The 70,605-nt window shown below is 45.0% G+C and overlaps 5 protein-coding genes and 1 long non-coding RNA gene across 11 annotated transcripts; 3 read left to right on the top strand and 3 right to left on the bottom strand.

Moving 5' to 3' along the window:
• Positions 1-19,419: 19,419 nt before the first annotated feature.
• Positions 19,420-19,734, bottom strand: LOC120695954 (zinc finger protein JAGGED-like). The gene has a single exon (XM_039979148.1). It carries the CDS (start codon positions 19,732-19,734, stop codon positions 19,420-19,422), a length of 315 nt encoding a protein of 104 aa, XP_039835082.1.
• Positions 19,735-31,138: 11,404 nt separating this feature from the next.
• On the top strand, positions 31,139-40,499 carry LOC120669385 (methyltransferase-like protein). 5 transcript variants are annotated; one of them, XR_005672678.1, is made up of 7 exons: positions 31,139-31,637; positions 31,881-31,990; positions 38,193-38,571; positions 38,782-38,884; positions 38,961-39,106; positions 39,847-40,197; positions 40,247-40,499. XR_005672678.1 is itself a non-coding variant. In XM_039949167.1 (7 exons), exons 1-7 carry the CDS (start codon positions 31,395-31,397, stop codon positions 39,955-39,957), a joined length of 984 nt encoding a protein of 327 aa, XP_039805101.1. In that variant the 5' UTR covers positions 31,142-31,394; the 3' UTR covers positions 39,958-40,499. The 5 variants fall into 5 exon arrangements, 3 of the variants coding, with proteins under 3 accessions (XP_039805083.1, XP_039805101.1, XP_039805093.1); XM_039949167.1 differs by having other exon boundaries at positions 31,142-31,637; positions 38,193-38,377; positions 38,486-38,571; positions 39,847-40,499; XR_005672679.1 differs by having other exon boundaries at positions 31,146-31,637; positions 38,964-39,106.
• Positions 40,500-40,719: 220 nt separating this feature from the next.
• On the bottom strand, positions 40,720-50,499 carry LOC120669371 (poly [ADP-ribose] polymerase 1-like). Of its 2 annotated transcripts, none has more exons than XM_039949137.1 (20): positions 50,243-50,499; positions 49,502-49,551; positions 49,039-49,225; positions 48,075-48,255; positions 47,697-47,994; positions 46,951-47,146; positions 46,724-46,882; positions 46,294-46,354; positions 45,632-45,695; positions 45,222-45,479; positions 43,966-44,203; positions 43,776-43,888; positions 43,614-43,690; positions 43,361-43,524; positions 42,512-42,703; positions 42,268-42,376; positions 42,000-42,082; positions 41,764-41,901; positions 41,162-41,344; positions 40,720-41,077 (listed from the first exon to the last, which is right to left on the bottom strand). In XM_039949137.1, the coding sequence occupies exons 1-20, from the start codon at positions 50,384-50,386 to the stop codon at positions 41,030-41,032; spliced, it is 2,943 nt and encodes a 980-aa protein (XP_039805071.1). In that variant the 5' UTR covers positions 50,387-50,499; the 3' UTR covers positions 40,720-41,029. The 2 variants fall into 2 exon arrangements, with proteins under 2 accessions (XP_039805071.1, XP_039805074.1); XM_039949140.1 differs by having other exon boundaries at positions 46,727-46,882; positions 50,243-50,456.
• Positions 50,500-52,887: 2,388 nt separating this feature from the next.
• Positions 52,888-62,130, top strand: LOC120669363. The gene is made up of 3 exons (XR_005672677.1): positions 52,888-53,608; positions 57,329-61,531; positions 61,619-62,130. It is a non-coding gene; the product is annotated as an uncharacterized LOC120669363 (long non-coding RNA).
• On the bottom strand, positions 56,059-59,899 carry LOC120669354 (adenylate kinase isoenzyme 6 homolog). Its single transcript, XM_039949125.1, has 3 exons — positions 59,656-59,899; positions 56,581-56,726; positions 56,059-56,499 (listed from the first exon to the last, which is right to left on the bottom strand). Exons 1-3 carry the CDS (start codon positions 59,863-59,865, stop codon positions 56,316-56,318), a joined length of 540 nt encoding a protein of 179 aa, XP_039805059.1. The 5' UTR covers positions 59,866-59,899; the 3' UTR covers positions 56,059-56,315.
• A 71-nt stretch (positions 62,131-62,201) lies between the features above and the next one.
• LOC120669345 (probable inorganic phosphate transporter 1-4) lies at positions 62,202-64,089 on the top strand. The gene has a single exon (XM_039949117.1). It carries the CDS (start codon positions 62,321-62,323, stop codon positions 63,935-63,937), a length of 1,617 nt encoding a protein of 538 aa, XP_039805051.1. The 5' UTR covers positions 62,202-62,320; the 3' UTR covers positions 63,938-64,089.
• The last annotated feature ends 6,516 nt before the right edge of the window (positions 64,090-70,605 follow it).

The raw sequence follows: 70,605 nt of genomic DNA, 5'->3' as shown, positions 1-70,605 counted from the left end.
CGAATGAAAAGAGTTCAAGTTATGTTTATAATGATTATGTGCAAGCCATGTATGTGAGATCCTTCTCTTGTGAAGGACATAGAACCTAAAGGGCCAAGGTATGTTTTATTAGGGTCAAGTATTTATGATTTGCATCTAGGCCCTCTACATGCTAGTGTGTGCATGTTTTGTATCAAGTAATTCAAAGTCATTTAGTGTAACTTTAGATATTTGGTTGATACCTTCTTTTGAGATTGACTTAGTGTCAAGAGAACTAAATTGTTGTGAGGTATGAGCCAAATATGCTAAGGACGGTGCTTGACTTGAGTTACTAGATACATGAGTGTTATAGAATCGATTTTTTCGAAAACCCAACTAGTATGCTAGGCTGTTTTGCGGTTTGGAAACTTTTGGTTCTTGGTCTTTGTGACCATGTCAAGTTGCCTTGTGGTTATAGTTACACTTGTTTGATTGTTGGCTACCACAAAGCAACAAGACTCTCTCAAGTCCATAGGATCTATTCCAATCTCATCTCAAGGGGTATATTCTTTGGAAATGCTATCTCTCATCAAATTCAAGCCTAGGTTCCTATTTCAAATGGATATCTAAGACAAAGGAACCAAAGTATCAAAATCTTTCTCTTGTCAAGGCCCTCTAATCTAGACATCTAACTCTATCAACACTTTTGAGATATTTTGCCCAATTCTGAGAATAGTCCGGATTCTCTGGGTTTCAGCCCGGATACTCTGCTTTTCTCCCGGATTCTCTGGAGTTTACCCAGTACAGCAGTAAACCCGGAAGTTCCGCGTTTGTAACCCGGAAGTTCCGGATTTCGTGGGTAAAAATATTCACCACCAAAGTTCTGAGAAATTTCCATGGATATATTTGTTCCAAAATTTTTATGGATATCTAAGAAGTTGGAACTCACATTTATCTCGGACAAATTCTCCAATATCAAGTCTTGACCGAGGGGTAATGTGAAACCCAGAAGTTCCGGTTTTCTAAACCCGAAAGTTCCGGATTTTAACCGGTATATCACTATTCAGCCCGTGACTTACCCTTTCACCTCTCATTCTCTCTCCCACTCACTGCCCGACACAAACACTGTTTGGGAGAGGCGATTTTGGGGCGATTCGGCCATTTGATCAATGATTTCAAGGATTGAAGGGCGGCTCTTGGTGATTACAATCCAGAGGTTCCGGATCCATCCTCCCGAATCAATTTCAAACCCTTCCCACCATGAGCAACGGTACAAAATCATTCCTTTTGCCCGATATCTTTACCTAGGTTTGATCTGTTTGATTCCTTTGGTAGAATACCTACATTTAGACCATAGTTTTTATCCCTAGCAAAAGAATCATGTTTCCTTGGTCGATTTAGATGATACTCGAATGTAGGGTTTTCTGGGCAAACTCGGAAGTTCCGGGTTTCAAATCCGGAAGTTCCGGATTTACCCAGAAAACTGGAATCCAGCTCTGACCTTCCAAATTGTCGGTTTCTTTCACTCAAAATCATTTCTGTCCTAAATCCAAGGTTCCTCCTTTGTTTTCACAGATAATTCAGACGAGGAAAGGTTTGTTTTGAGGAGGAGGAGCAAAAATCCTAATGTTCCTATTGGGACAAGGAGATCCATGAGGCAACTTTCCAGAGGCACCATGCACATTGCAGATGAGCCAGAAATTCAAGAAGAGAACAACACATCTAGTGATGATGGGGAGGAAAGTGATCCAAATTATCATGAATCACCTCCCCATGGAACAAAGAGAAGTGGTAGGCAAATAAGGGGCAGTAGCAGCAGTGGTGGCCATGGAGTTGGCAGTGGTAGTGCTCAACCCGATGAAGAAGAGGAAGAAGAACATGTACAGCAGTTCGGTCAGCCACTCTTTGTGACTGGAGTCATGTTGAGAAAGTCAAGTGTTCCCCATGACTATATCATGACTGATTACATGAAGAGGGGAATGACAGACAAAGTAAGAAAAGAAAGATTGAAGAATCCTTTGCGTGCTAAGAAAGGAAGAAGTGTTGATTATAGATTTCAAACCAAGTTCCATCAAGACTTCTATGTGAGTGCAATTCTTAGCAAGAAATACAAAGTGGCACGCTCTCAATTTATGAATTGGACAAAACTTGAGAGAATGGGAGATCCAATCTTTAATGAGATCATTAGTGCATGCAAGGCTAAGCACATATACAAAATCATGGCATTTCAATATGATTGGAACATAGAAGTGATTGCTCAATTTTATGCCACTTGCTATTTTGAAACACATGATGATATGAGATGGGTCCATTGGATGACAGAGGGAAAATGGTATAAAATTAATTATGTTGAGTTTGCAGTCATGTTTGGATTTGGGAGAGCTGATGCATAAAGAGTTAGACTTCACCTTAGCTCTCCTCTCCCCAAAGAAGAAATGAAATGCATGTACTTACCTGGCAGGGAGTCAGAGTTTGGGGGGCCTAAAGGACTAATTCCATTTTATGCATATCTTAACAAGTTCTTTAGGAAGACACTTGATCCTAGAGAGGGTGATGCTCACAATATATCGTCATATGGAAAGAATTTGCTATAAGCTTTAACTCCTAGTGAGCCAGAGTTCAGTGTGTTTGATTACATATGGGAGGAAATCAAGTCCATATCTGAATCACCTCAAAAGTGCTGTGGTTTTGGAGCTTATCTCATGTTCATGATTGATCAAAAGACCAACAAAAGATTTGAGTGTGATTACAAACATCCTCCTGTTGATGTCAAGATGGACTCACACCCCGGACCCACTCTTGCTGAAATTATTGCATCTAGAGAGCAAGCTGCAGCTCCAGGTGATGGTGATACAGCCCCACATGCTCCTACACATGCTCCTAGGGCACCACATGTCCCTACTCGCTCCTATTCTAGGCATGGTGGCTCTAGATCTCAAAATTGGGAAAAGCCTCCCTCTCCAATTAGAAAGATGTTCAACATGATTTTTGGGATGTGCAAGTCCACAAATGATGTGGTGCACAAGGTGAGGGAAAAGGAGGAAGAAAGACACTTTGAGGCTAAAGAAATTGTAAGAAGCCATGTTGCCCAATGATCCTCCCTCACCCATTGGCTCAGAAGGACAGCAAAGTGAGCCTGAAACTATGGAGCAAATGAATGCTAGATATCAGCAAGATGATTATTGGGAACAGCTCTATGGTAGTGGCACCACATCCTATATTAACCATACTGTTGTTGACCCCTCGACCGCTCCTTTCATGCCTCAGGCTCCTCAGTTTCCACCACCACCTCCATCTTATGGGTTCGATGCTTTTGGTGATTGGATGTTTGACCAACATGTTGGTGATGCCGGCCAAGGTTCGAGTAGGCAAGATGGAAGACAAGACGATGAGGATGATGATCAGTAGTAGAAGCCCCAGAAAGACTCCCCTCAGACCCTTCTTGGTGATAGATGACAAAGGGGGAGAGATTATTGAATATTAAAGCTTCTACTCAGTTTTCAGTGTTTCTGGTCAGGCAAACCCGGAGGTTCCGGGTTTCCAAATCCGGAAGTTCCGGATTTGGGTGTGGGATGCCACATGTTTCTACTCAGTTTTCAGTGTTTCTGGTCAGGCAAACCCGGAGGTTCCGGGTTTCCAAATCCGGAAGTTCCGGATTTGGGTGTGGGATGCCACATGCCATGTAATAAATTCTTTTTAAGCTCATGAGGACTTGAGAACAAATTGTATTGTGTGATATTGTGTGGTGAACCATGTTTAGATGCTTTAAACTAATATGTGATGCTTGTTAGTGTGATAAAAGGTGATGAAATGATGTTTTGTTGTTTTTAGGCCAGTTCTGCCTGGCAAATCCGGAAGTTCCGGATTTGGAACCCGGAGGTTCCCGGTTTGGGCTGACAGAACTGACCTGCTTCTTTTATCTTGCTTTTGTGTGAGATATCTATCATATGCATCACGTATTATTTGATCACACATTTGTTTTGCACTCCACGGATGCTAAGATTTAGGGGGAGCTCTTTGTTTTTCTTGAAAATATGTACAAAAGGGCATTTGAGGCCAAAGTGATTGAATTCCATTCAATGCACATAGTAAGGGGGAGCTTCTACAAAATTTGAAAATTGAAAAACTTCAATTGATTATATCTTTTTGTAAGCTTTAATCGGTGTTTTCATCAATCACCAAAAAGGGGGAGATTGAAAGAGCATCTAGGCCCCTAGTGGGTTTTGGAGTATTGATTGACAACACGATTAAAGGACTAACTTGTTTGCATGAGATCATGAGCAGGTATTTAATTAAGTAATGGGTACTAAATGAGATGTCTCATGTGTTGCAAGTAAGTGTGTTTATCCCATTGGTAAAATGTGTATTTTACAAGCAAAACAAGAAAATAAAAATAGAGCAAGGTATTCATGGTTGATATAAAAGCTCTAATATGAGAAGGCTTGTTTCAGTTTAAAATGGGATTTAAAGTGACAAGTAAAAGTTTTGTGAATGAGATGTGATATGCTTATGCATAATCTCAAATATGGAAGATCTTGTCACCTGTGATAAATGGTTATTAACCAAAGAAGCAAGCAAGGCAAAAGAGAATGAGACATGAGTTGATGCATATATGATGTCTCAGATTGGAAAGCTTGCATATAAGATTGAATTGAGAATTCAAACTGACAATGAAGATTTCATGCATGACACAAATCAATATGAGTTCAAGATGGACGGCTAGGATAAAGGTAGAGGACTGAGAGGCGTGTTTCAAGAGGCTACGCAAGCGACGGCTTGGGGGGAGCAAAGAAACCGATATGGGTCAAAGGCCGGAGATCCTAAAGTCATGGAGAGCTCTATGTTGAAGAGTGTCATTATTCAAGTAAAGAAAGTGACTTGTGAATCAAGTTGGATTTCACTCCTATGCAAATCAAAGATTCAAAGTCACTAGCTCAAAGCGGGTATGCTCAAAGAATGAAGATGTTGATGCCCACAAAGTACTGAAGAAAGGACAGCATGATCAAAATGGATTTCATTGTAAGTTAAATGTGATATAAGGCTACATGAAGCTATATGTGATGCAAGGATGAAGAGTTGGAATTCGGGAATGGGTTTCTAGGTACTAAGCTTGGAGAAGGGCAATTGTGGTTGTGCCGAGGAACCAATGCTAGGGTGACGAAACATTCCTTGGGTTCAACTTGAAGAATCTTGGTCATGTGTGGTGTTCATGTTGGCAAGTATCAATCTTTCTAGAATCTTGTTGTGAAGACGGTGACTTGAACTAGAAGTGGATTTCATTCAAGGATAGAGGTTCAAGGTCACTAGCTCAAGGAAGATGTGCTCAAAGAAAAGAAGTCAAGTTGGATGCACACCTCAGATTGTGATTGATCAACACACGGCATAGGATGAAAAAGAGAAGCTCAACAAGTTGAAATGTAATTTATCTTTGATCTTGAGTTTAGGTGTGCCGTACTATCAAGAGGGATGCATTATAATGGTCTTTGGTTTAGTCTCAGTGCTCAAGTAACCCACGTGAGTTGAGAGAGACACAAAAGCCTCACGTACACATTTTAACTTTGCTACCAGGGCAAATCCGAAAGTTCTGGATTTGGAATCCGGAAGTTCCGGATTTGGCACACGTGGTACTAACGGCTAGTTGGTTTGAAAACCCAGGGGTTCCGGGTTGTAGAATCCAGAAGTTCCGGGTTCTAACTGTCACATAACGGCTAGTTTTGTTGGGACTGGCTATTTATACCCCTTAGCCCCCTCCTTGGTGGGCTGCTGTTCCAGGCTCTATTCTGTTGATTGCTGGTCGTCCCAAGAAGCTTGGTAGCCATAGTTGAGCTCTCCCCAATCTCTCTTTGTGAGATTGTGTGATTAGTGTATATCCTTGAGTTGGGATGAGAGAGTGATTGCTTGAGAGCACTAGAGAGCACAGCAAACCTTGAGCACTTGAGATTAGCCGTGATTTGTGTGATTCGCATTTGTTACTCTTGGAGGTGAAGGCTCCTAGACGGCTAGGCATCGCCGGCTAGCTCCCAAGGATTGTGGTGAGCAGCGGCAAATTTGTTGCAGCATCGATCTTGTGCCACAAGGGCGCATGGTCATATAGTGGAAGGAGGAAATAACTTGACCTTGGGGTCGATATAAGCTTCCTCAACGGAGACTAGGATTCACACGTGGGTGGACGGGGTGAATCTGAACTTCGGTAAAACAAATCCTTGTGTTCATTGCATTTACATTTGTTTTGTGGATTTGAGGAGCTCTCCATTAGACACTTGTGTCTTGGAGATATTGTTGTTTCGTATGTGCAGGATCTGCGTGAAACTGCTCAAGGAACTTCTCTGAGCAGACTCTACAATTGGGGTTTGAATTTACATTTATTTATTAGCACTACTCTTATTGTGTTCACTCTATTCTGAGTGAAATCGGAAGTTCCGGATTGACAAACCCGGAAGTTCCGAGTTCACCTACTGTCTAGCCCAAATCCGGAAGTTCCAGATTTGAAACCCGGAAGTTCCGGGTTTGGCAGACAGACAATTTTATCCGCTGCGTTTGAGTGAAAATTTGTAGGTGCGCCTATTCACCCCCCCTCTAGGCGACATCACGGTCCTTTCAATTGGTATCAGAGCCTAACTTCACATCAAAGCTTAACCGCCGTGAAGAAATGATATCGACGTCCTATGAGGTACCCATTGAGCCGCTTGTAAGTGATGGCTCAAATTATGCTTCCTGGTCTATTCAGGTTTGTAAACATTTGCGGAAGCTTGGTCCGCTTGCTGAATGGGTTGTAGTTGCAATCATCCTTCCTCTAAATTTTAGTTGGAAAAATGTTGATATAACAAATCAAAGGGAAATGGATTGCATGCAAAACAATGCGTTAGTTACTGATTATTTGCTGAGTAATGTATGCGCAGAAATTAATGATATCATTCTTGAGGATGAAGAAATGTGAGAAAATGCTCATCTCATTTGGAAAATTCTTAAGAATCTTTATGACAAAGATTGCTCAGTACCATCAGTAATCAGCACAGCTTATCAAAAATCATCTGATAAGAGTTGGGAAGACAAAGTTACAGAAACCAGTAACTTAACTCTAGAAATTACAGCAAACCCGGAAGTTCCGGATTCAGAACCCGGAAGTTCCGGATTGGAGAATAATGCTGAAATATATCAATCAGATGATGAATCGGCCTCTAATGGTTCTGCTCAATCACATTATGGTCATCATCAGTGCTTTGTGGCCACAGCTGAAGACAATACAGAATTAGATATTGATAGTGGTAGTAATTGTGATAGTGATGATGATGACGAGGAGCTAATGCTTGAACTTAGAAAAGTAAGCTAGAAGAGCAGAGAAACAATCCTTGGGCTGATGAAAAAGGCGATGAAGCAAGATCAAGAAATAAAGAAACAAAAGAAGGTTCTCAACAAAAAGGATGATGAAATCAAATGTCTTGCTCTAGTAGAAGAGAGAAATCATAATCTCAAGACTCAAGTAGATGAGCTCACAAACAAGCTTATGTATGAGCAAACTCGTGGTATGGAAGTCAAATGCTCAAATGAAAGGCTTATGAATTCACTTGCCACCCTAGAGATAGCTCATGAGGTCATGGTTACAGTGGTAAAGTCAAATAAGCAAATTGACAACACTTGCTCACAAAATGAGAACAAAGAGAAACAATCTTGGTATGAGCAAGTAATCGTGGAAGATTGCAATGATGACCTAGCTCTAGAAAATGAAGTGCTCAAACAAGAGGTTGAGAGGCTCTCACAAGACTTGTTAAAATTGAAAGGCAAGAGTGTTGTGCAATCTTCTCAAGATAACCGTGCAACCATGGTGAAGAAGCTTGAGAAGGGGTCCACTGTGCAAAACTCATGCAACCTTATACACAAGTCAAAGGAGAGCAAGTCTCAAGCAAGGAAGAAAAATATGGATCATATTAAGTGCTACAAATGCTCCAACATGGGACATTATGCCTCAGTGTGCTCAATCAAGATAAAAGGCCAGCAGACCCTCTCCAAGAGACAAAGAAGCCTTGCCAAAAGAAGATGCTTTGGCTGCTGCAAAATGGGACACAGAATTGCAACTTGTCCAGACAAGTCAAGCAAACCCGATAGTTCCGGATGGTACAACCCGGAAGTTCCGGATTTGAAATCACAACGGCACTTCAGGCCAAACAAAGGTTTCAAGCAGGCTCAAGAAAAATATTTGGAGAGGAAAGCAGTTAAAGGCAATAAGAACAATCCATCAAGCAACATCAAGCACAAAGTTTGCTATCCATGTCGAGAAAAAGGACATCTTGGTAAGGATTGACCAAATGGTAACTCTTCTAAGCCAAACTTGATCAACAATGTAACTTTATGCTATAGGATACCTTCAAATGGTGTTGGTGCTGGTAGGATGATGAGTTCATCAACTACTCGCCCAAGAGCCATTTGGGTTCCCAAATCTTTGTTGACTAACCTTCGTGGACCCAACTTGGCTTGGGTACCAAAATGTGCTTGAAAGATTTAGCAGGTACTCAGAGATGCATTGTGGACTTGGCGAACATGAGAAGAGCTTCACCTCAATATCATTGTACAAAGTTCATCTAGAAAATCGTCAAGCTCAACTCAAACCGATCCATCAATCCAATGCATCTCCGATAACAAGTATCTTCTTCTTAGCTAATCAAGTTCTAATATCTGAAATTGCTTAGTGTGGTTTCAAGTAGAAGAATTGTTTAGCATGCTGTCCAACGCCCGCATGAACAAGCGTTTTTGGATGGAGGCTGCTAACACGGCATGCTATTTGATCAACAGGTCGCCTTCTATTCCACTCAACAAGAAGACTCCTATTGAGGTATGGTCTAGTACACCTGCATATTACTCACAGTTGAGAGTTTTTGGCTGTACTGCTTATGCTTATATTGATAATGAAAAATTAGAGCCTAGAGCTATTAAATGTCTATTTCTTGGTTATAGTTCGGGGGTCAAAGGATATAAATTGTGGAATCCTAAAACTAGAAAGACTTTCATGAGCAGAAGTGTTGTTTTCAATGAATCTGTGATGTTTACTGATAGCTTGACCACAGATGATGCTTTAGTTGAAAAACTGCAGCCACATGTCAGTGTGCAGGTGGAGCTTATGGATGACCAGGAAAATGAAATTGTTGGTAATGATGTTCTAGATAATGTACCTGATACTGTTTAGGACTCACCTCCATATTCACAATCTGTTTTGCAGCAAGAGGAGGATCTAGATGTACCTATTGCTCTTCGCAAGTCAAATAAAAGTTGTGGACCTCCAAATCATTTAATTGAGGAGTGTAATTTGACAGGTGGAGGATGCTAGCGAGCCAGCAACACATACTGAAGCCATTGATTCTGTTGATAAGGACAAGTAGATCTCAGCTATGCAGGAGGAGATGCAGTCCCTTGAGGAGAATGACACATGGGAGATTGTGCACTTGTCTAAACAAAAGAAGCATGTCCGCTATAAATGGGTCTTCAAAAGAAAGGAGGGTTTATCGCCTTGTGAGACTCCAAGATTTAAGGCAAGGTTAGTTGCAAAAGGCTTCAGTCAAATTCCTGGTGTTGATTATAATGATGTGTTCTCTCCAGTTGTGAAGCATAGTTCAATTCACACTTTCTTTAGTATTGTTGCTATGCATGATCTTGAGCTTGAGCAATTAGATGTGAAGACTGCATTTTTACATGGAGAGCTTGAGGAGGAAATATACATAGATCAGCCAGAAGGATTCATAGTGCTAGGCAAGGAGAACTTTGTTTGCAAATTGAAGAAGTCCTTGTATGAATTGAAACAGTCCCCTCGTCAGTGGTATAAAAGGTTTGATTCATTTATGTTGTCACATGGCTTTAAAAGATCTGAATATGATAGCTGTGTATACATTAAGATTGTTGATGGATCACCTATATATAATGTTAGCCTAAACGCTAAACGGGACCTATTCGGTTTCCCTCCGTTTACCGTGTAGACAGTGTACACGGGATTAAACGCCGTGTGCACGGCCTACATGGGTTTGTACTGTAGCAGCCAAAAACCATGTATTTGTACAATTAAATGTACAAGATTGAAGAGAAAAAACCAAAGATCTGCGTCAAGCATTGGATAGAAAGGTCCATCAAAGCAGCCCAAGCCCAGTTTGAACAATGAGCACCCTTCCCCCACCTTATCCATTCTCTTGCACCCTTCCCTTCCCATCCGTCACCCTCATCCTCGTGACTCGCAGTCGCAGGGCCGATGCGCCGCCGCCCCCGACACCTCCTTCGCTCCTGCCCCAGGCCCCCTGCCGCCCCCGCCACTATAGTCCGTCGTCGCCTCCTCCTCAGCTGCTGCTCGATGTCGCCTCCTCTCACCTCCGCCGCCTCTGCTTCCGCTCAATCCTCCTTTCGCTGCCGACGAGCTGGCCGCCACCGACAGGAAGCGGGAGGGCTGGAGCTCGAGCTGGACGCCTAGATCTGGACGGCTGCCAGTGCTGTCGTGCGTGGCGAGCTCGCGGCCCTGCCTCGACGACGTGGCGCGGGGCGCGCGCGGCTGCGGCACAGGCTGCTCCGCACCGTCGATTTTGCACCGCCATCGCCGAAACGCCAAGCTAGTCGGTCTACTCGCCGTGCAAATCCGCCTTGCAACCGTTCTGCGGAGGCCGTTCAGGGCGAATTTGACCGTTTCTTGACCGTGTACACGCCCGCCCGTTTAATCCACCGATTAGGGGCTAAACTGTGCGCTAACCTGCCGAGTAACGTCTACACACCGACTACACGGCCGTGTAGGCCGTTTAGGCGAACATTGCCTATATACTTGCTGTTATATGTTGATGACATGCTTATTGCTGCCAAGAGCAGAGTAGAAATCACTACATTGAAGAAATTATTGAGTAGTGAGTTTGATATAAAGGATCTTGGTACTGCTAAGAAAATTCTAGGTATGAAGATTACTAGAGACAGAAAATCCGGTTTATTATTTCTTAGTCAGCATAATTACATTAAGAAGGTTCTTTATCGTTTCAATATGCATGATTCAAAGTCAGTTAGTACTTCTATTGCACCTCATTTTAAATTGGCAGCCGTTCAGTGTCCTAGCTCTGATGAGGGTATTGAATACATGTCAAAAGTCCCTTATTCTACTGTTGTTGGTTCTTTGATGTATGCCATGGTTTGCTCTCGCCCAGATTTATCATATGCTATGAGTTTGGTTAGTAGATATATGTCTAATCCTGGTAAAGAACATTGGAAGGCAGTTCAGTGGATTTTCAAGTACCTCAAAGGAACAACATATTTTTGTTTGAAGTTTGGGAAAACTGATCAAGGACTTATTGGTTATATGGATTCAGATTATGCTGCTGATTTGGATAGGCGCAGATCACTCATAGGATATGTGTTCACTATTGGGAGTTGTGCTGTGAGTTGGAAGGCTACTTTGCAAACTGTTGTTGCTATGTCTACCACAGAAGCAGAATATATGCCTATTGCTAAAGCATGCAAGGAGTTAGTTTGGCTAAAAGGATTGTTTGCTGAGCTTTGTGGAGTTGACTCTTGCATTGATCTATTTTGTGACAGTCAGAGTGCTATTTGTCTCATAGAAGATTAGATGTTCCATGAGAGAACTAAGCATATTGATGTCAAGTACTATTATGTTCGTGATGTCGTCTCACAAGGTAAATTGAAGGTATGCAAGATCAGTACTCATGATAATCCTGCTGATATGATGACAAAGCCAGTTCATGTTGCTAAGTTTGAGCTTTGCCCAAGCTAAGTTGGTTTGACAGCTTAGCCCAAGAGACAATTTGGCGCCAGAAGTTTTGTTCTTTGTTGTGTTTAGGTGATGATTTGATTTATGCTACAAGAAATTTGTCTCAAGGTGGAGTATGTTATATTGTGATCCAAATTCATTGCACAAAAGGAAAGGCCAACTTCCGACAGAGCGAAGCGGAGGCCCGTCGCCGGGAGGCTTGGACCGGAGCGATACGGTTCATATACTCTTTAGGGTTCTCTCCTCGATTGATAATTCCTCTTGTAAGCCGCAGCTAGGCGTTGTAAACACACACCCGATATAGTGAAGATTTGCTGGCTGGCGCCCGTGGTTTTTCCCTTTCGCATTGGAAGGGTTTTCCACGTTAAATCCTCGTGTCTCCTGTGGTTTGATCTTGTTGTTCTTCGTTGTTGATTCGTCGTCGTTTCTAACAACTCGCACCGACCACCAGCCAAGTAGCCATCGATCAGGACATCCTATAGTACTATGGTTCGTCTCTTGCCATCCAAGTTGGGGACCTAATTCAAGTCGAGCCGAGTTTGCCTCGGAGTCCAGAAGCAGCGTGCACTAAAATCGACACCTAGCTGTCATACAAAGTCTAAATTTGATGTTCTATATACGTATGGGAATCTAAGGAGATAAACTTTCCAATGGAACTAGTCCCACCTCATTATCATGTCCGAGTCAACGGGATCGTTGGACCAAGTGGGCGTCACGAATCTGTTAGGGTGCCGCACCGCCATCTTTTGGGCCGTTGGGTCGTATATCGTTTGGAGTCCATTAGAGTTGCACCCAGGGGACCTGCACGCCCTAACCCTTTATATTTAGAATTGGTCACCCTAGTTAGGGTTTGAGTTTTGCTTAGATTAATCTTTTAAGAACAGTTTCACCATCATCGGTTTGTGAGATCCCAACTTTGTGAGATTAATCAGTCATCTGCAATTTCAGTTGTGTTCTTCCTTGTTCTTGCTTGTGTTCTTCGATTTGCAGGCAAGGATTAGCCTTCGTTGCATGGTCAACCGGGCAGTGCACGATTGATAATCAAGAGACAACGTGGTTCTTTGATTGCGGGCTCAGGTCTTGCTGATCAGAAGTCGGATCGCTTGTGTCGGGTTGTCAACAAATTGATAGTTATCCTTTTCAAGATCGGGCACCCTCACGTACCCATCAAGTGGTAATTAGAGACTTAGGTATACCGTCAGGTTTGTACTTCCACCATCCTTGTTTAGGCCTTCGTCCCATAGTCCACAATCGGTCCTAGTTGTCGCTTCGACTTCGCCTTTTGTTTTTCCCCACCCTAGAACACCCACCTTTAGCCTTTTGCATAATTTAGTTTCAGAGTCCGTGGTGTTAAATTTCTGTCCTAGATCAGGTTTTGTTGCTGGTTTAGATTTGTTTCATCCATCAATTCATTATTCCATACATCTGTTGCTATCCAATCTATCAAACACTAACTGCAACCCATCTTGAAATCTTGATTTTGAGGTCTGTTCATAAAACAATTATAACTTTTGCATACGGACTGGAAGTTGGGCAAACTTTTTTTCATGGATATCTACATAAAAATTTCCATCTTTTGGTGACTCACGCTGTCAGTTTGGAAAATATTAAAATTCCAAAATTCGGACCGGAAGATTGGTTTTTTTATTGTGAGTTCCCTTTGCCGAGGGTTTTCCTCCGAAGAACAGAGAGGCGACCTCTCATCTACATTGCTGATCCTTCCTCGAATTGTGTGGAGCGGGTGATCATGCCCCTGCTGCTAAGGCACGCCTTGGATTCCTGTCAAGATCCTGTTCTTCTGATTGTGGTTTGTCGAGGCCACGGGTGGAAGTTTCTATCTAGGATTTGGATTTGCAGTCTGTCCTGTAAGCCGATCCATCTATCTATTTTATTACAAAAATTTTGAAAGTGATTAATCAGACGGAATTATTTTGTTCTTATGGAATACTCTGCTATCTCGTTCGATCTGAAATTGCATCTGAGGTTGTTGCCGTGAGAGTCAGCTATTATATATCTATTGATCTATGATTGGCTGGTAGGTCAAATTTTATTTGCCGTGAGATTTATAAGCTCCAGTTGCTGCGGCTGCTGTCAATGGTTGAGGGAATAAATTATTCTCTGTATTGTTACTAGCCGTGGAAATCTTGAGCCGTGGTACTACATTAATACTATTGTTTTCTTGACTGAACCATTGTTTGGAATATTTATCAATTGGGTTTTGGATAAGAAGTTTTATTCTTACTATCTGTACCGTGAAAGATTGGGACAAATTCTCTAGACAGTAAGTGTGTCCTTATCACCTGGAGTGCTAGCCAACAAAGGAGGAGAGGAGAACGTGACCTGGGCCAAAGAGCCGGCCTGATGACCATACAGCCTGTTAAGCCACACCGAGCCAAGGAGGGGCCCGCCAAGCTAAACCGACCCAGTCCATTGCGCTCCGAGGCGGCCCGCCAAGCTAAACCGACCCAGTCCATTGCGCTCCGAGGCGTTCTCGAGCCAATCTATCAAAGCCAATCCGTCCTGCAAGGTGCACGCCATGCCAGCCCACAAGGCGAGCCAAGCACGTATGGGCCGGCTAATTCGACGAATCCTCTTTTGGCCCGTTAACCAACCAACCTTTTTCATTTTTCTTTTACCCATGCTAACACATGGGACCTACCTATCAGCAACTGTGTGTGGGTTACACGTGGGCCCACAACCCACGGGCCCCAAGTGGACCAATGGACCCGGTCAGTGTTGATCGGTCAATGCTGACATCAGCAGGGCCCATTGCTCACGTCAGTAAATCTGACCCCTCTGGTGATGTCATGATTACAGCATGCCACGTGGCACGCTCTGATGTTGCAACATGTCACCACTATGAGTTTTCTTTTTCAATAATTATTTATTAATTTTAGAAAATGATTTACTCTTATAAAATTCATAATAAATTAATCAAACCTTCAAAAAATTATGAAACCACTTTCATAATTCTTCTAAAATCATGATTTATCCATTAGAGTAGATTTTGTTATGATTTGGATCCTATTTGAGCAGTTTTATGTATTTTGCACCTTGGACCCTATCTTTTTGCATAATTATGATTAGGCCCATGCGAGGAGCTGATCGACGTTCCGGACAGCCAGAAGACTCATGAGGACTTCCTAGACAAGTCGAAGTTCCAGGAGGACTTCGAAGATACGCCAGGTTCACATCCATCTACGATTTGAATACCTATTAGGCATTACTTGCTAGTATATATGCTATTGCTTTACTTTCTTGTCATGATGGGACGAACCACCATAACCTATTTTTGTACATGAGCTCCTTGTACTCCTATATTACCATGTTGAATGGTTGAGATGCCTTGGCTATTGCTTTGCATGTGTATGTATGGGATATGGTGATATAGTCTTAGCGTGAGTGCAGATACACTTCTGAGGAGTTGGTGATTAGGGATTTCAGCTGGGGGCAAGCGAATTAACCTGATACTCGGATCAGGGGCTAGGGGTGTGTGTTGAGCACACCCTTTGGAGTCCCTATGGCGGGTACATTCTCTTAGTGGTTACTTGTGATACTTGAGGAGTTTGGGGGCCATACCTGTAACGAGTGCCATTTGCGGACCATTGCGGCGGATATGCTTGATGAATATGCTCGCCTTGGCATATGAGGATTGGTTGAGGTACATATGATTAGTGGGACTATGTCAAACATGTAAACCACTTATCCATTGTGAGGGTGGATCCGGTCCAAGCTAGCTACGCACGGCACCAAAAGCCTGTATGAGGATAGGGTATCAATGCAATGGAAGAAGGTGTTGACCTCACTTCTCCGAGTAGCATGATCTTATGGGATCTGGGTGTTGGAAGGCTTCACATTCCCGGGGCAACCTCTTGTGGGAGGACGCACCCCAAACCCGGGAAAGCAGGATGGTTGCCGTAGCAGCAAGTTTCTTTCTCAGTAGATCGGTGTCTTGTAGTTAGTCGGTCAATAGACTGGCTGGCTTCAATTCAAGAACGTCTAGGTGTACAGCCCTACTTTTCTATTACTATCATCAGAGTAGTGCTACTTATCTTCTACCTCCCTTTAGTGATGATATTTCTGCCTAGGGCAGTTGAGGTGCTACGAGAGGGAGCTCTCGCACCTACTTGGTGGTTTTGGAAGATGTGTGTGTGTGTGTGTTAACCGGGAACCTGGAATGCCAGGACGGCCCACGTTGAGGTGTTTTGGAGAGAGGATGTTTATCTTTGCTTGCTACTTGCATAGGAACACCCTAGTATTTTTCATTAGATATTCTTTGTACAACTTGCATTCCACTTAAAAGCTTGCATACGAATGATGACGTGAACCTATCCCACTCCTTGGGGATAGTTGGTAGATGTAGGTTTCGACCCGAAGTGCAACCCCGACATTGAAGGATAATTCAAGGCTGGCCCATGCTTCTCTCAAGTTTTCCTGTGAAGGAGTGTTTTCCCCAAGATAAAGGATGGCCCATAAGTTTAGCCGAAGGGGCTTATATGAGAAACTCGTATTACAATCCTTCCAGATTATGTAAATTAAACCCATGTAAAGATTTAACGCGTTGTATGACTGTGATACGTAATTGAAAGAGTTCTATATATGATAGCTTCTATATGTGATAGTTATGGATCCAAAGACTATCATGACAATACAGGGAGTCGGATTCACTTTACGGAAACTCGGTTCGTTTCAATGGTGTGACAAATAGGGTCTTGTTTGGATGGTCCTTTCTATAATCTGATTGTGGAATATAGTGCAGAAGTCCCACCATAGGCACCACTTGATCAAACTGAAAATTGAAATTGTGGCATACCAAGACCTTGGGTACGATTTTTAGATCAACTTGGGCATAAAACTATGGGATTTTAGTGTTTCTGCCCCCCATAGTCTAATGGTGATTTTGTCTCTCTTTTTTTTAACTTTGTGATTTTACCCTCATTATTTTCAAATGAAGATCTCATATACCCCTACTTTGTAACACCGTCGGATTAAATGGCAAAAAAAAACCCTACATGAAAAGACAATGATACCCTCAGTGGCGCGGCTACCATCGGCATCTGCTCCCTCAGCCCCACTCCCCCCCCCCAGCTCGTGCCCTCGGCGGCTAGGGCAACACGCTTCCCTCTGCTCCGCGGACGCCTATACTAGCTCGGCCAGTAGGGCCCACACGCGGCTCGATGCGGCAGCGCGCCGAGCAGGCGAGGCTACGCGGCATTGGGCCTGCTGCGCAGGGCGGTGGGACGGGGCAAGCGCAGTGGGCACTCGCGGCGGCGGTGCACGGCGTGGACGAGACGCGGCTCGGCGCGGTGCAGCATTGCGGCCGGCAGGTGCTGCGCTCTGCTCGGCGCGGCGGGCACACGTGCTGCTCGGCGCAGGGGTCACTAGGTCGCGGCGCGACCGCGCGACCAGGCTTGGCATGGCGGTGGCGAGTAGAGGAGGGAGACAGGATGAGAAGAGGGAGAAGAGGATGAGAGGAGGGAGAAGGGTTGTGGGGCCTACAGGGGCTAAATAGTCCATTCATCCTAAATTTAACACCGTTAGAGGGAGTTCACGGACTAGGGGCAAAGTCTTGCTTCATTTTGAAATCGTAGGGGTAAAATTACAAAGTTAAAAAAATGGAGACCAAAATTACCATTTCACTTCAAAATAGGGGTACAAACGCTAAAACCCCTAAAACAATTGTGGGTTTGCATTCCTCGGAGTCCTAGTGTAGTGTTGACCATATTATTGACGTTGCGGTGTTGAGCTATGTAACAAATTAGTTGAGATGCTGCATAGTAAACGCTTTGGTCTGCTCAAATATGTTCTGTTTATAATTATCTCAAATATGGTTAATTAGTTTTAGTTCAAATAATTACTAGCTGAATATATCACTTGTCCACGCCTTATTCATTTTAAATTAAAATGCACCACCAGTCCTCAACTTGACTCGAGGTGTATCCAGATTCCTAAACTTTTAAAATACATATTCAAATTCTTAAACTTGCTAATCATATCACGTGAGGTCCAAATCACAATTGCTTGAGCTAAATCAAAATTTATATAATTTGTTCAAATACAAACTGATATGCAAAATGTATACACGCAAAAAAATATAACAAATTTACTTGTACAATATGTTCAAATATGAAAAAGCTACATTCAAAATTTGCACGGGAATGAAATTCATATATATATAACAAAATTTGTAAAAGGAAACAAAAAACTAACAAAAAGGAATTTTGGAGGAAATATTGGGAAATTAGTTTGGGGTTTTGGGCATAAAGTTTTGAAACAAAATTATGGAGAAAATTTTAGAAATATAATAGTTTAGTATGAAAATATGTTTTTTTTAAAAAATTGACCCATATGTAAACTCCACATCAGCTTTAACTTAATAAATTAGTGATTTCCACACCTCACTTGATATGATTAGCAATTTTGAGGATATGAATGTGTATTTTGTAAGTTCGGAGACATATATGGCACTATGGACCAGCGGTATATTTTTATTGCTCATTTTTAATATCTGACTAATGCCGATCATAAGCACATCTCTATTCAATTGATTTGCCAATTTCTGCCTCTTGCATCTCTGCAAGCTCAGTGTAGTTGTAGGGTAATAGGGTATGGTCTCTGCATGTATTATTAGTTATTAATGTTTTCCATTTTGTTTCAGGGAACAAAATCATAAGGTGAGAAAATACTAATCCAATAATCAACTTAGGTTCTATCAGAAAATACAGACCTCTAGGCATCCGAAGATCTCACACCATATGATCAACCATGTGTGCTGAAAACATAACTACAATGCAAATCTCAAATTATATGCAGAAGTGTTCGACGTAAAAAAAAGACACCAATCTAAAAAGGATCTCCCCTTACTATTATTAAACCAATAATCTAAATGTAGATAAATTACATTTCTTTCATAAGGTAGCTAAAGGAGGATATATAGACAGACAACTGAGCGAGTTTATATTGATAGCTACAAAAACTCCAGAAGTAAATTAAGTATTGCACAGACAAAGCTTGCTTATTATGTACACAGAAATATTTTTTTTCTATTTCAACCAAGGAGATTTTGTTGCAATAGTTTCATACTATTCTTCGGAGGAAAGTAAAGAAAAATAATCTAAAATAAAGTTTCGATGCAGCCGGGATGAAGATGTACACATTAATTTGAATAGCTTATTCCTATCTTGGTGCTACAATGGGCTCTGATGCAAATATCCTACTAGTAATAATGTTTTTTGCCTGTGAACCTATCACTTTTTTTTTTTACTATCTCGTATTTTCCGTCCGAAACGGAAGTTACAATGAACCACGGGAAAAATCAAAGTCTTCACTAATAGGACAAAGCATCAGAAATCTTCTCTTAATTAATTAAAGTTCTTCACGAGAGGGTGAGTAATTGGGATCGAAATAGTACAGTAGAACAGATGAAGAGAACCTATAAAAGTTTCTTCCGTATTGTGCGCATTCCCCACACTTATATACACATCATCAGCTACCAAACAAAGCTAGGACCTCCAAGAAATTATTTGATCCTGCTACAGCAATCACTTCTTCCCCAAATCAAGTTCCGGTAGCGGGCAATAAAGAACCAAAGCTACCAAATAGAATGAGAAATCGAGCAGCAAAACAAGTAGCTCCGTACCTATATATCATCAATCATCAGCACATATATAGCAGCTGATTCGATCCGGCTCTACTACTTCAGCAAGTTTTGGGGTTCTCTGCTGTTAATTATAGGGATAGCCCCCAAGCCTGAGCTCCAGATCGACGTCATCCTTCCTCCCCAGGGAGAGGCCCAGGTGCACGTCGCCGCCGCCGTAGGTCCGGGAGCCACCGGCGTCGTCCTGCTGCGGCGGCGCTGTCCCCGGCTTGCCGCCGCGGTCCTTGCGGTGGATGTTCATGTGGCCTCCCAGCGCCTGCGCGTTGGTGAACCCCCTCTTGCAGAAGGAGCACTCGTAGTAGGCCCCCGCCGGCGCCCGCCGCGTGCCGCCGCCCTCGCCGGACGCCTCCGGGGAGCCGGCCTTGTTGAAGCCACCTTCCATGGAGAAAATCAAGAAGCTAAGGATCAACAAGCAGCACTTGCTACTGATCGGACCGTGTCAAAGGTAGCTGGTGGTGGTGTGGTGGTGTGCCTGCAGATGATTGCAGGTGAGTGAAATAACGAAGGCCGGCCGGCCGGAAGTTCTTAGGGTTTTGGGGAGAGGAGACTAGGCGAGTAGTGCCGGCCGGATCGGAGACTCCGAGCGGAACAATGGCAGGTGCCTTATATAGTGACAGGTGCAGGTGCAAGTGGGTGAGTTTTATTTGGGGAATAATCGACACGGCTTTGACGTCTAGTTCCGGCGTTTGGATGGCGACAAGGGCGAGCGAGAAAACTACTCGGCCGGCCGTGGCCGGCCGGCCTTGCTTAGCTTGCCTGCCTGCTGCCAATGTAGCTAGCTGTGTAGCTCCCCGGCGGCCGCCCTGCTGCCTCCTTGCCGACTGCAGCGCGAACGGTTCTTGTTCTCGGGTTTGGCGTCTGGCCTGGTAGCTAGCTGGACCAAGAAGGCCCCAAGTTATATGTATACATGTGCGTGCGTGTGCCGGTACGTGGTGATGAACACTGGTCGATGTACAATATAGAAATTCAAAGACATGTCGTCTACACAATTACACCTGGTTTAATTAGTTTGCATGAGGTTGCTAGGTTGTTTTCTGATTTTTCTTGGATCTACGATTTGAATTTGAATATTGTTTGAAAAAAGATCAGTTTAATTTACATGCATGGTGTGCCAATAAGGAATCATTTACAAAAATGACTTCTTCAAAAGCATAGTTTACAAATTTAAATCTAGATAATTGATGGGTCATACCATTGCAGAAGCTAGCTAAACTGTATTATAATTTATAAGACAGTGCATACAAGAGAAGTCGTTGGATCCACAATGCTACTTGCTTTTGGATCCGCCGGTTCTGTTCCGATGTTAGTTTTATTTGGACTACTCTCTGTTGCTTTCACCCGGATGCTCCTGATGATCGATGCAGCCGGCGCTCCCTTGTATGCATGTCACTCTCTCGACCTAGCTATCTCAATTTCAGATATTTTTCCAATCCAACATGTGATATAGTCTTGTTGCTACATTTATGAGAGAGGACAGTGATTTGCTCGTGTGCACATGATAAACTATATGTCAAGAATTACCGATTTCTTGTCGAAACTAAGATGATCCATGATGCCGATCGCGATTGTCCAGTTTTGATTTGGACATTAATTCTTATATGCATTGTATTGTATCAAGGCTCCACTGCCTTCAGAATTCAGAGAGATCCGAAAACACTCTTTCTGAAGAGACGATTCTCTTCTTATTAATCCTGTACTACAAAATTAACTTTATTTTTTTCGAAAGACTAAATTAACTTTATTTTCGCTAGGTAAACTATGTGGATGACCTATACTTATTTGGCCCTTGCCATTACTCAACAAAGCATTGAAGTCACATCCGGTAAGAGTTTCCTATACTATGCAATGGGTTTTCCTTTGGTTGATCCCTGGGGCTGGGGAGTGACTAAGAATACTTAAATATCATTTGTTATGAACTGATGTCCGCCGAGAAGCACGGAAGATCTTTCCAGGAATTACCTTTCATGCATTGATTCAGTCAAATTGTCATTATACTTAGTCTGTCTGATCCTTTTGTCTCAAATGCCTTTCGTGAACACGCCTTGTCTACATATGAACAGACATTCTTCTTAATTCTTATGAGTCAGTTGAACATACCATTTCCCAAGCCTTCCTTCAATTCTGTTGTAAGAAAATGAAGTCTTCAAAAAACATTAACTACCATGCATGCAGCACTTGTTATTCGTGTGCCTTAATTTCACTCCAACTTTTAACGACATAACAAGATATACGTCAAATTTCAATGATGAATTATTTATTTTTCTCAAATGAAAGAATAGATATGGATTATACATGGTAATAAACTACTCCCTCCGTCCCAAAAGACTGTTATTTTAGAAATTTCAGACGCATTACTAATAGTGAGAAATCATCTCATCGTCCCTAATTAATTATAGTATTTTTTATTGAAAACCATGTTATTTATTTAGTTATCTAGATCCTCAATAAATCCATATGTATTGGAACTAGAAAAGTAGCATTTACTAAGTTTTTTTTGTGAAACACATTTACTAAGTACTTGATTTGCTTGACATGCTTCTCTATATAATTTCTCTTACTAGTACTTGGCATTACTTTAATCAGATGAATCTCACTACAACCTAAAAGAACACGTACTTCTTGCCGGATAAAATTTAAGTGCTAAAACAACATTTATTTTAGGACGGAAGAAGTACTCAGTTTAATCAAAATTCAGTTCTATTTGTTTAAGAACACTCTAGTACTTCGGGTTTTAACTACTGGTTCGTATTATACCGACTTCTCACAACAAGCCAATAAGCAACTAACTAACCAAAAACATATGCTATTTACTTCTCATGATGCTGAGAATTACTTGGTAAAACCATATCGAAGAGACCAAGACCGACCAGGGCGATGATTCTTCCCCAGGATACAAATAACTGAACCTTTTCCCCCCGCTCTATAAGGAAGACTTGGCCAAGACTGGCCATAGAGCCGGACAAAAGAATCATACGGCACGGTCTAGTCACCCTCACCAAGCTAGTCCGCAGATCCAAGGTTTCAAACGTACAGAGCAGAACGAAGATATAGAAACAGGACGGACGGCAGCGAATTGTTCTTGTGCGGACGGAGTGGTTGGGTAATGAGTTGGACATAAGTGGCAAGACAGCACTCACTTTCCACATGTTCACATCTCCGCCGATCAGGAGCGAGGTTAGCAGCTGACCTCTTCAACAGCAACTTATATAGCTCATTGTAGAGTTTTTGTAGCTTATTATATAGCTAGCAAGAAAAAAAACATATTTTTATGATGCTATCTATACAACGTATTCCAGTAGGAATTGTATGGCTAGCTTAAGATAACATTAAACTAAAAAACTGGGGCCCGGTCTTCTATTTTGTGTTGCACCCCGGCTTGTGTTGACTAGTTAAATTTTGACGGATGATCGATGCATGCATGGGAAAACCATGAGAGACCCGTCATATTGTCAAGTTTTTCTACGCTTTTTATATACGTCACTTCAGAATGTTGTTGGATCTGTTGCATTCCCAGTTCCATTTTTACTGCAGTTAATTGGGTTCACCCTTTTTTTTACTCAGAAACCACGGGGTGAGTTCCCCATGCATATCGCACGGCAGTCATTTTTGTTACTAACCTTGGAGATTTGGAAATTAGGATAATCTGTCCATTAGGAACAGGGAATATATATAGGATCCTCATGGGCCATATGAGCCTACAATATGGGTCTTTATATACTTAACACCCCCCTTCAAACTCAAGGTGGAAGGATCTGAAGCATTGAGTTTGAACAAGTGAAGCTAATGTTGCTCTCGAGTTTGTGCTTTAGTGAAAAAATCTGCTACTTGCAGTTCAGATGGCACATACTGAAGAGCAATAGTTTTCTGGTGACAATGTGACCGGGTAAAGGAGGCATCGACACCGATATGCTTCGTTAACTCATGCTTGACTGGATCATTAGCAATCTGTATAGCTCTAGTGTTGTCACATAGGAGAGGTGTGGGAGCATCACAGGAGACACCAAAATCAGCCAACAACCATCAAAGCCACACAATCTCTGAAGTGGTGGCTGCTAGTGCTCGAAGTTCTGCCTCTGTACTGGATCGAGATATGGCTGCTTGCTTATTGGACTTCCATGTAAGAGCAACCACAATGTATATGGATCAAGTAGTCCATATGAACAGCTTTTGTGTAAGTAGTCTATAGCTATTGTTATTGTCACAATGTATATGAATATGTCATGATGGAATCTGGAGTGAGAGAGGAGATGGAAGAAAGAGTAATATTTGTTTAATCCTTATGGGTAGTCCATAGCACTATGTGTACCTTTTGCTATAGACTGCTATATGGACCACTTCTACAATGTTTCAGCTAGCCTGTAGTGAATAGTTTACTGCTATGGACTACCTTATGGCAAACATTGTGGTTGCTCTAAGAGGAGAAGTGCCAAGAAGAATACAATAGCCTGTAACTGATCGACGATCTGTTGGATCACTCGCCCAAGTGGAGTCCGAGTAAGCATGGAGTTGAAGCGGACTATCATGAGCATAGAACAAACACTGGGATGATGTCCCTCTCAAGTATCTCAGCACACAAAGCAAGTGATCAAAATGAACAGAAGTAGGAGCACTCACGAACTGACTCAAGATATGAACCGCATGAGCAATGTCAGGCCTTGTAACAGTGAGATAAGAAAGACTGCCCACAATATGCCTATATCGAGATGGATCCTCAAGAACTGTACCATCAGTAGGACGAAGCTGCAAGTGAAGATCCATTGGTGCTGCAGCAGTCTTATTGTCAGTGATTCCAGAACGAGCAATGAGGTCTTGAATGTATTTGGATTGAGAAATATAATATCCCTTTGCAGAGTGCAAAACCTCAATCCCTAAAAAGTAACTAAGGGGACCCAAATCAGAAATCTAAAATTCCTTACCAAGCTGCTGTTTGATATGAGAAATATAATCCAAATCATCTCCAGTAATCAACATATCATCAACATAGAGAAGAAGTAAGGTACGTCCACATGGAGAAAGGTGAATAAATAAAGCAGGATCATGATCACTCGGTGCAAAACCAGCAGCTTGTATTACAGAGACAAAGCGCTCAAATCAAGCGTGAGGGGCCTGTTTAAGGCCATAAAGGGCACGGCGGAGACGACAAACATGTCCTGAAGGAACATCAACACCAAGGGGTGGCTGCATATAAACTTCCTCATGCAAATCTCCATGAAGAAAGGCATTTTTGACATCCGTCTGAGAGATAGTCCAAGAAGATGCAGCAGCAACTGCAATCAAAGTACGAACAATAGTCATATGAGCAACAGAGCAAAAGTCTCATCATAATCTCTTCCCTGAGTTTGTTGAAAACCCCGAGCAACAAGACGAGCTTTATATCGCTCAATAGAACCATCTGACTTGGTCTTAATTTTGAATACCCACTTGCATGTAATAGGAACAGCATGTGATGGTAACGGAACAATATCCCAAGTGCCTGTACGATCAAGGGCGGCAAGTTCCTCAGACATAGCAAGTTGCCATTCCACAACACCAGAAGCTTCCTGATAGGTGGATGGCTCATGAACAACAACATTCACACATGAAAAACCATACTTGTCGGCGGGACCAATAGTCGCACGATCACGAAGATTATGCCGTGGACCTGCCTGTAACTCATCAGAAATAACAGGTGACTCATCAATATTGTTAGAATCATCACTAACCGGAGTGTTGGGACTAGCCGAGGAGAGCGGATGAGGTGAAGGCTCTTTGGGACGACGTGTGTAGACTTTTGTGATAGGAGGTTTAGAAGGAGGGAGTGGGGGTGGGGCTGAAGAGGGCTCAACAGGGGCAATGGTCATGGAAGGAGTAGAATCAGGAATGGGTATGACAGGTGGTGGTGGTGATGGCGACGGTGATGGTGGTGGAGTAGCATCAACACTTGATGGAAAATGAGGCAAACTAAGAAAAGATGTGGACTCTGTAGGAGAATATGAAGGTTGAGTAGAGGGGTTGTAGAAGAAAGGACGATCCTCTACAAAAGTCACATCACGGGAAATCCGAATGCGATGAGCTGAAGGATCATAACACCGATAACCCTTATGCTCAGGACTGTATCCTAGAAAAACACACTCAACCGACTGGGCAGTCAACTTAGTTCGCTCACGGGGTGCTAACAGAACATAGCACGTACATCTAAAAACCCGAAGATGATCATAACTAGGAGGAGTACCAAAAAGTACTTCACCTGGGCATTTTCCGGACAATTTGGATGAAGGTTGCCTATTTATGAGATATACCACAGTAGAAACAGCTTCTCCCCAAAAATGAGTAGGAACAAAAGAGGAAATGAGAAGCATTCGAGCTGTCTCTATGAGATGACGATGTTTGCGTTCAGCAACACCATTCTGAGCATGAGCAATAGGACATGAGAGTTGAGCAAGAGTACTCTGAGATGTCAAAAACTAGCAAAAAGCACCAGATAAATACTCCCCACCAGAGTCAGAACGGAAGACTTTAATAGGAGTGGAAAACTGAGTATGAATCATGCAAGTAAACGACTGATATATGGAGCAAAACTGGGAACGATGTTTTATAAAATAAATTCATGTATAATGGGAATTAATGATCATCAATAAAAATGACATAGTATTTGTGACCGCCCTTTGTAGCAAAAGGCGCAGGACCCCATACATCTAAGTGAATAAGATCAAAAGGTCTAGTTGAATGAGAAACACTGGAGAAATAAGGAAGTTGTATCTGTTTTCCAAGTTTGCATCCCTTACAATGAAAACTAGACTCAATAGATGTATGCCATAAACAACCTTTATTTATTAATGTAGACAAGCGAGACCCACAAAGATGACCAAGACGATGATGCCACTTGGCGAAGGACGAGGTGGAGGATGATGTAGTGGCTGACACATGGGCGGAAGACCGAGTGGAAGACGGAGGAAGACGCAGGGTGTCAAGTACATAGAGGCTAGGAGAACCTCTACGGCGATGGCCAGTCCCAATCACAATCCCGGTGCGACGATCCTAAATAAAGCAAGATGAGTCATCAAATCCAACAAAACAATTATGATCTGTTACTTGACCAACTGAAAGAAGGTTCATAGACAACTGAGGTACAAAAGAGACATCAGGTACATAAAAGTGAGAAGTGCAAAGAGAACCCTCATGAGTGATGTAACAAGATGTACCATCTGCTGTCTAAATAGAAGCACCATTAGCAACAGGTGTACAATCAGCAAGCTGAGACCGATCCGATGTCACATGAAAAGAGGCCCCTGAATCAAGTACCCAAGGTGATGGAGCAGCACTGACAGGTGAAGCAACAGCAGCAAACGCTGAACCTCTAGAAGTAGGTGTTGTACCACGACCACGAGCAATACGAGCAGCCCGACGTGCACGAAAATCAGCCAACTTCTCCAGATGCGTAGAAAAACAATTTTCTGCAGTATGAGTAGTCTTTCCACAATGCTTACATGGCTCTAAAGAGGTGCCTCTAGGGGTGTTATATTTTTTAGAAGCTGCCAACACACTGTGAGATGCTGATATAGGAGCAGCAGACATAGACTTAAGGCGAGTCTCTTCAGCAAGTAAAGCAGACAACGCCTTAGCCATGGTTAGATCAGAACTATCATGAAGTAACCGTTTACGAATTGAGTCAAAATCTTCTCTTACACCTATGACAAAACGATATGTAAGAAACTTGGCAATAAAGTTGTGTGCTGGACATTCAATTGCTATGCAGCTAGGGACCATGGAAGTCAATGAGCCCATCAAACGATCAAAGGCAGTGAAGTACTCATCAATAGACATATCATTCTGCTCAATAACATGAGTTTGTAGCATAAGACTGTGTAAAAGAGCACCACTGTCCTGAACATAACGCTGTTTCAGAGAAGACCATATTTCTTTGGCTGTTTGGAACTTAGAGAGACTCGTAATCAGAGACTTCTTAACACTATTGACCATAGCAGCCATAACTTTCCCATCATTAACCTGCCATTCTTTCTTTTGTATTAGTGTTATCAGTCTTAAGCACAACAGGTTCATCAGTCAAATGAAAGAGGAAACCATGGCCCCTCAATGCAGTCTCTACACAAAAAATCTCACTCTGGATAATTCTGACCATCGGGGGTGATATTGATAACAATTGCATTGACCGACATGATGGAAAACTTGTTACTGTTACTAATTTCAGCCGGCAAAACAGAGCAGATAGAGAAATGACAGAACCTCTTCCCCTAGGCACAGGCTGCTGCCTCTGGCTAGTGAAATAGAGGACGGCTGACCTCTTCCCCCAGCGACGGACGAGCTGAAGAGCAGCAGGAGCTCCAGCAGCAGCCAACAGGCGCGGGCGGGATGACTGCAACAGGCAACGAAGACAGGCCGCGACGGCGGCGGGGATGCAGCCACGACAGCAGCTGGAACAGGGGCGCCGGGACGGGCGGGCGGGCGGGCGAATCGGCGATGGGCGAAGGCGACGCCGACGAGGACGGAGACGGCGCAGAGGACGAGCAGAGAGGGCCGCGACGGGCGGCGGACGAGCAGAGGAGGCCAGGCGGCAGACGACCGCGACGGACGGCGCGGACGGCCACGACTGGCCAGTCGCGACGGGCGGCCGCGACGGACAGGCGCGGCGGACGGCCGCGACGGGCGGCGGACGACCGCGACGGGCTGCACGCACGGCGACAGGCCGTGCAACAAGCCGCCAGCCGCAGACGGCGGCCGCGGTTAAGAAATCCAAGGCAGGGGAAAAAATTGGATGTTGGGAGATTAGATTAGTCTAACCATAACCCTAATCCTTGCTTTGATCCCATATTACTAACCTTGGAGATTTAGAAATTAGGATAATCTGTCCATTAGGAACAGGGCATATATATATATATATATATATATATATATATATATATATATATAGGATCCTCATGGGCCATATGGGCCTACAATATGGGCCTTCATATACTTAACATTTTTTATTGGATTTTATAGAGTTTTTATACAAAATGATAACTTAAACATAAAACATTTTCTGAATGGGGTTAGTTAACTCTGGATATTACAGATGTTTTACCTCTCCATTCCAAGTATCTGACCAAAAAAAGCAGTACAACCAAAGCAGACGATGTTGCACTGTGCGATTCCATTGTAAAGCTCAAGGAGCTTAAGATTATTCCTCCGCAAAAATAATCCCCCATTGAATTTGTAAAGCTCAAGGAGCTTAAGATTATCCCTTCGCAAAAATAATCCCCCATTGCTGTTGCATGGCATGGCAGCAGGGTTTTTTTTTTGAAAACTTACTCAGATTATTTTACACAATCGGTGCATATTCTTTTGTGCTGGAAAACTTAATTAAATTCACTACTACAATAGATGTTATCACTAAATCACCGCCAGTTTGGATTCCTATTGCGTCTGGGTCAGCGGTGCTGGAGTGGGGGTATCACCACCGATTTAAAAAAAACGACGCAAACCACTAATGCCACGCCGCCGCAGCCCCATCCATTGCCTCTCCTCGCGCTGCCACAACGGGGAGGTGAGGGGCAGCAGGAGAGAGAAGGATGGGAGGGGAGCGGAGGTGAATTCACATTGCAAACTCATTTTATTAGTGAAGATCTATTACAGTAAAGATCTGCATGCGTGGTAATATATATAACCCTAGATAGGAGAAGAAACATCGAAAAACAACGGGTTAATTGAATTTATACCATTACAATTCTTCGAGTTCACAGATATATCATTACTATTCATTATATTGCAAATGTATCATTGCAATTTCACAATTCTTTGACATATACCACTACTTACCCTTTTGATGTGTTTTATAAAATTTACGGACCTAAATGCCCCTGTCTTCTTCTTCCTCCCGTCTCCTTTCTTCTCTTCCATGGCTCTGTCAGGACGGTGTGTCTCTGCCAGGACGCCTCACCCGCCGCACGCCATGGCTCGCCGGGTCGCCGCGGCGTCCCTGGAAGCGGTTTCCTCAACATACTCCTCCTTCCCGGTGGCGCCCTTGCTTGCTTCCTCCGACGGGATTAACCCGTCATTGATCTGGCCGGTTTAGCAGGCCGCGGACCAACCACCGGCCGGCGACGAGGTGCCGGCGCCGCCGCTCCTCAGTCCGGCTCCTCAGTGCGCCGCCGCGTTCTGCTCGAGGGGGTGAAGGCCGCTCGCATCCCAGCAAGCGCGTTGTGGCGCCGGACACCGTGGCGCTGGGCGACCAGATTCAGACGGAAACCCGACGTCCGCGCACCGGCGCGCGCTTGGTGCCTCCTCTGCTGATGCTGGACGAACACTACCCACCATTCAACAACGGCGGGTGCTTCAAGCACCGACCAGACAAGCAGTCAAGCAGCACCGTGCCTCGTCCCCGTGCGGCCGGGCCGGTGCGCCCCTGCGGGCGCCGGGCGGGCAGGTTCCTGTTCTGTTACCGCGACGCCCCGGCGGGCATGACGTCGAGCTCGGGACGCCCTGGCCTAATTCTGCGGGCACGAACTGTCGCACGCCTTGGTTCGCCGGAGCGCCGCCGCGTCCTAGGAGGAGCTTGCACCGAGCCACCAACAGAGAAACAAGAAACAGAGCTTGCACGAACCTACAAAAATCCATGGCCACGGCCCACAGCAAGCAGCGTCAGCGTGTGCTTGGAGGTGGAAATGATCTGAGTTCTGAACCCCCTCTCTATAATTCTGATCATCTCGCTAACTGAAAATGCACTCTGCAGCTTCCGGGCGCAGCCTGCAAAACTCCTACCAACATCTCATTTTCAGATACTTCTCTAGTCGACACTCAGATTTTCTGTTTTAGCACTCGTTAACACAAACTAATTTCACTAAGAATCAGACAAATGGTAATGATTGAGGCACTGAGCTGGATGACACCGGACCGGATACACTCTGAACTTCTGAGGCCTAAAGAACCTGCAAAGCACTCTGCTGGCATTCGTCCATGCGCATTGCTGACCCACCGACCATCGTCCCCTTCGATCATGTGGCAGGAGGTAGGCGGCGCCGACGAAGACGCATGCCGACATGGCTTAGGCGGCGCCGACGAAGACGCATGCCGACATGGCTTTGTTCCCGGAGCCGCCTTGACGAACGCTTTCGCCCAGCCCAAGATGGGTTCGTTTCCCGCCGAGGGCTCCGAGCCCGAGGCACGCCGCCGTGCCTGCCCCCGCGCGAGCCAGCCTGACGCGCGGCTGACGAGGTGGAGGGCGGGCACCGCGCCGTGCCGGCGGCACCCGAGGGCGCGGCGAAGGGGTGCATATGCGGGAGAGGAGAGGACAGACGCCGCGCCGTGATGGTAACGAGGAGGCTGTTGGGGAGTGGAGGGAGAAGCTTGCGACGGAGAGGAGCGCGGTGAAGGGAAGCAGCAGCAGCCAGCGGGTTAGAGACGGCCAGCATGTCAGGAGCATGGAAGAGAAGAAAGGAGACGGGAGGAAGAGGAAGATACGGCTATTTTGGTCTATAAATTTTATAAAACACCTCAAAAGGATAAGCAGTGATATATGCTAAAGATTTGTGAAATTGTAATGATATGTTTGTAATATGATGAATAATAATGGTAGATCTGTGAACTCGAAGAATTATAATGTTATAAATTCAATTAACCCAACAACAAAAGAGAAGTAGGAATACAAGGATGGCAAGAGTTATGTAACAAAGATTGTTGGTTCAGTTATAAAGAAGCCTTTGAAGTCATCTTCTCTTCTGTCTCTCAATAATCCTCTGCTCTAAGACAAATACACACCTTCCATATTAAAAAGTTAACCTACATAATATCCCTCTTCTTCCCCCAACAGTACGCAAAATAAACAACACAAGCTCACTTGATTTTTCTAATTTTACCCCTAGAGCTTCTTATTTTAACGATGTGTACCGCCGGAGGTTTATGCCCGCTCGCCCCTCCCCCATCCCTTCAGCGGCGGCGCACCTCCCGGCGACTGGAGCTCCCTCGTTGCGGTCCCCGGGGAGGCGGGGACGGGCTGACCGTCATCGAAGCGACAGGGGCAGGTGGATCTCGCTGATTCGTTGCCAAAGTAATTAAGGCGTGCTCGCCATGGAAGTGGAAGAAGCAGGAGGCGGAGTGGAGAACGCCGGCAAGGACGAGGTGGAGGCGGAGTACCATTCGCACGACTTCGAGTGGGAGGACCTCAGGGCGGAGGTGGAATCCGACCCCGCCTTCTCCTACCACCTCTCCCCCTTTCCTGGCCCCGCCGCGAGCACCACCTCACCGCCGCAGCCTTCGTCGGAGGCCTGGAGAAACTTCCACCGTCGCCACGCGTCTGGCAAGTTCTTCAAGGTTGCCTCTCCATCCCCTGCGCAAAAGCCTTTTTTTCCCCTTTTCCTTTCAGAACTGTGCATCTGCTTATCCAGTCAGGACTAGTAGATTAGATTCAGAAAATGGCATGCCTGAGTGATTACTCGGCGAAGGTACATGCAAAACCAATGTGTCAGACATTCAGACTTGGAGTATGAATAGAAGAATTCGTGGCGCTAATTATGTGATTCGTGTCAAGGTCATTCTCATATCTTGCTTTTACAGGAAAGGAGGTATTTGCTCAAGGAATTTCCTGAGCTGCCTAACAGCAAAGATTGTGCCAAGATTTTAGAAGTGGGATGTGGGAATGGAAGTACTGCTGTTTCCATACTGCGGTAATGTTCTCAGTGTTGGAGTATATTGAGCCCATGTGTTTAGGGGCCCATCTAGAGGCCCATGTATAGGATCTATATATACCCACCCATCTAGGGTTGGAGGAATACACCAATAATTCCCGTCATTATGGTATCAGTAGATTAGGTTTCCCACCACTCTGTTCCAGCCGCCAGGGAGCCGACTCCCTCTTGCGCCGCCGCCGCCGGCCAGCATGGCCGGCCACCGGCTCCTCCTCCCCCTCCTCTCTCCTCCTTCCCTCCCCTCACCTCCTCATCCTCTGCTGCTGGCGCTCCGTCCTCTGCAGGCGCATGGCCGATCGCTCCGTCCTCTGCAGGTGTCGCCGCGGCCCGATCCGTCGCCGCCTGGTACTCTGCTCCACCCGGATCCGCCGCCAGCGCCTCTTCTCCGCCCGGATCCGCCGCCAGGACATCTGCTCCGCCCGGATTCGCCGCCGGCGGGACTCCTGCTGCGGCCGCCGCCGCCCTGGTGGCCCCTGCGCCCCTGCTCGACCCCGCCGCCGCTGCTACTGGTGGTGTGGGCGTGGGGGCTGCAGGAGCAGGGGTCGCGGATGCGGAGGGCGTGGGAGGCGCACACCCTCCTGGGACCCTGCCCCAGGCACCGCCCGGGTAGCTACCGCAGCTGCTGGAGCCGCCTGGGCCGCTGCCTGGGCCTCTGCCAGCGCCCCCTGGGATACTGGCGCCCGCTGGGGCCGCCGCGGCCATCGCAGCAGCCGCCGCCGCCGCCCATCGCGCCACTGTCGCGGCCGGCAAGCAGCCCGCTGTCCACGCCGCCCTTCCTGAGGCTTCCCCCGCGTGGCCCGGGCCCGGTATGCCGCCCGAGGATGCGCCGCTCGCCGCCGCCGCACTCCGTGGGCAGCAGGCCGACGCCGCTCTCGCCGCGGCCCTCCTCGCCGCCAAGTCAGAGGCTTCGGCGGCCCAGGAGCGGGTCCGCGTGGCTGTCCTCGCCTGGGAGCGCGAGCGTGCCACGGCCGACGCCCTCGCCCTCCGGGTCGCCGAGGCGGAGCGCTTTCTCCACATCTCCTCCGGCCAGTTGCCCGTCGACCCCGAGCCCGGCAGCTCCTCCTCCCGCCGTGCCCCGCCTGCTGGATCTGGAGCCCGGTACGACCCGACTGACCCCATGGTCGCCCAGCTCCACCTCCAGGCCGCCGGCGTCCAGAACATCAGGGCTCTGGTCTCCGTCCTCCTCGACCCCGCGTCCTCCTCCTACGGCCGCTGGCGGGACCAGGTCCTCACCCTCCGCCGCTACGCCCTCGACGACCACGTCCTCGTCGACTCGCCGATCGAGGCGCGGGACATGACGTGGCTGCGCCTCGACAGCGTCGCCCTGTCCTGGATCTTCGGGACCATCTCCCTGGATCTTCAGGACCTCGTCAGGACACACGGCAGCACCGCGCGGCAGGCCTGGGTGGCGCTCGAGGGGCAGTTCCTCAGCAACGCCGAGTACCGCGCTCTTCAGCTCGACGCCACCTTCCGCACCTTCGTGCAGGGGGACCTCTCCGACGGTGAGTACTGCCGGCGGATGAAGAACATGGCCGATGCTCTTCACGACCTCGGGGATCCGGTGTCCGATCGGGTCTTGGTGCTCAATGTCCTACAGGGACTGAGCAGCACCTACGACCACCTGAAGGGCTGGATCGCCCACCAGAGGCCCTTCCCCACCTTCCTGCAGGTCCGGGACGACCTCGCCCTCGAGGAGATCACCAGGGGTCTCGTGCCCGGATCGTCCTCGCCCACCCCCGCTGCGCTCGTTGCTACTCCACCGGCCTCCTCCGCTGCTCCTGCCACCTCCCTCCTTGGTGCTGCTTCTGCCGGGCAGACCGGAGAAGGGGGGAGCCGTGGACGTCGCCGGCGACGTGGTGGTGGTGGTGGCACTGGTGGCCCTGCTTCTGGGAACACCGGTACCGGTGGGGGCCGTCGGGGCGGCGCGCCGCCACCGGCTCCGGCTCCCGCCCCTGCCGCTGGAGGTACTCCCTGGCCATCCTTCAGCAACCCATGGTCAGGGTGCATCTCGATGTGGCCGTTCCAGGGTCCGGGAGGGGGGCCTCGTCCTCAGCTCCAGCTGGCGGCCATATTCACTGGCGCTGCTCCACTCTTCGCGCCTTCTTGGACCCCGCCCGCTCAGCCCAGCCAGCAGCCGACCTGGCCTGGGAGGTGGGACTAGGCCGCTCTAGTGCAGTCCTTCAGCACCATGGGACTGACGCCGCCGACCAGCACCGAGTGGATCGCCGACTCGGGCGCCTCGTTCCACACCACTCCCGATGCTGGTATCCTCTTCTGTCCGACCCCCACACCCCTCTTGTCCTTCTTCTATCATGGTTGGTGATGGATCTTGCCTTCCTGTCACCGCCGTGGGTTCTGCTCCTCGTCTTCCTCATGTTCTTGTTGCTCCTCAAATGGTTCACAACCTTCTTTCTATTCGCCAGTTTACTGCTGACAACTCTTGTTCTATCGAATTTGACTCCTCTGGTCTTACTGTGAAGGATTCGGCTTCCCGGCGTCCACTTCTCCGATGTGACAGCCCGGAGCCCCTTTACACTCTTCGGCTTCCTGCTTCCGCTGCCTTGCCTTCGGCTTCTTCGTCTTCTGCTTTTGCCGTGACGCCTTCTTCCACCACCTGGCACCGTCGGCTTGGTCACCCTGGCCGCGACGTTTTGGCTCAGCTCCGCCGTAGTACCGATGTTTCATGTACTAGGGCTCCTGCTGAGCACCTCTGTCATGCGTGCCAGTTAGGTCGTCATGTTAGACTTCCGTTTTCTTTTTCTTCTTCGCATGCTGCTCATGCTTTTGATCTCATTCACTGTGACCTGTGGACATCTCCTGTACTCAGCATGTCTGGCTATAAATATTATCTGGTCATTGTTGATGATTTTTCTCATTACTCTTGGACTTTCCCTTTGCGCGCTAAGTCTGAGACCTTCCCCACCCTCCTCCACTTCTTTGCCTGGGTGTCCACTCAGTTCGGCCTCACCGTTAAGGCCGTACAGTGTGACAACGGGCGGTAATTCGATAACTCCACCTCCCGGTCTTTCTTCCTGTCTCGGGGTGTTCAGCTGCGTATGTCTTGTCTGTATACCTCTCCTCAGAACGGCAAGGCTGAGCGGATGATTCGCACGACGAACGACGTCGTGCGCACCCTTCTGATCCAGGCTTCTCTCCCCCCGCGCTTCTGGGCTGAGAGCCTCCACACCGCCACCTACCTGCTCAACCGCCTTCCGTCCACTGCTTCTCCTGCTCCCACTCCACACCACGCTCTCTTCGGTACCCCTCCTCGCTACGACCACCTTCGGGTCTTCGGGTGTGCGTGTTACCCTAACACCTCCGCCACCGCTTCTCACAAGCTGGCGCCCCGCACGACTCGTTGTGTGTTCCTTGGGTACTCCCCTGACCACAAGGGGTACCGATGCTTTGACCTCACTTCTAGCCGCGTTCTGATCTCCCGACACGTCGTCTTCGACGAGTCGGATTTCCCCTACTCCACCTCCTCCACACCTTCTTCTGATCCCGAGCTTGCGTCTCTGTTTCCGACTGACCCGGTGGTTCAGCCACCGTTACCTGTCTGTCCTTTTCCTGCAGGTTTTCCCAGCGCACCGGCACCACATCCGGTGATCCCTGCTGCGCCGCGCGCGGCCCCAGTGCCCGCGGTCGCGCCACGCACGGCCCCCGGACCTCCGGTCGTGCCGCGCACGGACCCGGTGTCTCCCGCTGCGCCACGCGCGGCCCAGGTGCCTTCCACTGCACCTGAGCGGTACGCTCAGCCGGTGCAGGTGTACCGGCGTCGTCCGGCGCCGAACCCGGCGCCGCAGCGGTACGCTGAGCCGGTGCAGGTGTACCGGCGTCGTTCGGCGTCGGCACCGGCGCCGCCTCCTGCTCCGGAGGCTCCTGCGACGCCGACACCAGAGCCGTCGCCGCCGCCGCCAGCTCCGGCTTCCTCTCGAGCCGAGCCGGAAGTGTACCACCCGCCGGTCCTCCATCGGGATCCTCGGCATATCCATCCCATGGTGACTCGGCGGATGGCGTCCCAGGCCGCGACTCTCTCCGCCACCGAGGGAGAGCCACAGGTCTCTCCGGTACCCTCCTCTGTCCGCGACGCCTTAGCGGATCCTCACTGGCGTCGCGCGATGGAAGAGGAGTACGCAGCTCTTCTTGCCAACCAGACGTGGGACCTTGTGCCGCGTCCGTCTGGTTGCAATGTGGTGACTGTCAAGTGGATCTGGACGCATAAGCGTCGGGCTGACGGCACACTGGAGCGCTACAAGGCTCGCTGGGTTCTCCGGGGGTTCACTCAGCGGCCTGGTGTGGACTATGATGAGACTTTCAGCCCGGTCGTGAAGCCCGCTACGGTGCGCACGGTCCTCTCACTTGCGCTCTCGCGCACTTGGTCTGTGCACCAGCTGGACGTGAAGAATGCATTTCTTCACGGCACCTTGTCAGAGACTGTTTACTGCTCTCAGCCAGCGGGATTTGTGGACTCGAGTCGTCCGGATATGGTCTGCCGGCTCAACAAGTCTCTCTATGGACTGAAGCAGGCTCCTCGGGCTTGGTACTCTCGTTTCGCCACGTTCTTGATGACACTGGGATTCACCGAGGCCAAGTCTGACACGTCTCTCTTCATCTACCGCCGTGGGGATGAGACGGCATATCTGCTGCTATATGTCGATGACATTGTGCTCACAGCTTCCAGTCAGCAGTTGCTTCAGAGGGTCATCTCCTCTTTGCAGCAGGAGTTCGCTATGAAGGATCTTGGTCAGCTCCACCACTTCTTGGGCGTCACTGTTGAGCCTCGCCCGTCTGGTCTTCTTCTGCACCAGCGGCAGTACGCCCTCGATATTCTGGAGCGGGCTGGGATGACTGATTGCAAGCCCTGCTCCACTCCAGTCGACACTCAGGCGAAACTGTCTGCTGATCTGGGTGATCCGGTGGCTGACCCTACAGCCTACCGGAGTCTGGCCGGCGCTTTGCAGTACCTCACCTTCACCAGGCCGGACCTCACATACGCTGTTCAGCAGATTTGTCCCCACATGCATGATCCCCGGGAGTCACACCTTGCTGCGCTGAAGCGTCTCCTCCGATACGTCCGTGGCACTGTGGACCTCGGCCTGGTACTTCACCGCTCGTCCACTGCTGAGCTGGTGGTCTACACCGACGCTGACTCGGCTGGCTGCCCGGACACTCGTCGCTCCACCTCTGGCTACGCCGTCTTCCTGGGCGGCAATCTGGTCTCCTGGTCGTCTAAGCGGCAGCCGGTTGTCTCCCGCTCCAGTGCCGAGGCGAAGTACCGGGCTGTCGCTAACGGCGTGGCAGAGGCGTCCTGGCTGCGACAGCTCTTAGCGGAGCTCCACAGCCCGCTCGCCAAGAGCACGCTCGTCTACTGCGACAACGTCAGCGCCGTGTATCTCTCCACCAACCCTGTCCAGCATCAGCGGACGAAGCACGTGGAGATCGACCTACACTTCGTGCGCGACAGAGTCGCCATCGGCGATGTTCGGGTACTTCATGTCCCGACTACCTCCCAGTTTGCTGACATCTTCACGAAGGGGCTGCCTCGTCGACCTTTTCGGAGTTTCGATCCAGCCTCAACGTAGCCGGTGGCTAGTTGTGGTTGCGGGGGGGGGGGGGGGGGGTCTTAGCCCTTTTGTGCTCTACTTGTACTCTCATGTTGTCCAGTCTTGAACACCGCTGCGTCGGTTGTTCAGACTGTGGGGGGGTGTTGGCTTTCTTGTTGTCCAGTCTTGAACACCGTTGCGCCGGTAGTTCAGACTGCGGGGGGGGTGTTGGAGTATATTGAGCCCATGTGTTTAGGGGCCCATCTAGAGGCTCATGTATAGGATCTATATATACCCACCCATCTAGGGTTGGAGGAATACACCAATAATTCCCGTCATTACTCAGAACTATTATTTTGTTCAGCCAATTAGCTTGATTGCGGACATTCACTAAGTCACCTACTTCTAAACCTTTGGTCCAGACCTGTTTTGTTGTATCCACGATTGCATCTATCATATATGATTGCATTCACGATTGCATCCAACATATATGATTCTGAATATGTAGCGTTTTGCTGTCCCGTACTTGTCCTGAATATATGATACTGTTTGTTTGTTCTATCATCTTTTTGGTTGAACTATATTACATGGAACTTGATTCCTTATTGTGACATTGTCATAATGTATGGTTTCTCCAGGTCTAGTGAAAGCATCACTGTCTTTGCTTGTGACTGTAGTAAAGACACTCTTGAGAAGGCAAATGAGATTATATCTAATACAAAAGGGATTGATATCAAGGATAGATTCCACCCCTTTTTAATGGATGTTTCTAAAGAATTTTTTCCAGATTGGTTATTCTGCAATGCCTGTAAAAGTTCACATGGAAAGTCTACTGAATTTCATTTGTTTATTCATTTAATTAAATTTCCTTTATTTGAATTTTCGTTCATATTACCTAGTTCTGAACTCTGCATAACATTTTTGCTTTCAGATAGTTGTCATGAAATGAGAAAAGAGCGCCCAGACTTCCTGAGAGAGAATCAATGTTGTGTCGGTGGCATGGATTTTATCACCATGGTAGGTTAATTGCATCTGGTGCTATTTGTTTGGTTATATGCTTTCTGCGCCCTTTTAAATTTTTCATCGTGGTGCACATATGCCTGTATCTTGCAAACTGTACTGCAAATTTTGTAGTTCTCGATGTACTTTGACAGACAAAATCCTTCAATATTCCTAGTTGTGTTTGTAAATATATGGAATATTGTATTTTGTTCTCTTGTTTGGCAGATATTCACATTATCAGCCATACCCTTCGCCATAATGCCAAGTACTATAGAGCAATGTGTTTGTGTTCTGAAACCAGGTGGCCTTCTTCTGTTTAGGGATTATGGTAATTGCTCAGACATACAATGGTATAATTTCTTATTGCTTTGGCCACCTACTTTATAACAGTTCATTTTTCACATTAGGTCTTTATGACATGACGATGCTTCGGTTCTTACCTGATCAAAGAGTAGGATTTCGGGAATATATGCGGTCAGACGGCACCTTGTCATACTTCTTCACATTGGACACTGTGAGAGAACTCTTTCATGCTGCTGGGCTAATAGAGGTACCTCATTCTTCAAAATGTTCTCTGGGTCAGATGTTACTTTTTGTAAGTTTGACCACTAACTTCTATTATGCCCAATTTGTCTCTTCAAATCTTGATGCTTTCATGTTAGTGTGCAGAGTTATTGAACTGAGTCTTTTTATGACTTAATTGATTGTTTCTTATGCTTATTGAATTGGGAATTTTCTGTATGGATCTAATGCACTGTAGTTTTACGTAAGAATTTTTCATTACTTATAAGTTACAATATGCAACAGTGGTAAAAATTTTAGTATTGTAGTTAGGTAGGTGCAGATACAGATCTTCCATGGTTCAGTGTTTCTTCAAAATTCAACTACAGCCTGCTAAGGGCATGTTTAGTTCCCAAAAATTTTCCTACAGTATTCATCAATTGAATCTTCGGACATATGCATGGAGCATTAAATGTTGTTAAAAAAATAACTCATTACACAGTTTAACTGTAAACGACGAGACAAATCTTTTAAGCCTAATTAGTCCATAATTGGACATTAATTGCCAAATAACAACGAAAGTACTACAGTACCAAAACCCAAAAAAAAATCGCGAATTAAACAAGGCCTAAAATTATATTTCCTTGTGTCTGCTCACTTATTATATCGTTCATTTATTGTAGTTCCCTTTCGTATCTATTACCTGTGTAGTTTATACATTGTTTTAAATTTAAATCCAAGTTCACAAATTAAATGGCGCTGACTTACATTTGCCACATGGCTCTGCAGTTGGAGCTGGAATACTGCTGTGTCAGGTCAGTGAACCGAAAGAAGAACGGGAAGAAGATGCAGCGGGTATGGGTGCATGGAAAATTCCTGAAGCCACCAAGCTGGCGCTGACAAACTGTGAATGTTGTGTGTCAACAAACTTCCACTGCTGTGGCAATTCTTTACCCCCTGCTTCAACCTAGCCATTCTAGCCACCGGATCAGAGTCCCTTATGCAGATTGCCTGACCACTTAACAGTCTGTCTTCATAGCTGCAGACTAGCGTTGTTTTGGACTGAGTTTAATCTGGCCTGCCTGATCTGGCAGAATGTCGTTTTGATAGGGCTCTGTTTTAGCTTCACGCCGTGACGAGGTGGGAAGGTTGAATCAGTGTCCAGTGAACAAGGGCGAGCCGTGACGAGGTGGGAAGGTTGAGTCAGTGTCCAGTGAACAAGGGCGAGGCTACCAGTGTCGGTGTGGTGTGCATGCACCGTGGAGTGAGAGCTCAAGCTGGATTTTTTTTTTTCAGTTTTGCTTTCATCTAGGCGTGCAGGGTTATCAAATTTTGTTTAGCCTGTTTATTCCATTTTGCTAAACATGCTTGAGGATCCAGTGTATTTGAAGTTTAGCTTCCACAGTAGTGTTTCACTTTCATAAAAACCAAATTTGATGAAAGCCTCGTGCTTCATTTTAGGATGAAACACTTATTTTGCTCTCCCTGGAAAAACTGTGGCATGAATGCCGCATGACCGTTGAGCACAAGCTTACCGTCCAGCTAGGGGATGCTTGTGCAACAGGCGAAACATAAATTAGTGTAACAAGATGTTTTGCCCCCTCCTAGTTAGGTTCGAGCGATCCATCACCCACTCTTGGAACCAAACACACCATAGGTCCGTTGAAAGAACAGTCAGCGCAAATGAAGATAGAAGAGAGGCTCTAAGTGCCATATTACTCCTAAGCAGATTTAAGCAGCAATCTGTCATCTAAAAGTAAAGACAGCGGTGGTCCGGTGGATGATTTCTGCTACTCACGCTGATGCCCAAACACTTCCCAAAATGGATCAAGCGTGACCACCCAACGACCTACCAAACTACAGGTCCAACCAACCAAACACTGCCTAACAGGATCGAATATACACACCCTAAGTGACGGCGTCAACCAATCTACTTGCCTAGCCTTCCAACTCTACTTATCTAGTCTCCCAGTCACCTCTTGTGATGGAACCGCACCTTCAGCAAGAACTGCATCTTCACCTGCCAGACAGTTTCACAGAAGGTAAGCAGCATTCTCCAATGAACCATAAGAGCGTAGGCGTAGGGTGAAGGACGTGTCCGGACCTGGGATGTGTTATAGACGATGTACTCATTGTACAGGAGTTCGGAGCTCCTGACTGATGATGGCACTGGCTTGCCGCAGGGGACAACAACATCATCCCTCCAGTTCACAAACTCCGACTCCAGCGGCACAGTTTTGCCTAAGCCCTTGGTGGAGTGCTTCCCTCGTGGAGGTTTGTCCATGGACTACATAACAAGGACGTGCTAAGCCAGGATAAACATGGAAAGGGAACCAAATGATGTCACTTGAATTAAGAATAACAAAAGCCCCCATGATAAATTGTCATGAGGTCTTATCAGTGATGTGCTTACTAGCGCCCTAGTATAATATAACCCTACACTAAAGAAGCTGTAGAAACGTGTAAATAAGATCACAGGGAGACCAAAGTACTAGCTTTTAGATCATTTTGTTAGAACGTTGACCAGTGATGCAATACAGCAATACGTGCACAAATTTTGGGAATTAGATATCTGCAGCAAACTTATTTTATCTAGGATCCTGTTTGAGTGCCAAAACAACCAACATGGCATAGAAGATAAAATGGAAGGACAGAAGCCAATATGAGCAATTAGATTTGCTTTCACCAAGATGCTTTGAAGCTTACCATGGCTTTCTTTAGTTCATACATATCTCCTAAAGCAACCTCAGAAAGAAGCATCAGACCAACTGGATTGTCCCTATCCACACAACAATATTGTGCACTCTTGCTTACTAAATCTGCAAAGTAGAGGCCTTTGCCAAACTGCCAAACAAAAAGGACAATCAACACACAATTATATCAAACCAACATTTTGACTGATGCTACAGTTAAAACATATAGAACATGAATAACAAGCAAACCATATAGCCTGTAACAGGAGCCTCAGGAGGTGCAATCCTTAGTCCTTGACTAAGAATCCCCACAAAATTTGTCAACCTTGAACCTACAAATCGAGTTTTACAGAGAAGTGGGAACAGTTATTCATCAGATATGTTTAATGGATCTCAAATGTTACTGAATAAACTATAAATATGCAAAAACTGAGCTGTGCATTTAGTAAACAATCAGTAATAAATTTAGACTATTGCAATGATTGTACACTTAGTACATATTCAAACTATTGCTTACCATGCCATAATAGCATCTTATTATGCAGATTGTTTTTGTATCTTGAGTACTTATTTAGCTCTCCATCTCGATCAAGTGAAAAAACTTCCTCTAGTTCCAGTGACCAGTCCTTCAAAAAAAAACATAACATGAGGTTTGGCAGAGGAACCCCCCCCCCCCCCAAAAAAAAAAAATAAACAGAATAGAAACAGCCATGTAACACAAACGAAAGTGCACTGTGTGCAGAAGAGACATAGGACCATACCTTGTGAGTAGGAGCATGTGTGTTGAGGAGATAACGCTCGACTAGCTTGTAATCTTCACTATCATGAGGCAGTGGGGTGATGTTGCAACGAAGCTTCATGTACTTATCATCAAGTGATTCATCGCAATCACTATCAAAGCCAACTAGCTTAGAAGCAATTTCAATATCCTGTAGAGCTTCAAGCATTTTCGCCTGTACATAATTACAGGCAAGTTAGGACTAAGAAAGCTCTTTCATCATATTCAAGGAAAATAACTACAACAGAATGACTGGAGAATCATGAACAACACAAGTAGAATCATAAATAGACTAAGGACTAAGGTATGGTTTCTAGTGGCAATGGCAATGACGTTATGTCACAAGCAAAAGAAATAACAAATGTTCTTGCTGTATCATAACTTTCTGTAAAACTATTGAAAATGCACAGCAGAGAGAAAGATTGAGCAAAATACAAGATACATTTAGAATCCGCTCCAAAATAGCAGCAGTATGAAGACTGTTTTGGTTAACTAAACGAAAAGGTGTGGTTTTATTTCCATATGATATAATGCAGTATCATGTGTAATGGTATAGCTATCATTACATGTAACAGAGGATCAATACATCACATAGCAATCTATACCTACAAATTAACACACGGGCACCAATACGTATCCGATACTTAAACTAACTTTGTCCGTAACAACGCACGGGCATAATTGCCTAGTGAACTACTAATTGTAGCATTTTAGACTGCATTTTAAAAGGAATTATGGGAGAAACAATCTACTCCATATGAAGAAGTTAACATGAATTAAGAAATATGAGAAGTCCAATTTGCAGGAACAGAAGTAGGTACCGAGTACATACTTTGATCATTAGCTCGTCCTCATCCCGAATGATGTGAGGATGGATAGAAGGAATAAGGGTGAAAAACCGATTGCTCGCAGCAACAATTAAGCTTTCTCTAACAGCCAGTGCTTGATCAGCTGTGTTCTTCAACAAATTTTGTATCTCAGTTAATGCTTCGAATCCTGCAAGTAGTGCAAGTGTAACCATCTTCATACCATCATAAATTTGAAAGATAAAAAAAATAGGTCCACAAGGAACGATATTAGCAAACCTTTCTGAATGTTTTCTTTGGTTAGCTTCCCAAGAGGCATTTCCGACATATTAATTTCAAATTCCATCATAGCAGCTCTGGAAAAAAAGGCCTATTTTAATACAAGAAAAGGAGCAAAAAAATGTAGGCAAGCACAATATTTGAAAAGAAGCAAGAATGCACCTATATGTTTCCACGTTGAAAAGCATCTTCATGAGTTCCAGCAACTGAGGAGCAAGAGAACTTTTCATTTCACTGATATCTTTCCGTTTGGGTGCCTGCTTAACACCATAATCCTGCATTGTACTTAATAAATCAGTTCAAATCCAAAAAAAATCAGTAAAAACAATGTTAGATATTTTTCACAACATACAATATCAAGAGGGTAAAATTTCCCAGGCTGCTTCTGGAAATTAGTTTTTCGTTCCCAAGCTTCCCATGGGTTCCCAGTCTTCTCAAGAAATAATCTTTTGAATTCCTTGATTGCGTCAGCTTTTGACATCTCCTCCAGCTTTTGGCTTCCAATTTGTTCATTCCCAACCCTTCCCCACTTTCGAAATACATAGCATTCAGACCCATTATCCTCTTCAATGATCTGGAGTATATAGTAGCTTCACAAAAAAAAAGACGAAAAGTATTAAAAGAGGGCCCAGAGCAATAACATCATAGCATGGAAAAACATAACAAGGTAGCAATTGGTAAAATTACAACATGAGGCTAAGTTCTCTTTTTTTCCTTTCAATATGTATTCCACTTTTTAGCATCAATCAATCTCTGACAGGACACAGAACAGAGTATGCAAGTTTCAAAATTCTGGGTAGTAGATTGACAGGAATGAAACTTTAGCAGGTGCATACTGATTGTAGGCATACTACATCCATGAAGGAAAAAGTATTAGAAGTAGAACTACTCAATCATGTTTGGTTTCATCTCTTTTCCCTTCTTATTGGTGGCTCATGTTGTGTCTCAACTCTAAGCACTATAAGGTTTCATCAGCATTGTTATTGTAATAGCAGTAGAACTAATGGATTGAGAAAGATTGTGGACTAGAACAAAGATAGTAAGAAGTCGAGTAGTGAGTTGAGAAGGACTGCATCCTCAAAAGAAAAACTAACCATGGTTTTCCTTTTATGTCCACTAGTATATTCAAAAACACATTTATGGTATCTTTTTTCTCCTATGTTTCCATAGTTTCTTCAATTACAGGAAAAATAATTATATAACCAAAAATAGTGTCTATCATCCATGTTCAAGACCCACATAGAATAGAACAAATGCTGAAAAAAAATGGATGGCTTCCAAGTTCCAAAAGGCAGAAGGTAAATTATGTAAAAGCTATCAGATCACAATTTGAATTTATTACATCCTGATTAGTATAGACAAGATACATATTTACTTCTTAGACGCATACCTGTTCCACTAAACACAAAAGGTCAGGCAAAATCCGAAAAAAAATTGACAGATATGCTGCCCAAATCAACCAAAATTAGCAGGAAGTACAACAAGGATTTATATATGGGATTGTTTCCAAGAGAACTTATGCGAGTAAATGATAGAAACTTTTAAACTATCCCAACTAAAAACAAGTTCTGAATCACAGAAGAAAATATTGTGAGAAAGAGTCCTTGCCTGTTCACACCTCGTGCCAAGTCAGACATGTTTAAGGTTGTATTGTAAATGCTTTTTCCATCTTCAAGAATATGAGCTGTATCTTGCAAACCGGAGGATTCATGAACTGCACTTCGGCCCTTAACTTTAACAGTGACAGTACCACCTTTCGAGGACTCTAAGGTGTTCTCTACTTTATACAAATCAACTGGAAGCTTTCTATTTTTTCTAATGCATTCTCCTATGTATTCCTCTCTTACAATTGGTATCTTTAGCCTCCTGCAAACAAATGGATATGTACATGACACTTGAAACCGATTGGTAGCTAACAAAAGCTAGACCAACCTAGGAGGAACTAGGTGGCTTTATATTAAGAATGTAGCTACAGAAGGAAGGCATAAAATTACAATTGAAACAGGAGGGAGGGAGACCTTGCTTTCCTGACTTCAGCATTCTCATTGTCGAGCTCGCCATATGAAATTAAGCAATCAATATCTGCAATGCAAGTATTCCCTTTAAGCATAATTCATCACTTTCATAAAAATCACTTCACTTGAAGCTTATTAGTTACATTTACCATCTCACAACTCAAACCTAAATATATTCATTTAAAAAACAAAGAAAAAGAAAAGAAAAGTACCCATCTGGGTGTTTAGGTGATGCCATGTCAGTAAATTGGGTGCTCTACGTAGGTTGGTAGTGTGGGAGGTAGAAGAGGGTTGAGAGTTTAAGGATGCACTAGGGCCAATCAGACTCCTCAATTGTGAATTTGTGACTCGGTCTGGTTTGTGGAGGCAACAACTATGCATCCAAATTCAAATTACGGCAAAGTGCAAGCATGCTATCATGGCATAGCATCACCGGGATTCTGCAACAGGTTTAGAATTGTGTGGTAGTAAATGCAACTAAGGATATATTGGAACTTGAATTGACCTTTAAGGGGTTCTTTGCAACTTTTTAAGAAAGAATGACCTAATTAAGTCACCCATTTCTGTTTCACAATCTCTTAGGCTCCAGTGCCATACAAATCCAACAGGTTCATAAGCCTGAGCTAAAAGAAAATTCAGTTCTAGAGTGAAAAGGGAATACAAACCTTTGGCAACCCTGGCATGGAAGTTGGCACCAGCATGTTTGAGCTTCTGAATTGATTCATCCTACAACCGATAAATAAGAGCAATATCAAACTCATGATGCAACAAATATACACAAATGTATGCTCTTGTACAATGTGGTAAATATCTATCCTGAGAACAAACAACCTAAATAATCATGATTATGATTTTTATTGTGGCTGGTGCAAGCAAGGTCATGGTGCTGCTTCCACTGAGGCAATTCATAGAAAGATAGCTTGCTGGTATAGATTCTTTCAGAAAAGGCATGTATGTCTTGTTTTGGATAAGATCAACACAATTAACATAGCACCTACTTGTAACTAAAAGAAAAAAAAATAAGCAAGACAGAAAATAACCATCCTAAGGATAACGACAGCAACCAGGAAATAAAAGTTAATGAGTATTACTTACTACCGCTTCTTTAGATTGTCCTACAATAGAAAACCTTAATTTATCCAATCCTTCAGGAGAGAGTAAACGTGCTCCCTGAGTTGCTTTACTTCCAGATTTCTCAGGTGACATTGGTGGAAGAACCCTCTCTGGTTTCTTAACCTTTTGAGACTTGAACCACTGCAAGGTATACCTATTTGTCAAAAAATAACTGCCGAAAAACAAGCATTAAGTTTCATTAGGCATACCGTCGTAAGATAATCATTATCTGTTCCATCTGGAATTTGCCACTTCTTCTTAATGCGTACAGGTTCTGTTGTAGAGTATGTACACTTGGACCACTCTGACACATTACCACTGCATTGGTACTGACCATTATAATAGTACAGGCCGTTAGAACAGACTGGGCAAGGACCCAATGCTCCAAATAGCATTCCATCGGCACTGCCAGTAAACAAAAGAGAGTTATCAAAATAGGGCGATCTATGAAAATGTTCTAGCAAAGCCTCTGAAAACTGTAAGAAACATAGTAATGCTCCAGAAATGTCCACGTAGCCAACAATATATACTGCAAATATCAATTGCAGCATGGCAACCCTATCTGCACTAGCCCAGGAGTCTGCTGTGGTCCATCATTTTGTCCACCAGTGCTGCAGTCAGCAGCAGTTTTCAGAATTGGAGCACGCGATATCAGGACAATTTTGATGGCGATGGCAACAGCTTGTATTGTGGTATGAGCAGTAAATGCTTTGGAAGGATCGGGCAACTTGATGGGAAAAGAGATCCATACAAGGATTCATGTGATGCTTTGCATGAGGTATGTTGCTTAACAAGTACTATTCATCATTTATCATTGTAACTTACTTTGGAAATACTAAGGTCCACTTATGACAAGGATCCGTTCAGTATTTTTTGTTTAAGAAAAAAAGAAGAAAAAACAGAATATTACCAGCAAATTTGTTACTGAAAAATGAGGAAACAGAATGCAAATTACCAACGGTCCAATAGGTGCCTCTCTGGTCCAGACGTATCTTGCTCATTAGCTTCAAGCATATCCCTTAATTCAGCAGTTGATACATGCTTCTTAAGTTCATCCTTTAACTTCCAAAGTTTGTCACTTTGCTCTTTAAGCTTTTGTTGCAAATCAGCAGAACTAGCATTGGAATCACTTGGGTCAACAAGTTTTCCTTTGTTTTGTACTGCGCCTTTCGATGTATTTCCATCTAACTTGGGCACTTTGCAGCTCTGCATATCACTTTCACCTTTCTTGCGTTTGGAACCCTTAATTGATTCTTGATGACCAAATAGACAAAGTCAGATTACTAAGTGAAACTAATAAAGGGAGGTGGGGCAGACCTCTACGATTTCTTACCATTATGGCCAACATCTTTCTTAACGTGATCAAGCACAGTCCTTTTATCCTCGTCTGACAAAGTATCCCAGCCCGAGAATTTCTCAACAGATGCAGATGGTGACAACTCAAAGAAACAGTTGACATGATACCATGGTAAACCCTTGGAAGGTTGACCTTCAAGCTTAGCTGAAACACGGACCTAGTCGAACATATAGAACTGTTATTGGTAAATTGAGTTGAGACAAACAGCATGTTTTAGAGCATAAGTTGCTAAGTATTAGTGGACCATTGTCCATTGGATGCTTTTCCGTCCAGAATATATCGCAGGATCAAGCATCTCATTAGGATATTAGTGGACCATTGTCCATTGGATGCTTTTCCGACAAGAATATATCGCAGGATCAAGCATCTCATTAGGAGCACACAATTGTGAAGGCCACATAAATAAAGAAAAAATTCAAAATATTTAACTTTGCTATCAGTTCCTACATTTTCGAAATCAATTTCATTATTTTTCACAGGTCACCTTAGCAACAACTCATAGATATTGGTAGGCATTTTAGATAATAAAGGGGAGCAAGTTGATGACTTCACAAGATTTTACTTTACAGTTCTTCATTATTTTCCAGCACAACAGAAGAATAAAAGCTTTGGCACAAAATACAGCATGACGTCGCTTCCAGGAGTTAAGGAAAAACCATGCCATCCCATGCACACACATCTCTAGGTGTACAGGAAGTAAATTGTATGCGGTTGCCTTCAATTAAAAAAGTCTAAAATGTGGAATTCCTGTCTACATATAAATTATACGTAACATACACTGAAAGGAATATTTTGTTCATAATCATACTGTGAAAACACAACAAAAGAAACAATTAGCATCATCTTATCAACCCAAAAGCAATTATGTGCGTTATCCAATACAGTGATGCTTCCCAAAAAATGTTGACATAAAAAAATTCATTAATCATAATATACTTACCGTTCCTTTTGTAATCTTTTCACTGCATCGTCTGCATGAAGTACGAGCAGATGCAGCAACATCAATGGTACATTTATCAGGAACAGCAGCTGTGGAACTTGTAGCAGCTGAGGCACTTCCAACATAGTTCCTTATCTTCTCTTGATCATCCCATCGAAGTGCATCTATTCCTTCAACATCATCAGCACTGAATGCACATTACGAATCACGTTAGAATGTTGATGGTGAATACCCAAAAGATAAAACAAAGGTGAATAATTTCAGAGAGTTAAGCCTAAAATCTACTCCCTCCGTTTCAAAACATAAGACGTCTTAGTTTTGCCCTAATTCAAACTTTACTAGCTAAAAATAGTTTTATAAAATCCACCATGACATTAGAGAAGTTTGACTTAAAACAAAACTAAAACACCCTACATTTTGGAATAGAGGAAGTACTTGACAAGTAAGAGACACAGTTACTTACGATTTTATCTGGTTCTTCTTACCGAAGATGCATTTGGCATGGTTCCACATCTGGAAAGGAGAAAACAGGCATAGAGCATCATACAACTCTACCATCACAGAAAAGCAAAATAATTCCACTTTGTTCCAGAAAGAGATAGACACGGTTTACAAAAACATCACCAAGACATAGCAGCGCACATTCAATTCTATACCTCTAAAATCAGGGAAAATGATAGTGCCAATCAGACTATATCCTTGTTAAAGAACATGATGTAATGGAGGTGGCAACGTGGCATGCATAACCAGAATATATGCAAGGCCACCTTATTTTCCACCTAAATACATAAAAATTCTCAATGTGAAACTTAATCCAAGAAACTGATAGAGCATCAACCGAATGCACCTCGAGCACCACATTCTATAATCTAGAAGCAACCGCGTTCAATCAAATGCGCCAAAAATCAGGCGTCACGACCACCATGAACAGGGACGAGTCAGTCACAGATCAAGATAGACCCGTACCCCGCATCGGACGCGCGGATTCCGCATCCCAAACGCCCCCAAACGCGCCACCACCAATCGAATCCGCCTGCATTCCGGACCCAACCCACGGAAACCGCCGCGAACGCCAAGCCTAAACCCTACCCTCCCGAACCCCTCGAAGATCCAACGAAGGCTCGCCCCAATCTACCAACACCGATTGGCGGCGAAGAGCGTGGGGAGGGAGAGACGGGCCGCGCGGGCGGGAGGGGTTACGCACGGGCATGAAGCCGTCGAACTGGGTCGCCTGCACCATCTTGCCGAGGCGGAGCTGGTCCTTGGCGATGGGGGACCGGCACGACTTGCACGAGGCACGCCCGGACTTGGCGTACTCCGCCTTCCAGGCCTTCGGCGGCGCCGCCATTCCGCCGCCGCGCCGCTCCTGGCTCTCCTCCTCTCTCCCTGTCCCTCCTCAGCCCCTTCGGCCCTTCCTGACGAACCCGCGCGCAGGGGGCTTTTGGGGCCTCTGAGCTATCAGGCCTTGTTTGGCTCCAGGACTTTTTCCAAAAGTACCTGTTACATTAAAAAGAATCTTACTATTTTATATTTTATAGTATTAAATAAAATTTGTTTATAAATATTTTTTGACAGCTGAGTGTTTTTTCGCGAGACGAATCTAATGAGCCTAATTAATTCATAATTTGCTAAAGTGATGCTACAGTAACCATTCGCTAATCATAGATTAAGATACCTCATTAGATTCGTCTCGCAGTTTAGCCCCAGGATTCTGCAGTTAATTTTATAATTAACATTTATTTAATACTTCTAAATACTAAAAAGTTCCAGAGACTTAAAAAAAATCCCTGGAACCAAACAACCCCTCAATGTGTCATCAATGCCCCGTAAAGTATGGATGGCAACGGGCACAATTTACCCGCGTGCCCGCGGGTAAAAACCCGCTAGGGCGAGGATACGGGTTTCAATTTACACCCACGAGTACGGGTATGGGTTTCAATTTGTACCCGCGGGTACAAATATGGCGGGCACAGAATTGTCTTACCCGTGCCCGTGAACCCGCGAACCCGCTTCAGGTCCCTGACATGTGGACCTTGTGTATTAAATGCATAATGGGGAAGCATCAAGTTTTCTAGGGTTGCTTCCATTTCACTCCTCTCCCACGCTTCCAGGCACCTCCCAGGCCCCGCCCCCACCCCCCGCGCCGTCCCCCCCCCCCCGATCTGCCCCCCGCCGCTGCCCCTCCAGTCCTTCCCGCCGCCGCCGCCCCTTCGGTCCTCCCAACTGCCGCCGCCCCTCTGGCCCTCCCCGCCGCCGCCCCTCCGGTCCTCCCAACTGCCGCCGCCCCTCTGGCCCTCCCCACGTGGCCGCCGCCAGCTGCCCGACGACGCGACCCCGATTCAACCCCGTCCGCATCTCCCTCGTTCCCCGAGGCCCCGAGTCCCCGACCGCTCGACCACCGTCTCCGGCTCTCCGGCGGTCCGCGACTCCGCGTCTTCGACCCCCGTCTCCGCCTCCGGTCGCTCGGTCCGCCCTCGTCTCGAGCTCCTCCAAGCTGCCGCCGCCGCCGGCCCGCTCTTCGGCATCCGGCCACCCTCCATGCCGCCACCGCCGCCAGCCCGCCCTCCAAGCCTGCACCGCTCGTCCGCCCCCTAGGGCCCCAGGCTAGGCGGGTGCGGGTACGGGTTTGAGGGTAGCCTTGCGGGTGCGGGTCTGTACATTCCTTACCCGCGGGTAATGCGCCCGTTGCCATCCATACCGTAAAGCCTGCCTTTATATTATCGCTCAGGAACTATACTCTTTCAGTATTTGACACTAATTTAAGAGTTAAAGTATTAAATATAAATTAATTACAAAATTGATTACATAAATAGAGATTTAATAAATTCATCTCGATAATTAGTCTTAATTTATGTATTACAAATAAACTCTTATCTAGTCCATCTAATCTGTGTCAAATCCGAACACCTATGGATGTGTTTAGTTCGAGAAAAGTTTGAGTTTTGGTATTTAGCATATTTCGTTGTTATTTAACAATTAATGTCTAATCATAGACTCATTATGCTTAAAAGATTCATCTCATATGAAACAGTTATACTGTGTAATTAGCTATTTTTTAACTACATTTAATACTCCATACATGTATCTAAAGATTTGATGTGACAAAAACTGTTAAATTTTTTGGGGACTAAACATGGCCTATGTGTTGCAGTTCCTTCCTTGGTACTTTTCACATGCGCATCCCATTGCATTTGCAGTTCCTTCCTTTGTAAGCTTTTGTGTGCTGCATTGTTTTCCAGGATAAACGACCATGCCCATTACAGCATTGCGCGATTTTTTTTTTTTTTTGGCCCTGAGCCGTTAGGACGTTGCATCGTTTCTCGTTTCAAACTAGAACATTGGCGCACCGTTGGCGCGCACGCATGACCCGTGCTGTAGTATCACGATGGAAGACATATTGTTCGTTGAAGTTTTTTTTTCTTGGTTTGTATGGAGCCATTTTCTAAAATCGGATGTAATCTCTAATGTGTTTTTTAACTGCTACGTGGGTTGAGATTTACTTTGCTGGGTATTATATATTGGGTTTTGGTTTCTCTAGTAGTATATTATTTGACCGGTAGTGAAAAGTTAGGTACTAACATAATGGTTGATAGTAAATTAGCTATTTGGATTAATAAGGACTTAGGTCGCGAGCTGATGCTTATATTTGAGAAAAAATGTCTTATATATATTAGAGTATTATTAGTATCTTCTTTCCAATATCTAGCGAATTCTAGTAGGCTCAATAAAACTATCTGCATTCGTCATACGATATTTCTATTCTTTAAAAAAAATATTCTATTCTGATCAGTAGGATTCTCTTCTATATATTTAGTTTTTTCGCACCTATCATCATCTATATGTCATACTCTATAGCAACTACCATATATTTTATTCCATCTCTAACTACCACTTTATTTTAACAAACAAATTTCTTTTTACTCAACTATCTATAACTACCATCTCAAAATTTATTTTCTTCTTTTTTTACTTTCCTTTTTTCTCTCTTTTCCTTTCCCCTTCTTTTCTTTTCCCTCCGCCAGCCTCTATCTCGTTCACTCTCTTCAGGCCTCCCCCAGTCCCCCCTCAATCCGGCGGCGGCAGCAGCGGGCCGGCGTGGGGCTGCTACGGCGGCAGGCAACGGAACGGTGGCGGCCGTAGTTTGCGGCGGCGGCGCGGGGGCTCCAGCAATCCTCTCTCTCTCTCTCTCTCTCCCTCTCTCTCTTTGCGGACTCCGGCGGCAGTCGCCGATCGAGGTTGCGGGGTCAACGCCGGCGACCTTGCTCCCTCCTAGCGCCGTCGTGCCGTCCTCCGCCGTGGCCGGCCCCTGGCTCCCTCCCTCACTCTCAGATCCGGCTCTCCCGTCGTGGGTCGAGGTGCAGGGGCCCTACAAGCGCCGGCGAGTGCGTAGCCGCGGCGCCGCTGAGCTCGGGATGGGCGGCGCGTAGGACCGTTGCTCTCCTCGTCGCAACGGCGGTCGGCTCTAGGCGGCGGAGGCGCAGCGCGTGGTGGCTGGACCGCGTGGAGGAGGTGCGGCGGGACGGCTCCAGGAAGCTCTTCGAGCAAAAAACAATGGAAACTTACCAATCAGGTAAGCAGTTCACTTCCAAGTGTTTTTGTGACTTTGTGAGGTGCTTAGGTTGCGTTGCTAATTAGCTGGGACAGATGTTGCTTTGCTGGTTAGCTGGGAGAAATAATCCTTTTATATATTCGGTACCAATATTTTAAAGTGCATCTGTTAGAGAATTGACAGCAAATAAACGACGACAACAGTAGATCAATCACAAAGGACACAAGGATTTAATGTAAAAAACCCTCTCAATGCGAAAAGAAAAAAAATACGAGCCCCAACCAGCAAATTTTCACTATATCAAATGCGATTATAGGATACTGAATCGGCAGCTTACAAGAGGCATATATATATATATATATATATATATATATATATATATATATATATATATGTAACAACCCTAATCGCTCCGGCCCAAGCCTCTGGCAACGAGCCTTCGCTGTGCTACGTCTAAAGTCAGCCTTTATACGTGTTCAATTGAATTTGGATCACAATTCAACAGCATCACTTACTGTTAGTACTATTTTGGTCCGTCCAGCGCTTATTGAAGTCTGTACTACTATGGTGTCTGGAATTTTCCAAGCTCCGTCTACCTCACACAGTCTAGATTTTTCTCCATTGCATCGATTTTTTCGTGAGTCTGCCCCATTGGCCTCCTGTACTCGGTACCTATTTTTTATACTATATATGTATGCACCACATGGCTGTTAACGCTTTGTCTGAAACAAAGGCCGTGTTTAGATGTTTTGTAAAAAAAATTTGCGATGAAATCTTGCTAATTTGAAATATTAAATGAAGTCTATTTACAAAACTTTTTGCACATATGGTTTGTAAATCGCGAGACGAATCTAATAATGCTAATTAGTCTATGATTAATTCATAATTAGCAGATGGTTACTGTAGCATCACTGTTGCAAATCATGGATTAAGTAGGCCCATTAGATTCGTCTCGCGATTTACAGACCATCCATACAAAAAGTTTTGTAAATAGACTTCATTTAGTACTCTATGCATGTGTCGAAACATTCGATGTGATATTTTTTTGGTTTACGGAGTTTATGGGTTGTGATGTAAACAGACCAAAATCGATCCGTAGCATGCACGATACGTCTAGATTTTTTCTCGATTGCCTCGACAGACCAAAACGGGACTCGTCGTCTGCACGATTGCAGGTCTCAATATTTTACGATAAATGTTTGTGCGTTCAACCAACACCGTACGTTGAAAATCAAACGGCCAAATTTTATTTTGATGACGTGGTCCAACCAAACGAGGCCGAATGCACCGGCTCTAGAGTTTAAAGATACAAAGTCAAATGCAGCATTACCTACTACTAGCGGTTCTAGACATATATTTGTTGAAATTGGACCGAGCTGTAGATTGTATCATTTCTTGTTTCGAATATAAAGTAGGCATAATTATTAGAACTAGCTTACCCATTAAACTAGCGAGGGCATCGGTTTATTGGTCTGAAGTACTTTTAGTATACTAGTTGTGTAAGAGCATATATATATATATATATATATATATATATATATATATATATATATATATATATATATATATATATATATATATATATATATATCCGGCAGGTTACCCATATCTCATTCTATATATTTTCTCTTTTCATCACTAATAATACTTTTTTGCGTTTTTGGTCGTCACTCGTCAGTGTTGTACTAGAAGGATTGCACTCATCTCATTAATAATTCAACAAGTCCTTTGAGTAATTACTAGTGTACCATTATACTCACTCCGTCCCATGAAGAATATGATTCTAGATTATTCAGACAGATTAGTGGTGGCGTAAAAAAACTCTTGTACTCTCATTTGTTTGGCACATGCAGGTAGTTTTGGCATGCAAAGCTCTAAAATTACACTCTCCGTGGTTTTTTTTCCTTCAAACGTAGGATTGTACTTTTCATGGACCGGTTATGTGTCATGCAACTTGCAACCTTATGTCGGTCCATACACAAATATGATCATACATCAACGAGTCATTATTTTCCTTGTAATTCTTTTCCTATAAATTGCTCGCCTGTCAAAGCAAACAAATGTCTAGCTCAACTTAGCCTTTTGTCTTGTCATCTTAATCTGCTAACCTATATCCAAAACTGATTCCAGATGACTAAATAAACTAAAAATAGTATTCGTTCTGACTTCTGAGCCGACTACAGAGTACAAACATGTCTGATTGAAAATTGCAATCAAGATTTACTTCCTATTTGCAATTGAAATGATTCTAAAAGAATTTATTAACCAACTTAGATAAACTGGCAATTACATAAATTATAATTTACGAAACACTTCTGTAGATGTAGCATCATAATTATACTATCTAATGTGGGTCTGTCACTGAAAACAGGGATTAAGAATCCTGTGAGATGTTTTAGTTCTGTTTGTTCTGCAGTAAACCGCATGATCATTTTATGCCTTCGGAAGGATATAATCAAACTGGCGTTAAGTATCTCAATGAAAAATCCAAACTAATAATTTACACATTCAAAATTGTATTCTTACAATCTAAGACATACATATGTTAGGGAAATAAACCCCACTTCGTCAGACAATACAAACCAATAAACAAAGCATACGATCCAAGTCAATATATTTGTTCGTCTTTCCATTTTTTTTTTGTGGGTGGGTCATGGGTGGGGGTAGGGGGGAGTAGTGGAGTACTACCCCTAGGGCAACATATAGGTTTAACAGGTCAATTAGCTCATCAGGATGGTCTCCAGTTATTTACCCAGTCTGTCAATGTACCTACGTTCCTACTAATATCCTCCACGTTGTCGCTTCTCAAGGGCATCACAATGTCCTCTTTGTAGCTCCCCCTCGCCTCCTCCAAGAGCACTTGGAAGATCTCACACTCTATGTTGTTTGAGAGCTTGGAACCCGTATAGCCTCTGCAAATAAGATTTTGTCAAAAATAATGCTCGTGGACTCGTGGTCTGTCAGTTGTTCTGTGCAAATTCCACATTGATTACCTGCTGGTCAAGCGATCATGCAGAATTGAGTTATCAGTCTGGAGCACAACTACTAGGTCAAACCAACGCTCTGGAAAGAAATCACATCCGTGGTAATCTACCAGTATACCACCTTCTTCCATCATGTCCTCAAGCTCGTCGCAGACCTGCAACCAAAAATATAGCAACCATTAAGCACATTATCCAACAGCTGAAATAAGGTATACTGACAGTCTTCTCAGCAAACTGAATAACAAAATGGGAACATGGGGATCCATAGGCACCGAACTGGATCTAGGAAGTGAACATACTGAGGCAAACAGCGTCAATCTATGGGCAGAATAGAGCATACCAAATAGATCTATCAAAGATAATTGTACAGTTGTTTTTCTTTTGTAATGCTGCAGAGAGCCAGACACACGATCTATCACAGAAAGGGCTTAACTGTACAACACAAAGACCTATCTGCTAAATTTTCAAAAAGGAAATAGGAATGTATCTGACTTATTTTGTGTCCTGGGTTTAATTTCATGGTCCAAATCTTTGTGAAAATACAAGAAACAACAAACGAGAGAAGAATACGTAACAGAACCATCAAAGTTGAATATTCGCTTCATTTTCTTAAATATAGCTATTGATACTGACAGCAGAGTGAGCGGGCAGAACTGATGAACAATTTTATCTCACTGTATTAGCTATGATTACAACCAAGGAGAGAAGGAACTATCCATCATCCAAACAAACTGACTGCTCCAATCTCACTGTGCAGCAATGTAGGTCCACAAAGCAATGTCAAAGAAAAAATGTTTTGAGTTGCATGCTGCATTCATTGATTGTGTTTTCTTCCTCAACCTGCCATGAAGCAAGCTGTGGAGAGACAGCCAAGGATTATGACAACCATAATTGAAGAATAAAGCATTTTTCTTGCGAAGGAATAAATGCTATACATACCTATCGCCCTTTCACTATTGAAAATTGTAAGAATTTTGAAGTGTTTAGTCTGGTCATATGGTATTATTAGAATTATCAAAAGAGCTACCTGAATCATACTAATCGTCGGTTTTATGTAACATGACTAGCTTCAGATTGCAATTACAGACAGATGGAATTATCCAAAGAACTTACACATATAGCTCCAGTTCCAGGTGATCATTGTTGTAGAGCTAGGATGTAGGTCCAAAAGCAGACCCATGCTAGTCTCGAGGAAGTTATTAATCCAATAGAAGAGCACCATCCACATTGAGAATGGAGTGATTCCAAGTGGAATGTTGCACAAGTGGAACATATCTTCTTATTGAATACCAGCATCGGTCAAGCCACAGACAGACCCCCTGGCCAATCCTGTTCCACTGAATCCCCATCCCAGGTCTACAGCAATCATCATTGACAGACAGGATAACTTGCTGTATGTTCATTAGTTAATCCTATGCAACAGGTACTAACATGACTAGCTTCAGATTGGAACTACCTACAGATGGTATTGTCCAAAGAATTTGCACAAATAGCTCCAGTTCCAGGTGATCATTGCTGTAGAGCTAGGATGTATGTCCACAAAGCAGACCCATGCTAGGTTCAAGGAAGAAAAATTTAATCCAGTAGAAGAGCACCATCCACAATGAGAATAAAATGATTCTTTCTGGAATGTTGCACTAATGGTAATGGATCAAGTCTTCTTGAATACCAGCATCAGTAATGCATGGACAGACATCCCAGGTCTACAACAATCATCATTAACAGGATAACCTGCTGTAAATTCATTAGTTAATCCTATACAACAAGTAGCGACATGACTATTTCAGATTGCAACTACCTCAAGATAGTATTATCCAAAGAACTGACGCCGACAAACCCAGTTCCGGGTGATCCTTGTTGTAGAGCTAGGATGTAGGTCCACAAAACAACCCCATGTCAGTCTCAAGAAAAATTTAGCCCAGTTGAAGAGCAACATCCACACAAGAGTGGAGGGATTCCAACATCAGTTGAGACATACTCCCTCCGTCCCAAATTACTAGTCGTTTTGGCTTTTCAAGATTCATGGGCTTTGTTATGCATCTAGACATAATATATATGTATCTAGAAAAGCCAAAACGACTAATAATTTGGGACGGAGGGAGTAGACAAACATCCCAGGTGGTCTACAACAATCATCATTGACAAAAAGGATAAATTGATGTAAGTTCATTAGTTAATCCTATACCACAGGTAACAATCACTTTGATGTAAGCCTTCTTCAAACTCGACCGATTTAGGTGAACAAGAATGAGGCATGGCCTGCTTTTGTTTTATTTTGTTCTTGATGACATTGTAATTCCTAAGTGACGTCTGCCATTTGCGCTGGCTTGCTGCTTTTGTCCTTGTCTGACTGGCGGCACCCCCTTCTTTAGCAGATGGGGAAGGAGTGGAAGCAACTTCGTCGTGGAGAAAGGAGGGTGACCCTGAGCAAAGAAAGATGCCTTGCCTCTCATCAATCAGTTTTCTCTCTAGCATAAAGTCGTACTACTGTCTCCACAAAAGAATGCAATTCTCACTCCCTGAGAAGTCAAATTGTTTCAAATCCGAAGAGCAGTGAAGCAATGAAGCATACAAACTGTTCTGACAGATGATGATTCTGTCTGACAGGCTTAAGAGCAGTAAGACAGTCAAAATGTTCCGGTCAATCAATTTAAAATGGAAACTTGTTTGCTCCAAAAGCATACTAAACGTCTCCTACGTGTTCTGACAGGTGATGTAGAATGGCCAATCCATGAACGGGGCCGTATTTCCCAAACGAGCAACTAGGTAGAGGCGTAGAGCAGTAAAGCTAGCATAGCCCTGCCGTAGGGCGGATGACATTGCAAAACACCAATTTGAAACTATCGCATCTTACAAGCTAATCACGGAAGGCATAATACAATACAACTCACAGCGCTGATCAACCCCAAAAACAATATCCAATTTTCAGGATCCACGCATGAGACATCAGGTATTTCATCTCTATTTTTAATTTAATCCACACGAGAAATGGTGAAATCGCGGTCCAGATTACACGAATCGATTGAACGCAGAAGCCAGGATTGGGAGAGGGCGGGGGGTGCTAGCGGCGAGGCGGACGCTTACCAAGTCCTCGTTGATGACGTGGCACTCGAGGTCGTCGTCCCAGCCGTCGTGGAGGCCCTTCTCGCGGACGAGGTCGCCGATGTTGACGTGGCGGAGGCCCGCGGCTTCGGAGAGGAGGGAGCAGGTCGTCGTCTTCCCCGTGCCCGGCGTCCCCGTCACCAGCACGTTCGGCCGCGGGCGCCGAGCGGCGGCGCCGTTCGCCGCCGCCATCGGGAGGGCAGGGTTTTAGGTTTTTCCCTCTCGATCGATGCGAAATTGCGAATCTTTTATACGGGCCCGTCTGCTAATATGGAGCACGACACGGTTGTGGGCTTTCGGCAGTAGGATGCTTTGTGGGCCGGTAAGTTTTGCTTGCTGGGCCGGATTCTTGTCATTTCTTACGAGCTATCAAACCTTCATAACAAAATGAAAACAGCTTTTTCCTATAAAAAAATGAAAACAGCTTTCTTTTAGCAAGCATTACTCTCTCTATTTCTCTTAGCCTTCCTAGCTAAATAAAAACAGATTTAATAGAAAAATGAAATGAAAAAAACAGCTTTCTTTTATAGGCTAGGGATGACAAATGTGCGCTCATCTTTCCCACAATAAGTTTATTCTAGCACTGTCCTAAGTCAGACGATCCTAAATATGATGAAATTTATACAAAAATGTAGCAATATTTATCATACTAAATATATATTGCTAAATTCATAGTATACTTATTTGATGTTTTGAATGCTGATACTCTCTCTATAAAACATGGTCAAATTAAGATAATTTGACTTAGGATAAAGCTAAAACATGCACTAAATTTTTTTCTAGGTATGGAGTATATATGGTTCCACGGAACCGAGCAAGGAAACTACTTTTTCAATCTTTCAACTAGGTGTGAAATAACATTCAGTAGTTAAAAAGTCAGGATGTCTTATAGACAATATTTCAAAAAACATAGCTACCAAAATTTTTGATCAAACCTTGTCTAAAACATGAAGCATTTGTGGCCTTGTAGGAGTACAACGCAAATAGGCAAACACCTGCTCTTTTCATGGTTTGCTCTCTAGGTGCTTGTGTTCCATACGTCGTTCCGCAATATGTCATCTGCTAGGAAGATGGAACCCTGTTGCAACAGCCGAACACAATGAGTCATCATCTCGTGGCTCCTTGCTAAGTGCTCCTTTAGTCACTTTCCCCAGCGGTTACAGGCCTGCAGCAGGATGCAGGTGCTAGCGGTCTGAGTTAACTGCCACCACATTCAGCCTCTCCCATGCAGATCCAATCTGTCCATTTCTTTCGTAACCTCTGCCTCAGTTAGATCCCTAACTAAGCTATCAACCAAGCATTGCAACTTGCAAGTGGCAACACGATTTGGAGGTTTACATTGGGCAAGACATGTTGCATAATGCGCATTGTGCTGGCCTACATCCAGTGCTTTTTCACAAGATTTTGTTTAAACGTCTATTTGCCATGTTGAGTTTTTGTCAGCGGTTCGTTTTGTGTTTACCTGGGAACTGGTTTCAGACTTGGTGAAACCAATCAACAAACACGTCGAAACTGAAAAATAGAGAACAAGTCAAATTATTGTAATAAACTTGTCCCGTTGCCAATGACATGATTTTGAACATTTCATTGCCGACAACAAGTAGAGAACTTTATTGGATTCTTCATGCAGTGGGGGTCGAATCTTGTCCTTCGGCAGTGGTTGGGGTGAATAATTCAGATTTGGCTTTGTGAAAACTACCCAAGAAATAGCATGTGTTTTTAGAATGGCAGAAGGCACAGTTTACTGCAACTGTGGCGGCCCATGGTCGCCATGATCAAGAATCGGTGAAGCTCTCCTGCAGGAAGCTCTAGTAAGAAGATCAAAGAGGATCTCGCATCTCGCTGGTAATCATTGATGGTAATTAATAAGGTGGAAGCAGAACCATCGTGTTAAAACCAGAACAATTCCAGTTACTGAAACTAACTGTTTGGTTGTCAATGACAGGTTCTGAAGATTCCACCCCTGCCAAGAGTACTTTATGGATTGATCTTGGTACGATAGCGTTCTGAATCCTGTTTCCAATATTCTCGTAGAAAATAACCCTTTTGAAGTTACTTTCTCCGGAACATTATGTTTTGGTGATCCACTGAGTTATTTTTCCCAATAGTCAGGTGCATCCACTGAGTTATTTTTCCCAGCACCAGTAGAGAATTGGTTGCCTTTTCAGTTGCCTTGAAAACTGAAAAGGGTACACTTACAACTCCATTTCCACTTGTATCTAAAGTTCCTAGACACAATATTCACAAACAGCATGAACAAGAATTTCTAACACACAATCTACTACCCCAGTGCTAGCCTCCAACAGACATCCAATGTGAAGAGGTTTATTCACCAGCGTTTCTCCGGATATTCTACTCACCAACATCTCTTCCCGTTGGGCCGGATCCAGTCCACTGCCACCGCGCCTTGGACTCTCCATCGACCCCTTCGACACCTGCTCCTTGTTGCTTCTGAGCCATGCTGGAGACAGCACCACCACACCGTCGCCGCCCGTGCCTTCTACACGGCCATGTTCCGAGGCGGCCGGACAGCAACCGCGCCCCCCTCTCGTATCTTGCCGTTGTCTCCTTCGTCGCGCCAAATGCGCGCCTGCCTATATAGTCCGCCTAGATTGCTTGCGATCGGGGAAGCAGCGGCGGCGGCGAGATGGCGCCGGAGAAGCTGCAGGTGCTGCACGCGCTGGACGAGGCTGGGACGCAGCGGTACCACGTGCGCGCGGTGGTCATCGCCGGCACGGGCTTCTTCGCCGACGCCTACGACCTCTTCTGCATCACGCTGGTCACCAAGCTCCTGGGTCGCATCTACTACCACGCCCCGGGCGGCCGCGGCGAGCCGGGGCGGCTCCCGCCGCGGCTGGAGGCGGCGATCGGCGGCGCCACCTTCTGCGGCATGGTCGCCGGGCAGCTCCTCTTCGGCTGGCTCGGCGACCGCGCCGGCCGCAAGCGGTTCTACGGCAAGACCGTCCTGCTCATGGCCGCCGGCTCCTTCCTCTCGGGCCTCTCCTTCGGCAACTCCGCCGGCGGCGTCATGGCCACGCTCTGCTTCTTCCGCTTCTGGCTCGGCGTCGGCGTCGGCGGGGACTACCCGCTCTCGGCGACCATCGTGGCCGAGTACGCCGGCAAGCGGACGAGGGGCGCCCTCGTCGCCGCCGTCTTCGCCATGGAGGGCTTCGGCGTCCTCGCCGGCTGCATCGTCACGCTCGTCGTCTCCGCCACGCTCCAGGCGCGGTCCGCCGCGCCGGCGTTCGAGGCGGACCCCGCCGCGTCCACGCCGCCGCATGCCGACTACGCGTGGCGGATCGTCCTCATGGCCGGCGCCGTCCCGGCCTGCCTCACCTACCGCTGGCGGAAGCGGATGCCCGAGACGGCGCGCTACACGGCGCTGGTCGCGCGCGACGCCGGCAGGGCCGCGCGCGACATGTCCCGGGTGCTCGACGTCGACATCGCCGGCGAGCCGGACAAGGTGGACCGCCTCACCAGGGGCCGGGACTACGGCGTCCTCTCCCTCCGCTTCGCGCGCCGCCACGGCCTCCACCTCCTCGGCGCCGCAGCGTCCTGGTTCGTGCTCGGCGTCGTCTTCTACTTCCAGAACATCCTCCAGGGGCACATCTTCAGCGACGCCGGGTGGGTGCCCAGGGCGCGCGCCATGAGCGCCCTCGAGGAGGCCTACCGCGTCAGCCGCGCGCAGGCCATCATCGCGCTCTGCGGCGCGCTGCCGGGCTACTGGTTCGCCGTCGCCTTCGTCGACGTCCTCGGCCGGAAGGCCATCCAGTTCCTGGGCTTCGCCATGATGGCGGGGTTCATGCTCGCCATCGCCGCGCTCTACGACGGCCTGGCGAGCCCCGGGCGGCAGGCGTGGCTGCTGGCCATGTACACCTTCACCTTTTTCTTCGCCAACTTCGGGCCCAACAGCACCACCTTCATCGTGCCGGCGGAGATCTTCCCGGCGCGCCTCCGCGCGACGTGCCACGGGATGTCGGCGGCGGCGGGGAAGGCCGGCGCCATCGTCGGGACGTTCGGGTTCATGTACGCCGCGCAGAAGGCGGACGGCAGCGAGGCGGCCGAGACGGGGTACCCGTCGGGCATCAGCGTGCGCGCCTCCCTCTTCGTGCTCGCCGCGTCCAACGTGCTGGGGATACTCTTCACCTGCCTTCTGCCGGAGCCGAAGGGGAGGTCGCTGGAGGAGGTGTCCGGCGACGGCGGCGAGTCCCTGAACGGAGATGACGCCGACGTGGGCGACTCCCAGATCCTCCCGTCGTTGTAGATGCTCCTTTTGTTTTGTGATGGCGATGACAAGGGGATGCCGGCGCTCATGGCTGGCGGGGCAATAGATTTTGCGCGCGCATTATTTGGATTTAAATCATGGTCTTCTTATATATATAAACATCGACCAAAATTACCCCAAATCATCTCAAATTGAACTGAAGTCAACGATCCAACAAGTGGTGGCTGCATAGCTTGGGTACAGAATGCCAATGTTTTACGGGAGACCCGCACATGAATTGCAGGAGCAAACTACATTTCCGGAGTCAATGAAGGGGCTGCAGGGCTGCAAACGCGGGATCCAATTCGGCAGTCGCTCGCCAGAGCGATGCTGGCGGACGATGCGCGCCCCGCGCCCGACACGCTCCGCTTCACGCGAGTTATCACCAGAGCGTGCGTGGCTAGCATTTATTTTCCTTTTTTTTCTTTTAGTTTTACTTCTTTTTTTGGGTGGATTCGGTTCATTTTTTTGGGTGGGTTTAGTTTTACTTCTCAACACGTGGGTACGTACCATCATTACCATGGGCAAATCATTTCTTTCCTTTCATTTCCCCGTATCTTCCTTGTTTAATATCTGGGTAGCTACAACCACTAGCTACATATCTAATCAAATTCATATGTTTAAAATATTTATCTACAAAGAGTTATGCAGAAAGTTGTGCGAAGAAGTTTTGTTAACTATGAGTTGATTATTTGTACAAATTATTTATAAAAATTTTGTTAGAACAATTATGCGGAGAAATTTTAATTATAATTTTGCTCATAAATTTTCTTTGGCACTATTCTTATGTAAAACTTGTTATTAAAGGTTATCACTAAGAAGTTATTCAGAAAAATTATAAGGATAAATTATGCAACAAAAACTTGTCCAAAACTTTTCTAATAACAATTTTATTGGAAAGATATCATAGAAAAGTTTGGATATAAAAAATTATATACAAAAGTTATATGTACAAATTTATAACTTTCTAAAAAAGAAAATTACGGAAAATAAAACTTTCCAAAAAAGGAAAGTTCTGAGCTGTCGGGGAATCTCTCGCTCGCGAGCCTCTGTCGAGCGCTCGCGAGTTAGAAATTCCCGCTGCAAACCCCGCAGCCTTGCCTGAATGCAAAAAATTTGGTGCAGCAGGGCTGCAAACCCCGCACCCTGCAGCCCTGCCTGGATGCTAGACGCGTGGCAGTGCTTTCAAATCCAACAGAGAGACCTCGGGATAGCTCGGCTTCTGGATTATGATGGGCAGGCGTAGACGGCTCGGCTCGTTCGGCTTGGTTGCAGCCGGGGTGACGGGTTTCCTTTGTACAGCCATCAAATCTCATCGTCGTTGAAGTCGGGGCGGCAAGACCGGATGCGGCGGAGCCGCGGAGGGAGGCGATCGCAGGCAACGCAGGGTCGGGCGGCCGCGCAGGGAGGCGGCCGCGAGGGACGTGGGGCCAGGCGGCCGGGCGGAGAGGAGGAGGCTGCGGCCGACGAGTTGCCGGGCGACCAGGAGGCACAGCGGAGGGGAGGCGGCCACGGGCAATGGGAACGGCAGCTAGTCGGGGAGGCTGCAAGTGCTCCTGTTCCTGCCCAATCTGAATCCTCATGCTGATCCTGATCTATATGGATAGATTTGGAATTCGGGCCCAAATTGTCTGCTTTTCGTTCATTCATGCTCTTGGGATCAAATAGAATCTTTTGGAGCGATCTTCCCTTCTGCCATGGCAGTGGCGGCGTCCGGGATCGAGAACCGTGGCCGCACGAAGAATAACCGCGACGCTCTGAGCGACGTGATTAGATGTGGAAGCCGAGCCGCGAGTCGCTACATCTCCCGTGCGTCCAAACCAGAAGCTGATCCGTCTCTGCCTAGCTGCCTCCGTAACATGCTGGCTCGCTCTGTGTTGCTGTCGTCGGATGGGCACGTGAAGGACATCGAAGCGGGGCTGCAGCAAGCTGCATTTACAGCCCTCCTGCAGGGATTTTTTTTTTCTTCCCAATGAAGGCCTCTCAATGTCCTCTGAACCTGGAAAAGGGGGACCCCACATCTATCTATAATGATACTAAGAGGAAGCAAGAAAATTTATTTTGACTTTTGAGATCTGCTATTTATCATCTATTGAAATTTTTTATGCTGGTGGTGTTATCACGATTTTAGTGTAGCAAAATTGGCAGACTTTATAATGTTCTAGATATTGTCATATAGTGCTGTAGATGCTCTTTACTACTCCGTCCCTAAAAGAACCCAACTCTCGCTTTCTGAGGAGTCAAACAATTTGAAATTTGACTAAATTATATAAAAGTTTACTAACATTTATATCTCCAAATAGGTTTAGTATAAAAATGTATTGCATTATTAATCTAATAATAATTATTTTGTAACATAAATGTTAATTATTTTGTATAAATTTGATCAAACTTAAAATTATTTGACTCCTCAAGAGGCAAGAGTTGCATTCTTTTTAAAACAGAGGTAGTATGTTTTAAGCATTGTTTTCACATGGTGCATATACTCCACGTTCCAGCCATATGCAATACGAGAGCATAATACCTACATCATTGGAGAACAACATGTACAACATCATAAAATTCACCCCTTTAATCTAATAATAATAATAATAATAATAAAATTCACCGCCCTCTCTAAATCTGTCGACAAATAAATAGTCATTTCCATTTGTTCTTACAATTTATTTATGAGCCTAATTGTTCTCTGTAGTTCTTGCAAAAATTATGCATTGCACTCAACGTGATCTAGCCAAATTTTGGAGCAGAATTTGAATACCGGAATTCTTGCATAACCACTTGAGTATTGAACAGCTTGACCCGGGTTATGAATTCTGGGATTTTCATTATATTTTCAAATATCCATCAAAGTTTCTCCAAATCTATAACTCTTATAAAAAAACTCCCCACAACAACTCATTAATTGCTATTTCTCTAGCATGTGGTGCAGCCACATGACCTTAATATTTTTTAGCCGCCCGATCTTTGATCCAACGACACAGACCTCATGCGGTGCCTCCTTAGACTGCCTCCGCGGCTCTGCCCTCTATTGCCATTCCGTCCGTGCATGGTGGAGCCGTTCTTGGCAACGTACGTAGGCTCCCATCCCATTGGCCACAACAATTTCCAAAAAAAATTAATGCAACTCTTCATTTTCACGACGCCTTAACAGCCTTCCTCTATCATAATTGATGGCATGATCCTTTTATTTATGTGGCTGTTTCATTCTGGTTCTTAATTCAATTTTTCTCTGCCCAATCCCCTTCGTTTGTCTTCCCAAAACCATTCTTCTATATTTCTTCCCCAAAGCATCTCGATCATTTCGCTTCACCTGATTTTTCCCTTTGGAATGGCCCTCTACATCTACGTATTCTGATTTGGCACAAGAAGTCTACCAATTTCTCCTCCATCTTCCCCGCCCCCTGATTTGTTTTAGCCTTTGGAATGGCCCTCTACATCTACATATTCTGATTTGGCACAGGCAGTCTACCAATTTCTCCTCCATTTATGAGGTAAGTGCTAATAATTCTTTCAGTGAATATTTCTAACCATGTTATAATTCCCGTGATTTTTTTCCCTTTTGGAATGGCCCCGTACATCTACCTACCCTGATTTGTCACCAACATCCTACCAATTTTTCCTCCATCTATTGTACTGAGGTTAGTGCTGATGATTTCTCTGATTATTTCTAACTGAATTCTAATTTAGTTTACTGTTGCATTCCAGATCTTAATTGAAACAGACCCACTATCTATTCGTGATTGTGAAGCCTCAGGTTAGTAGTAGTTCCTGTACACACCACAGTCATTATTCCTTCTCTGAAATTTTTCTATGCCAAAATTTTGTGACTAATAACATCTATGTAAAAGAATGTTGCTATGCAGTCACCTTAGTGTTTCTACTTTCAAATTTTACCTAAAATTTTTGTTTAAGATCCCGTAGCAACGCGCGGGGTATCACCTAGTTTTAAAAAGAAAATAACAGCCAAAATTTTGGCTTACTGGTCTTACAGAACGGTGCAGTCCCTCCCCTCAGTTTTTTGGAAAGCCGAAGGCTCGCCCACAAAAGCAGAGCTAAGGGTAAGAAAGCTAGTAAGAAGCTGGCTAAAGGATCGGATCGAGTAGGAAACCCACTGTCCACAACTCGATCACTTGATTTTCTCACCCACGTTGCTAATAGTGGTTCCCCATCAACTTCTCCTTTCATACTAGCCACGAAAGTGGTGCCACAATAGCATTGTCACTAATACTGCTGGTACTAGCTAGTTTTGAGTGTCCTCATATATGTTGGAGGGCAAGAGGTGAGTGATTTGCTTGCTATGAACCTATGGTCATCGAACCAGTGCCCTTGAGTAGTTGGGTTGTGGGAGTTGTCTATGTGTTGGGAGTTTGGGATGAAACTTTAAATGGAATGGCCGCCCCAACATGATGATACTGTCAAAATTTATAAACTTTTTATATGACTCCAACATAATCTCCTAATACTAAACATTTAAAGCAGACTTCGACAAATTTAAGGTGGCATCAGATTCTCAAAAGATGATATATTAGACAATCAATGAAGCTTTTTTTTTTTTACTATCCATCAAGAAGTAGCCTTCTACTCGAATTTTTTTACTTTCTCCGCTTGAAATTAAAAGTCATATTTCATTGCAATAGGACAAGCCTTCTTCAGACAATTAGTTTATTAATACATACTTTTTGTGACACAAACTTGTTGTTATTAGTCATAATAAAAATACTTACTTATAGATATAATTGTATATCACATAAATAAAATACTGATGGGTAGTTGCTAATCAAATTCTTTTCATACAAAACAATATACATCTTATAAATTAAAATAGAGGGATTTCATAAGTCATGGAATACATCCTACAAATACATCTATGGTCACAATAGGTCTGTAAGTTGTTTTATTTCATATGTATGGATTTCACATAAACTTATTTTGGTGGAGATTTATTGTGCAGCAGGAGAAAATAAAATGAATCAATCATCCTAGCTTTGTAAGTCAAGAAAATCTGTGAAGATACAATTACTCTAGTAAGTTGTAACCGAGATATTGCGACAACGAGTTTGACTATAAGAATGAGGTGGCGACCGATTTTTGTTTCTCACTACATTGATCCATCCATCTACTGATCTACCTTTCTCAAGCTCATGAAAGACTTCTTGTTTTCGTTGACTAGGGACAAACATGCTTTGCAGTGGCGTAGCCAAGATTTTTGCATGGGGTATGCCAAACCAAACTTTTCATATCCGAATCAGTAAAATCCATTTAGTAATTTGGTAAAGTTATATAAAAATTACCCTGCAATATGGTATACAACTACTAAATAGTATAATAAGTCTTAAATTACAATACAAATAGTTCAAAACAACATACTAATAGTTTGGAATATAAACAACACAAGCTTAAATAACAAATAGCTAAATTGATTGAACTAAATACGTGAATAATTGACTAATGCAATACATCCCTAATTCCTACCAAATATATCTACAAGGTATATCAATTGAACTACATCATGGTAAAACCTAACAACAACTAGCTAACAAATTAGATCCTAGTAAATAAAAGTTAGGGTTAGAGATATAGGGAAAACATGTACGGAACAAGCAGATGGCAGAGCTGCTCTCCACTTCACCAGCAGGCAACAGGGTTGAAGCAGGCCAATGGCCAGGACGCCATGGATGGGGCGCCGGACGGGCGGGCAAGGAGCAGGGCTAGGATTTTCCGCTCGCAGGTATGGTTGTCTGCCCATCTGGGGCTGGGACGTGCTAGGGCACCGCCACAATGGCACCGCCGCTCTGCTGTCGGGGAGCGCTTGGGGGTAGGGGAGCTGACGAGCCGTGGAGCGGGTGTGCCGAGCGGGACTCCAACTTCTAGGACGAAGGGGGACAAGGGGTACATGTCCAGCTGGAGCAGGCGACAGCTACTCCTCCGTCCCAGAATAAGTGCACTTCTAAAGTTTGAGGGAAGAGATCACCTTGAGTGAAGAGAAAGTAAAAAAGATAACTAGAGTTAATTTATCCTATTTATAGATGTACACTTATTTTGAGATAAATTTTAAGCTCTAAAAGTGCACTTATTATGAGATGAAGGTAGTATGTTTGTACTAACCTAAGGTATGCCGCACCATACCCGTGCCACCCGCTAGCTATGCCCATGATGCTTTGTGCTACAGAGTTTAGCACAACTCCTTGGCCAATGGTTGTAGGATCAAGAACACCGACTAGAAGGGGGTGAATAGGCGGTTTAAAATCTAAAACCAACAACACTAGAGAAATTTAATTAGTAACAAAGGAAAGTCCTATGTCATGCTACTACTATCTCTAGATGGGTTTGCAACCTAGGGTGACAAGATACAAATCAAGCTCTAGTAAAGTAAATTGCTCAAAGTAAAAACAAAAATTAAAGTGAGCAAGAGAGGTAACCAAGCTTGACACACAAATTTATCCCGTGGTGTCGATGACTTGCCGGTCACCCCTAATCCACGTTGAGGTGGATTCCAAGAATCAACCGCTCCTCTATAAAGAACCTCTTGATCTTGAGCCGGCTTGAATCAAGGAACCGCTCCACACCTCGATTCCACTAGAGTTGCTCTTCACCACTCCGGTGAGGTGAGTACAAGACCTCTCACAACCGAAATCGGGGCTCCTCAACAATCTCCTTGGAGGAGCTCC

Source organism: Panicum virgatum, chromosome 2K (assembly GCF_016808335.1).
Source record: "Panicum virgatum strain AP13 chromosome 2K, P.virgatum_v5, whole genome shotgun sequence".
Lineage (NCBI taxonomy): Eukaryota > Viridiplantae > Streptophyta > Magnoliopsida > Poales > Poaceae > Panicum > Panicum virgatum.
The sequence above is the reverse complement of the archived record's forward strand: the minus strand, read 5'-3'. Positions and strand labels throughout refer to the sequence as shown.

Bases quoted from the DNA above. Each gene is read 5' to 3' on its own strand.
- LOC120695954 (XM_039979148.1), bottom strand. From the start codon at position 19,734: ATGGAAGGTGGCTTCAACAAGGCCGGCTCCCCGGAGGCGTCCGGCGAG.
- LOC120669354 (XM_039949125.1), bottom strand. From the start codon at position 59,865: ATGGCGGCGGCGAACGGCGCCGCCGCTCGGCGCCCGCGGCCGAACGTG. The intron at 56,727-59,655 runs GTAAGCGTCCGC...TTTTGGTTGCAG, and splicing joins ACGTCATCAACGAGGACTTG to GTCTGCGACGAGCTTGAGGA. The intron at 56,500-56,580 runs GTAATCAATGTG...TCTTATTTGCAG, and splicing joins CATGATCGCTTGACCAGCAG to AGGCTATACGGGTTCCAAGC.
- LOC120669385 (XM_039949149.1), top strand. From the start codon at position 31,395: ATGGAAGTGGAAGAAGCAGGAGGCGGAGTGGAGAACGCCGGCAAGGAC. The intron at 38,572-38,781 runs GTAGGTTAATTG...CTTGTTTGGCAG, and splicing joins GCATGGATTTTATCACCATG to ATATTCACATTATCAGCCAT. The intron at 38,885-38,960 runs GTAATTGCTCAG...CATTTTTCACAT, and splicing joins TCTTCTGTTTAGGGATTATG to TAGGTCTTTATGACATGACG.
- LOC120669371 (XM_039949137.1), bottom strand. From the start codon at position 50,386: ATGGCGGCGCCGCCGAAGGCCTGGAAGGCGGAGTACGCCAAGTCCGGG. The intron at 49,552-50,242 runs GTGCGTAACCCC...TCTCCTTTCCAG, and splicing joins AGTTCGACGGCTTCATGCCC to ATGTGGAACCATGCCAAATG. The intron at 42,083-42,267 runs GTAAGCAATAGT...CTCGATTTGTAG, and splicing joins TAAGATGCTATTATGGCATG to GTTCAAGGTTGACAAATTTT.
- LOC120669345 (XM_039949117.1), top strand. From the start codon at position 62,321: ATGGCGCCGGAGAAGCTGCAGGTGCTGCACGCGCTGGACGAGGCTGGG.